This window comes from Chenopodium album, chromosome 15 (genome assembly GCF_948465745.1).
Source record: "Chenopodium album chromosome 15, dcCheAlbu1.1, whole genome shotgun sequence".
Lineage (NCBI taxonomy): Eukaryota > Viridiplantae > Streptophyta > Magnoliopsida > Caryophyllales > Amaranthaceae > Chenopodium > Chenopodium album.
The window spans coordinates 41,832,922-41,905,010 of record NC_137848.1 but is presented as its reverse complement, the minus strand read 5'-3'; the positions used below and the strand labels follow the sequence as shown (position 1 = coordinate 41,905,010).

General features: G+C 37.7%; 4 protein-coding genes across 10 annotated transcripts; 1 reads left to right on the top strand and 3 right to left on the bottom strand.

Moving 5' to 3' along the window:
- Positions 1 to 21,461: 21,461 nt before the first annotated feature.
- Positions 21,462 to 22,274, bottom strand: LOC145581199 (uncharacterized). The gene is made up of 2 exons (XM_081638251.1): positions 21,822 to 22,274; positions 21,462 to 21,734 (listed from the first exon to the last, which is right to left on the bottom strand). The coding sequence occupies exons 1-2, from the start codon at positions 22,272 to 22,274 to the stop codon at positions 21,462 to 21,464; spliced, it is 726 nt and encodes a 241-aa protein (XP_081494377.1).
- A 2,206-nt stretch (positions 22,275 to 24,480) lies between these two features.
- Positions 24,481 to 26,902, top strand: LOC145582255 (uncharacterized). Its single transcript, XM_081639266.1, has 5 exons — positions 24,481 to 24,768; positions 24,858 to 25,115; positions 25,260 to 25,545; positions 25,847 to 25,924; positions 26,646 to 26,902. The coding sequence occupies exons 2-5, from the start codon at positions 24,874 to 24,876 to the stop codon at positions 26,700 to 26,702; spliced, it is 663 nt and encodes a 220-aa protein (XP_081495392.1). The 5' UTR covers positions 24,481 to 24,768; positions 24,858 to 24,873; the 3' UTR covers positions 26,703 to 26,902.
- Positions 26,903 to 27,779: 877 nt separating this feature from the next.
- Positions 27,780 to 40,268, bottom strand: LOC145583165 (non-canonical heme oxygenase HOZ, chloroplastic-like). Of its 7 annotated transcripts, XR_014100081.1 has the most exons (15): positions 39,975 to 40,268; positions 39,835 to 39,897; positions 39,617 to 39,703; positions 39,235 to 39,333; positions 37,382 to 37,477; positions 37,225 to 37,290; positions 37,028 to 37,118; positions 36,440 to 36,507; positions 36,292 to 36,357; positions 36,115 to 36,165; positions 35,699 to 35,763; positions 35,223 to 35,301; positions 33,332 to 33,461; positions 30,465 to 30,604; positions 27,780 to 28,082 (listed from the first exon to the last, which is right to left on the bottom strand). XR_014100081.1 is itself a non-coding variant. In XM_081640336.1 (13 exons), the coding sequence occupies exons 1-12, from the start codon at positions 40,146 to 40,148 to the stop codon at positions 35,247 to 35,249; spliced, it is 981 nt and encodes a 326-aa protein (XP_081496462.1). In that variant the 5' UTR covers positions 40,149 to 40,268; the 3' UTR covers positions 27,780 to 28,082; positions 35,223 to 35,246. The 7 variants fall into 7 exon arrangements, 2 of the variants coding, with proteins under 2 accessions (XP_081496462.1, XP_081496461.1); XR_014100082.1 differs by lacking the exon at positions 30,465 to 30,604; XR_014100080.1 differs by lacking the exon at positions 33,332 to 33,461.
- Positions 40,269 to 43,744: 3,476 nt separating this feature from the next.
- On the bottom strand, positions 43,745 to 44,752 carry LOC145581198 (uncharacterized). The gene is made up of 2 exons (XM_081638250.1): positions 44,721 to 44,752; positions 43,745 to 44,429 (listed from the first exon to the last, which is right to left on the bottom strand). The coding sequence occupies exons 1-2, from the start codon at positions 44,750 to 44,752 to the stop codon at positions 43,745 to 43,747; spliced, it is 717 nt and encodes a 238-aa protein (XP_081494376.1).
- Positions 44,753 to 72,089: the final 27,337 nt, after the last annotated feature.

Genomic DNA, 72,089 nt, shown 5'->3' with positions numbered 1-72,089 from the left:
CTGTTCACCTAATTTTCATTTATTTCAGGTATTATAAGTTCAGTTAAGTTCAGATAACTCCAGTTTAGGAAAATAAGTTTTGATAAGGGCTACCCAAGTTCAAATTACAACTAAAATAAGTTTTAATAAGTTTAGATTAGTTTAGATAAGTTAAGATAAGTGAAAATCAGGTGAATAGAACATACCCTAAGTTAGTAGCATAAATCATTTAAATTTAAAGGCACAACAATTACAGCATAAGGATAATGACTAAACACAAGTAGTTCTCCTTACACGATCCCATCACATACTTCAAGCTTCAACTACCTGAAAACACACATTACAGCCTCAATTTGCTCACCATAATGGATCATCACAGCCTCACAGAGTCAAGACAAAACAAAGGCCAACAAACACAAACAAAATACGCATCAACAAAGCTAAGTATATACAACGAATGGAAACACAATAACATGCTTTAAATTTATCCTAACGTTCCACACTTACTTGTAGTCAATTAAGCCAACAACCAATTAAAACAAAGACTCCTTGACTCATACAATAATATTTATATTAATATTAGGGGGCTAATCGAGTAGGCAACAACTTATGTCAATATTAAGTGACAATATAAACAGGAAAGTATAGCGTCTTGTATCCCCTATAGTTTTTATGGTTAAATATAAAACCTTATAACTCCCTACATATGCTCATATTTAAGGTATATACGTTTTAACAGTTTTGGTGAATATATAAGTCAATTAACTCTTATTGCTTCCCCAAAAAAATGTTCTATGATCACTGTGAATTTTTTTTATTTTCATACGAAATAGATAATATTATGCAATTTCCTAAGAAATTACTATTAAAAAAATTAATTCATTTGCCCAAAAAATTGATGAGCAAATGGAGAGTGTATGGGTAGTTACAACTATATTTTTAACTAGGTTAGATCTCGTGTCATGCACGGTTTTACACTCTAGGTTATAGAGTATCAATTTAAAACTATATATTCAAATATACAAAATAATTTGATCCAAAATCTATTTCTTATTTTTATCCCAAATCAATCAACTTAAAATATTATTCAAGCTTTCTTCTGTTTTGAACCTTAATGGCATATTTATTTTTAGGGTAATGCTATATCAAACCCTTTAACCATCTCTCCTTATTTGGTACTCCGTATTAGTTTAGGAATGCATGATAAAATTACGCGCAAATAAGTGTAATTTATGAATATATTTTACTAAGGCCCGCATACAAGCATTTAATATACTTCCTTTTTTAGTATAAAGTTGAGAATTTTATAGAAAATTCACGAGTAAATTGGTGTAATTAATTGTTATTGATTGTCTATTCTTCCACTTTTAGCTTTATATGCAGCTCTTAGGGATGCATATATCTCTTTCATTTTTATTTCACATTTGATAATTTTCATTCACCAATTATATTAGGTTGAAAGATAAATATTCATGATTATTTTTTTGCTATAAATAATCATTGTACATTAAAAAGTTATTTTTTATATAGGAATTTATATAAAAATATGGTTAGATATCAAAGACTTTAAGTTGGTAAATATATTATTTCATGATTTTTTTCCTAAATTTTGGAAGCAAATATTTTGCATATATTCTCTATCAATTTTTTTAAAAAGTATATTTTTTTAAAAAATACTAAGGACGACACACTAGAAGATGACACGTGTGTAGGCGTCGTTCGAAGCGCGCCTACGTAAGCACGTGGTGAATATGCTTGGCACTCATAGGAAGTGGCAATTGACATTACACGATTAGGGACAAAGAAAAGTAGGGAGCCGCTAACAAGTTTTCAAGGAACTTGTAAACCGTTCATGGATCGTTTAAGGCAACCACGAATAAAGGACAACGATAGGCAACGACAATTGACCCGTGAAGGTTACACCCCATTCATAATCCATGAGATTACTAACTTCATATGGTTCAGAACCACGAAAGGAGGATCGAGGATGAAGGTACGAAGTGAGTCATGGAGTCACATTCGCCTGTATTGGCCTCTACTCGATTCTTATAGCGAAAAGCAATTCCTGCGATCTCAAAGGCATGCAAAAAAATATTCAATTTGCTCCAAACTATTATTAGGCTAAATTGGCTGAATGTTAATGCACACATAATTCTACAATATTAATGATCACTTGATTAAACAACAAGATTAGAAAAGAACCTAAACCGGTTGTCCAAATTATCTTATTAGTCGTGATTTTTTAATTACATATTCCCTTTAAACATGCTATATGGTGATCAACAATAAACAATAGAATAAACAATAATATTGGAAGTAATTTAACAATAATATCGTTAGTCAAATCAAATTATAATAATAACCGTAATCATGATACTAGCAACAAGAATAATAAAAAGAGTAATTAATTGAATTAACTACTCACGTTCCACGTTTCCTTGAATTGCTACATCATCAATAAAATATTAGTAAATTCAAAAAATAATAAATTAAATTGAATTAAATTAAATGAAAAGTAGAGTTGATTTGGTCCAAACCCTCAGTTTATTCTACCTTTCACGCCTTAAGTATAGAATTTTGGGTCAAGTATGGAATCCTTGGAGTGCTTAGGGGATGTATTATGAGAGAATAGGGAGGCTAGTATTTAGGCTAAAGAAAAAGAAGAGAAAGATTGTTGGTGCATAAGAGAGGAAGAGAGAATGATTTTTGGTGCCCCGAAACTGAGGGAATTAGCCTCGTATTTATAGAGAAAATATGACGGGTGAAGCACGGAACCCTAGAATTGAAGGCGCTGCGCAGCAAAACCCTAAAAAACTTTCGTTTCACGGCATGTATGCCGCGACACAGCGTGATTTGCCATTTCACGGTATTTCTACCGTGGCGCGATATTTTCCAGTTTTACGCGTTTTTAAAACTATGATAACTTTTGATCCGTAACTCGGAATAAGACATATAATATATCGTTGGAAAGCTTATCAAGTCTACTTTCCAACCAAATTAGAATAAAGTCAAAATATTTTTTAGATTTTAATATATATTTGTTTTAGTGAAAGGGTGTCGATTTTGTGATGTGGACACGAAAAGAGGAAAATAAGTTATGGTTTGGGGAAATAGACTAAGAATTGGGTTGGTTTATGAGATGTATTGGGATTGAATATTGATTTAAGCACTCCAAAGATTATATACTCAACCCGACCAATGATGACAGTGAAAGGTCGTTTATCATCGGGTTTAGTTTTGGGAGACATTTTTAGGTGTCTACAGAAGCCCCAATTTTGACGGAGTTTGTAGAAACGTATGTTTCAAAAACGATAGTCAAAGTAGTATATTAGGACGGAGAATGATTTAAGACGTTCTGCGATCCTAAATCACTCTGTATACGCTGATACTTGCAAAAAAGTGTTAGTTCCACAGATAAAAGAGTAAGGATATAGAATGCGTATCTAACACCAGTGTATCGGTGGCAAATATGTTTGGTAGTTTTCTACGTAGACTCCTACGCTTTGAGCAGCCTACTGAATGATGATCACTGAGTATTTGAAGAATCATGATAGTTCGATTATCCCCAAATGTGGGCCTTAGATGGTTCGCTTGTCCCCAAACGTGGGTTGTAGATGGTTTGCTTAACCCCGAACGTGGGCTGTAGATAATTCACTTATCCTCGAACGTGGGCTGTAAATGGTTCGTTTATCCCCGAACGTGGGCTGTAGATGATTTGCTTATCCCCGAACGTGGGATGTAGATGGTTCGCTTATCCCCGAACGTGGGTTGTAGATGATAATTTGTTCGATTTTCCCTGAACAGAGGTTGTAGCTGAGACCTGCAAAATAAAATTTGCCAAGGGACTCATATAGACTGTGATTAACTTGACCAACTGACTTGACTAAGCTTGACTTGACATGACATGACATCTATATGACTTGTGACTGTGTGTATAGTTTGAGTGTATGTGCAAACACAAGAAAATGAAAATGCAAAAGCAAAAATTTCTGTCATTTTTTGTCATGAGTGGAGGGTACTGACTTTCTCTCAAAAAAAAACGTGAAAAATGAAGTGAGAGTTTTTGAACTTCCCCAAAAGAATAAGGATTTTTGAACTTCCTTGCTGAGAAAATTTTAAAAAAGTTTTTGAACTTCCCCAAAAGAAAAGAAATGAAAAAGGGAAGAAATTTTGAACTTTCTCGTTGAGCAAAGCGAAATGAATCGCATGGATTTTCTTCTTGTCAAATTGAATTGCTCGTCTTGAAAACAATATATGCATGATGAATGTTCGTAGGCTAGGAGGCTAAGGACAATTACATCATGTGACACAATCCACAAATGCACTTAGGTCATGAAGCTAAGCACAGTAATGTATGTGGCTTAGGTCAGGAAGCTAAGCATCACATAGTGTACAAAGAACAATCTTGATGAACATTGCGTAGGTCTAGAAGCTAAGCACGCATATAGATGAAGTGATTGCTGAGTATTTCATAATGAACGTTGCTTAGGTTAAGGAGCTAAGCATGATAGTATGATTACAGAACTTTGATATATAAACGTTGCTAAGCACATTATGCAGTGCGTGAAACAATGAACATTGCTCAGATCAGAAAGCTAAGCAAGTATACAATGTTTCATTTAATGATGTTTTCTTGAAACAAGATTTCATGATACGGGGTTCCTAAGGGAAGGAAGATATGGTCATGTATGTGTGAGTGATGCTAAGGTTAAGCTGAAAAGGCTATGGTGATGGAAAGAGATGTGAGAAGAGTCGAGATGGTGACGTTTTAGGCTGGGTAGGATAAGTGATGTGGGTTCAAGCCCCCAAGTCTAGCTCTATATGTGTAAGGATAAGCATTGGAAATTCTTTGTCTTCGAGTTATGCACTATATTGTTTATGATCGTATACTAGGACCATGCATGCGTTGTTTTCCATCGTAATAGGAATGAATGGAGTATTTCCCATCAGTTTTCAAAATTATTTCATACACTCTTCCATTCCAATCCGACTATTGAGTCAATGCATTAAGTGAGTTTATCCTTTCACAGTACTTGAGTCTAAAATCACTAGGCAATAGTTGGAAGAATAAGGGGAAAGTCATTCCTTCCTTCTTTTCTTCTAATCAAAGCATCAACAACAACAAACTTTTTTCCTCCCCAGGGCCTACAATTTGGCTACTCCACTAGGGAGTGGGAATTGAATTTATACAATTAGGGGCACGATTAAGGACAAAGAAAAGTAGGGAGTCGCCAACAAGTTTTTAAGGAACTTGTAAACCGTTCACAGTTATTGTTATTGTTATTGTTATTGTTATTGTTATTGTTATTGTTCTTATTATTGTTATTGTTCTTATTGTTATTGTTATTGTTATTGTTCTTATTATTCTTATTGTTATTTTTATCTCAAAAACAGATAAAGTCATAAAACCTACAAAAAATTAGTAGGAAGCCAAGATACAATCTGGGCCCCCATTCCTCTAACTATAGAAAAGTCTACCTAGTAAAAATATGAGTAGCAGCATGAGCCTCGATGTCCTGAGTCGTCGAGAACTTCTGAACCCTCTTCAGCAACGCAACTGCCTCCTTATCTAATTCTCTGAGTGAAGAAAAGGAGAAGGGAAGGAATCCATATTCAATTACTCGCCAACTAGATTCATACTTGATCCGCTTCCGATGAGCCCACACTGTGTCAAAGGAGAAGACCCTGTCAAATCAACACAGGCATCATGACCACGATCCTAGGAATAAAGTAACACATCTACAGGTCTAAAGGCCTCGTCGTTCCCTCTTGACAACCCAATATCAACCTCCTTTCTAACTGAAATCCTAGATCGGTAACAAATATCAACAAAAGTATCCCGAACAACATTATGTCGTTGTTTAATACCCACCATACCGGCACACGACACCATGTGATCACCGAAAATATCCCCATTGAAACCCATGAACAAGCAGTGCACAGCGTCGAAACAGAGAATAAAGGAACACCCAAGCGATAACACAACACACATCGAGTGGGTGGGAAAAGGAGAAGGGGTGGGTGTTGCCGGCGCCGGGGGATGGATCATTTAAGCGTCGACATCCGGCACAAGGTGGGGGGAGGGGGGCTAGCAGCGAGGGTGGCTGGCTCTATTAACGGAAATATTAACTATTCGATCTGTTAAGTGGTAGCAAAGCCTATGATTTTTTTCTTTTTAGTGTAGTATAGTAAAATAAAAATTTAGATGGGTAGCAAAAGTTAAAGTAGTGTATTTTAATGATAGCAAAAGTCAAATTTTCCAAAAAAAAAAAATAAATAAAAATAAAACATCTAATCATGAAAATTCTTTTTTTTTTTTTAATTTTTTATTTATTTATTTTTTTTATAAAGTAAAGTACAAGGGGAAAATTAGGATCTTCTTCTCACAAGACCGTGACCTAATTTATCACGGAGTAAAAAATAAGAAAACTTGCTATCCATAAAAGGGTCGATATCTTGATGAGTCGGAGTAGAGTAACCAAGAGAAGCAACATAGTCTGCAGCTCAATTTCCTTCTCTAAAAATATGTTGAGACTTGAAAGCCTGGAAAGATTCCAAAATTGTCTAGATATTTGACATCAAGAGGTGAAGCTTCCAAGGACAGCTAAAATGGCCCTACAAAATATTAATGACAGTTAAATTATTCCCTTCAATGAAAATATGTGAAATGTTATGGTGTCGGACCAAAAGAAGACCATTACGGAGGGCAATAGCTTCGACAAGATAAGCTGGACAAAAACCCAAGTTGTAAGAACAACTAGCAATATGATTCCCTAAATGATCCCGAAGCAATACTCCAGCTGAAGCTGAATTAAGAGTAACAGAGCCATCAAAATTAAGTTTACAGTATCCGAACGGAGGGGGAGACCAAGTAACTGTAGTGGAAGTCGGATGAAGAGGCTGGAGGTGGGGCAAATTATCAGGTTGGTAAATAGAGTCCAATAAAGAACGAGCTTGCTATTCCTTATAAAGAGAGAAAGCACGAATATAGACTGCATTGATGCTAGGCGAAGAGCTCTTAAAGATAACTACATTACGACATTTCCAAATACTCCAAAAAAGTATAGCAACCTTAGGGAGAAGATGAGAAGAGTGAAGTTTGATTGTACAGAAAAAATCTAGGAGTTGAGAAGAGGGGTGAAGAACCCCAATCCAGTGACAAACGGAGGTAGAAAACCATAGTGCAGAAGCAAAAGGGCAATGAAGGAATAAATGTTGTTGAGACTCAGGGTGAACATTACAAAAAGCACAAAGAGAAGGAATATCAATATTTCTAGAGGCGAAAGTGTGTCTAGTAGGAAGGCTATTATGGAAGAGTTGCCATAAAAAGATTTTAATCTTAGGCGGGATATCCAATCTCCATAACCAGTGAAATTCCCATTTAGAGGAAGAAGTAGGGAGGTCATGAGCCAACCATGTAGCAGTTTTAACAGAAACTGCCCATCTTTAGAGAGACCCCAACAAGGTTGATAGGGAATAGGGGAAGAGGGATCCCGCGAATGGTTTGTACTAAATCATTAGGAAGAACAAAATGAAGAACAGGAACATCCCAAGAATTATCATCTCGAATAAACATATACACAGTAATATCAATATTCGGGATTAGATCAGGATCAAAATTTAACACAGCAATAAGATTGGTAGCAGCACACCAAATATCAACCCAAAAGAGGATTGAAGAGCCATTATTCATTAGAATTGTAGGAGACGAGTAATTTGATGGTTCTATAAGCATGTTACATATCAAAGTGAACTTAGTTATTGTTTTGCAAATCATTGATTTGATAAATTCTCATGCTTGACATTTAGAATTTTAATTTCCATATATTTTATCCAGTCTAAGGGCATGTTTTGATTGACTAAATTGAACTGAACTAAACTTATTGGAGCTGAAATGAACATTTTATAAGAAAAGGAAATTAAAAATTGAACTGAACTGAACTGAACTTATTAGAGCTGAACTGAACTGAACTAAAAATAATATGAAGAGAACAGGCCCTTAACACCAAGGTTTTTTTGTCCATTTAATCTTTTCGTAGTTTTCAAAATCAAATATTGTAACTATCTCAAAAGCTATATAATACCAAAATAATAATAATAATAATAATAATAATAATAATAATAATAATAATAATAATACACCCTTGTTGATATTTGTTTTCGGTCTGGGATTTCTGCTCGAAAAGAGGTTAACGTTGGGTTGACTGGAGGGAACGACGGGGCTCTTCGTCCAGCAGATGTGTTGCTTTATTCCTGGGATAGAGGCCTTGATGTACGTGTTGACTTGACGGGGTCTTCACTTTTGACACAATCGGGGTTGTCTGACTTCGTTCCCAGTCGTGTTATGTCTGCGGCGGCTCAGCGGAAGCGGGACAAGTATGGGGTGTGTTGCAGGGCTATTGGCTATGGTTTTCTTCCTTTCTCCTTTTCTTCGTTGGGGGAATTAGAGAAGGATGTTGTTGCGTTGCTGAAGGGGGTTCAGGCGTTCGGTAAGACTCAGGATATTGGTGCTCGTGCAGCTGCTCACATTTTCGGCAGGATCGGGTTCGCTATAGCTAGAGGGGTGGGGGCCCAGATTGTATCTCGGCTCCCCACCAATTTCTTGTAAATTGATTGACTTTGTAGGTTTTTTTTAAATAATAATAATAATAATAATAATAATAATAATAAACAAAACAAAACAAAAAAATAAGAGGAATATTTATTTGAAAAATTTGAAGTCCTGACGAATTTAATAATATAAGATCGCACGACTATGTTTTGAATTACTCCTTACTAAATATTGTGAAAATACTAGATTATTCCATTTTCCATTAAATCTCTCAAGATTCCAAGTGGAAAAAATATATGAAAGTTGCGTGTTTTATCTACTATCAATAACATAATACTAAAACAGACACCGGAAGTGACACGTGTCATATCTTTTTGCTGTTTTTCCCTCCAAAACTCTCCTTCCCTTTTTAACTTTTTTTTTTTTTGTTAATATTTGATTCTATAATAATATCATTCCAAATCTTTTACATTATCTTTATGACAAATATATATTCCTTTTTATTTGGTGATCATAATCAATTAACCTATACGAAAAGTGAACCTAAAATGACACTTGTCACGATGTCATTAATAATTTTCCCTCCTTTATGCACTTTTTTTTTTTTTTTTTTTTGCCAAATTTTAATGACTTTCATTTTATAAGCTACAATAATAATACTTATTTCTATTTTGGCAACCTATCTAATCCAATCATACTCAATTAATTTTTTTTAACATATATTCTATATACTATTAATCTTTTAGTTACAAATATACTAACATAGATTAAAAATAAGGTATTGAAATATATCATTGTCCAAGATTATTATAATATATAATAAGGAGTATCAATTTTTTCCTCCAACATTAATCATTTGACAATAAAATTTATTTTAATTAAAAATAGAAAAATTATTTTGGTAGTGTAATTTGTATGAATCTTAAAATTATACATAACGTTTATACAAACAACTGAACAAAATTATTTTATTATATTATACTCCCTCCGTTTTTTATAGGCTAGAATTGGATTTGCACATTTGCCAAGACACAACTTTAATAATCAACATCTTTAATTAGAGATTATTAAAAATTATGATAATATATATATATATATATATATATATATATATATATATATATATATATATATATATATATATATATATATATATATATATATATATATATATATATATATATATATAAAAGCAGACAATATGACAAATCCAACAACATAATTTATGATCATATTTATATTGTATATTGGTAAAATAAGTTAAGTAAATGATGACACATGAATAGTGTAAAATATTTTAACTCAACATATATTGAAAACTTCAATCTAATTACTCTACACATTTTATGCAATGTGATTATTAAAATTAAAATAAAAACCGCTACTACTCACTATAAATATATTTTTAAAAAGTTGATTACGGATTTACGGAATACTAATTATCCTAAAGTAATATAAAATCAACTAAATTTTCATTTAATGCCGGTCAAAGTGTGTCAACAAAAATATAAGGACAAATGTATGTATATGAGTTCGTATACGGGTACTAACCTTATTCTTGTTTTTTTTTTTTTTTTTGAAGACATATACGGGTACTAACCTAAGCTTATATTTTCATTTTATCATATAAAACCTAATAGCTTCTAAATTTCTATTACTAAATTAATTTTTTATAAAATTCAAAATAATAACCTTTACGCATTTGGTATAAATTAAAATTCAAGTTATTTTGTCATAAATATTTTTTTTTGGAACAACTATTCTTTATACCACTCAAAAAATAAAAAATAAAAAAAAAACTATTCTTTATAATTTTTGTTGTAAAGTTTAATTATAATCGTGCATGGCATGGGACTTAACCTAGTTATTCTATATACTAATATACATTTATCTAAATAATTATTTCAACTTCTTTCAAAAAAAAATTAATTATTTCAACTCCTTTTTAACTATTTTTTAAATGGAGTATTATTAGATTTTGCCAAAAAACAGTTATAATAAATTGATTCATATAATAGATATTAAAGAAGTTTCTTTAAAACATCACTTAATATTTTTTTTTTCAAATACCTCTAGCTAATATTTTATTTCAATTTCAATTCAATATAACTATATATTCAAGTTAATTACAATTATGTTTATGAAATTTTACTACTATACGTACATATTATCACAAATTGATTTATAGAGTATAGTATAGCTATAAAATAAATGTTGTGTTTAACAAATGATTTCTTAGATATAAATGTGATATTTGTAATTTTGTGTATGTTTGCACTTTTGCTAATAATTTTATTGGATATTTTAGTTTGCTATTCGATTGATTATTTTTTATGCTTATTAAAAACGTATTTATAAATAAGTATTCACTAATATGGCCACTAGACCTGATCAAGCCCCGCCTGAAAAATTCTCGAGTTTAGGCAGACTAAAAAATTCATTTTTTAGATAATTTGTTGCTTTGCCTATTAATGTACATTATGACATTATAATTTCTATATATTTGATTTGTATGTTTTATCAAATCTTAAAAAAAAAAATAGACTTACCGTGCTTGGCATGGGTCTTAAGCTAGTTGTATACATATACGATTGTACGTGTCATTACATTTTTTTTTTTGCCTAATGAGAGTGAGGAGTAACGCAAGTGGTTAGTGTGTTTCTCTTGATTCCAGGAGATCATGAGATGAATTCTCATTAGCCGCCCTTGACGCTCTCTAAACAAAAAAAAAAATAAAAAATAAAAATAAATAAATAAATAAATAAATTTGCCTAATTGGTTTATATTGTATTGCAAAATTTAAAATCATATTTTTTAAAGGCACATATGGTGATAATGTGTTAATACGACCACCAACATATCTTATAGGATGTATATATGAATATATTATTCCCACAAAATATTTTTTTTAAGAAAAATTATTAGTTATTGTATAATTTATTCGTAAATCTTTTTATTTTTCTATAATACGTGTCAATATCCTGTGTATTAGCAAGACATACACTAGTTTGGTTTAAATAATAGGGAAAAAGCCTAATATATATAGGATTTCAAGAAATATACAAGTAGTAATTAAAGTAGTCAATTCATAATTTTTTTTTTTTATCTTCTAGAACACCAGGTAAAAAATATCCATTTAAATAGCTTTTTTTTAGAGGATTCATATCCATTGAAATAGTAATTAAATCTTGTTTATTCTAATCATTGTATGCCGAGAAAATTGGTGATTCGCTTGATCTTTAAGACATTGCTTTAGAAAACTATTTTAATAGTGATTTAATTTATTTTATTTGATAATAACATTATATTATTAAATATTAATAAGAAAAAAAGAAAAAACACACCCAAAAAACTGTTGAAAAAAAAAGAAAAATGTTAAGGAAATTTTGCTTTTGGTTGCAATAATGTTGATGATGATTGGCATTGTTGCGGCTAAATGCAAAAAAAGAGGGTCATGTTTGTTTCTTTTCTCATGGATGTTGTTATCCTTCCAAATGCAATAGTCTTTTTTATGGGTGTTTGCCTTATAGGTCCTGGAATTTTAAATGGTAAAAATCCTGAAAATCAATAAGACTAAGCACTATCTTTCGTATTCATGTAAAAAAAAATGTTTTTTTTTATTTATTTTAAACGGTAAGGATAAGAACCTTGATCAAATCTCAACCCTCACGAGTTTTTTAATTCGGTATTTGCGGATCAGACACTTTGAGAGTTGGGGGGGGGGGGTAAGAAATCCCTCCCTTAAAGTGCCTAACCTCAAAATTATAAGGTATAATTCATACCACTAAACCAAGCTTAGCTTGGTATGTAAAAAAAATACTACGTATGTTATAAATTAATAATTGATAATGTATTTTTTCTATAATATATTAAAGTGTATGTGTTACCTAGATTGTATTCAATACTACTCGTACTATCGGTAACACACAATTATATACAGGTTGGTCCTTCTTCACCAAATAAAAAAATTAAAAAATTATATATAGGCTGGTAAGACCGTAAGACGTAGGTTGTTGACAATTTCAATCATCCAATTTGAGTGCATCTAGGCGTATAAGGTCTATGTATTTGACATGTAAATAGGAAGTCAATATAGGATTCGGTGGTATATTTTCACTCTTTTAATAGTACAGTGGTACATTTTTGTGTATTATTATACATGTATAATGTACCATTAAAAAATAAGTTGTCTTAATAGTACTTTTTGTGTAGTATTAAGCATATAGTGATACTTCTTGCCATAATTTTCCACCCTCAAGTTTCCATTATTTACAAAAATATCGTCATCCTATTTACATGCCTAATATAGGGCCTATACGCTAAGCGTTTTCCCCAATTTACCAGCTTCTTAATGTGACAAATGAATAATAAATTGTACATTTATATAACTCCAATTGTTAATTTGCTGGCCTAACCCTTGTTCTTAATTCTACATGCACAACAAATGTGATTGTGATATTCGTGCACCTTTTTTTAAAATGGGAAGAAAAATTATTATAATTAATGAGTAGTCATACGACATATATAATAATAATAATAATAATAATAATAATAATAATATAGATTTGTAAAACAACTAGAAAAAATTATATAACTTTTAAAATCAAAATCATAATTGGCATATTTTCACACTCTACCGCTTCAAGCTTGACACGAACAGTGTTTTTCGATGTTTAATGCATCTTTTCAAATAAAGACTTTCACAATCTGCGCCGATATTTTTTATCGTAGAGTTGATATTAAACCCTAAATCGGACCCGTATGAATCAAAATCATCTTCTAAATTATTACGGTATTAGAAACCTAAAAATAAAATTCTCATCCATAGTTATATCAAAATCCCATAAAATTGGGACAAACTCTCACAAATGGAAAGAACAAATTAAAGCAAAACAAAACAAAAGGCAAAAAAACTTAAATTAAATTAAAGTAAAAGGATCAGATTTAGTCTAATGAAAATAAGACTATACTATTTTCGACCTAAACAATCAAGAAAACTAAAACCCTAATAAAGAAGAGGAGAGAGAAGAGAGAAAAGAGAGAAGAGGGGGCAACTAACGAAGGGAATGTCCTTTGATAGTCGTGCACTTGAAATAATAAAGAATGAAAATTCTAAGATCTTTATAATTTTAGTTATAAATTAGGAAAAATTGGTTTTAAAACTCCCAACTTTGACGATTTTCTTTAAATAATCTTAACTTTTGATTATTGAGGAATAATCCTAACTTAGGGGTGCATTATCTTTTAACAACCCTAATGACCTTATTCAAGGGTTATTTTTTTTTTTTTAAAAAAAATGTCACGCGTTGCAAGTTAATTAGTCAAAAAATTTAAAACAATTTTTTTGAAAAAAACCCTTCCCAGGCTCCTAGCCTCACCCCTCCCCTAATTAGCTTCCCTTTTACCTCACTGAATAACCTTGGCTCCACCCCCTCCCCTCCCTTCCCCCACTAGAAAAACCCCTGCCCTACCCCCGAAACCTCCCCCCTCCCTTCCCTCACATGGAAAAATGCCCGATCACCCTAACCCATAACCCACGTTTTCCCCATTCCCTTCGTTACTTTGTATAACAACCCTTCTCCCTTTTTCAACCCCCGAAATCACCCCCTTCCATCCACCACCCTCAAAATCGACTCCTTGATTTTCGGGGGTTGGGGGAAAGGAAGGGTTGGCCACCAGCGGTGGTTGGATCGGTGGCTCCCTGGTTTCCTTTTTTTTTTTTTTATCAATTGTGATTTGACATGGGTCTCGATAACCTAGTATAATAGGTTGTTGACAAATTGTTAACCAAAACACCCAAAAGTTGGAATTGTGATAAAATAATCAAAAGTTTGGATTATTGAAAGAAAATCGGTCAAAGTTAGGATTATTCAAGACAATTTTTCCTATAAATTATTCACATCTATTACACAATATATTGATCACACGACATTTGAATTGATTTGCTACTTACATCTTCTTAGCTTTCAAAAGTCCGTAATTTGTAGAGTCGTTTCCAAGACCTCCATTTGCCTAGCAAAGTCCCTAATCTATATTTATTTATTTATACTTATTTAAAAACACAAACCACAAATCAATCCTATGTCACATGTCACATCTCCTAATCTTTGTTTACTTTTTAATATCACTTAAAATAAAATAAAGCTAAGGTCTTTATGCATTCTATAACTTGCAAAATAAAGTAAGAAAATGAAGTGCTTTATTTTCACCATAATAAATTAAAGTTGAACTAATTAGTACATCCCTACCTTATAGAAAGTGAGAGATTGGTCTTATAAATAGTGCACGGACTATTATACCCCTTAAAATGTTTTTTTACCTTCTTACTCCCAAGTGTAAGTGGAAAATTGTTCTTGTGAGTAGTGCACGGACTATTATATCCCTCAAAATATTTTTTTACCTTCTTACTCCCAAGTGTAAGTGGGAGATTATTCTTATGAATAGTGCACGGACTATTATACCCCTCAAAATGTTTTTTTACCTTCTTACTCCCAAGTGTAATTTTGTAATTTTTCTAAAGATCCATCAGTTAATTAGAAATTAAATGAAGAATGGAATAATAAAGTTTAAAATTTTCTATATTTAAGTTAATGGAAGTTATGATTTTATTACATGACAACAGTAGTCATTAGACAACGAAAGGTTATTGCTTTATGTGGGAGTTTTTCTTTCTATATTTTGTAAAGGTCAAAATAAACGACTTACACATAATTGTGTTTAAAGGACATTGAAACTATTGAAATTAATATATGATTGTGCCGAATTAGATGTACTAGAAAGAAAGGAAATCAAACTGACTACAGTGAAAAGGAGAAGAAAGTAAAAAGGGATTCAAGGGCTGCCCTAGTATTAATAAACATATGAAATACAATAAAAATATTATTTTCATCTCCTAAACTTAAAATATAACTTAAAACCAATATGTCATTTCATATCCTACAATATTCATGTATACATACGTAACTAAATCCTTTCCTCTTCTTCCACAATTCCACCCTCACTCTCTCTTTGTTTTAAGTTTGAATAATGAACTTCATTTACCTCAATGGTCATGAAACAATTATTTCGTATTTTATATCAAAAGTTTCAATTATTGAAAAATATATCTACGAATAAAAATAACCTAAGTAACAACCCGTGCATCGAACGGCCAAAATGCTAGTTACACTTAATATAAAGACTTTAGTATCCAATGGGGCGATTGGAGATACTTGTATCGCTATATTTCTTATAAGAAGTTTATTCAAAATAATCCTTAGTATGCTGATTTCCCTTCTCCAAATCACAATTTCGGTCATAACTTCCCACAACAAAATGTTCCACGACATCCAAATCAATATGCTTATCAACCTCCAAATGATCAAGAGCCTATGTTCGAGTCTGAAAAAGATACTACTAATGATAGTCAAGAAGATCCTATGAAGTAAGATAATGACCTAGAAGATAGTTCGTGTCTAGAAGTTCCTAATATAGTCCAGATCCTCCTGAGATAGTGAATGTGGAATCTGATGAGTTAGATGAAAAATATTGATGAGCATGAGTCTGATTTAGAGGAAGATGTGGATAATGATCCCAAGTATGATCTAGGGAGATAAAATTTAATTTCTAACAAGATTGATAATGTGAACCATTGAGTCATAGTTTGATTTTAAGAGTGGTTCTTTAATTTCATTGTTTATTTATATTTATGGATTTACTAAAATTATTGTTGATTGAGTTTAATAAGTATCAAAGCTACATTTGGGATATTCAAAATTATTTTTTCCTTTGAAAAAATAGAGTACCACTTTTTTCATTTTTTTTTCCTTGTTATTTCATTTTTCATCCCAAATTCAATCCATGTCATTTCTTTTCCTTTCCTCTTGGATGGTATCAACAAGGAATATTTTTAGGGTAATTCCAAGTTTCTCTTCTTCAGAAGCAAGGAGCGTTTGTTATAGGGATAAACTTGTCTTTTTTGCTAGTAAAATAGGGATAAAAAATAATTTTCTAAATTTTTTCTCCTTTTGCACAATTACTGACATTTTTGGTTGTACCATTGAAGCAGCTTCTCTCCTCCATTGAAGTACCTTTCTCTCCACCATTGAAGCAGCTTTTGAGGTTAAAAAAACACATACTCTCTAGGGTAACAATGCCCTTTCTTTCTCCACTATTTCTTAGGGTTTTCGTAGAATTCGGCGATGAAACCGCCAGAAGAAATTGCCGGAAATGGCTGTCGAGATGGTGGGTTGGGATTGGTCTATGCTGTGGTAATGGGTTGTTGTCTAATCTGGGTAATGATTCTGTCATTATCCTATTGATAAGCGGTAGAAGAGGGAAGCGGGAGAAAGAAGGAAATGAGGGAGAGGAGTGAGTTAGTAACGAAAAAATAAATATAAATTAATAATGTTGTTTTTATTTACAATTCTTGCCATTTGAGAAACAATAAATGTTTCTCAAGAAGAGAAACTGGGGCTCCCCCATATTTTTATTGTGTATTTTATGAATGCAATGGTTTCTTGATAATCAATATAATGTATTAGAACTATTAGTAAGAGTAAACGAGTAGTTACCTCAAACTATAATTCGAAACAATTGCATGTATACTTGATTAAAGCTGGTTGGTTTTGTTATTTAGTTACAAGTGAGTGTGACCGACCTAATAGTGACCCATTTATTTTTCAAGAGAACTAGGATGACATGAAGAAACAACAATAACAATGATCCTAATGAAATTATGAGGCAATTAGCAGTTATGGCTCAACAATTAGCTGAAAAGGGTCGTGGTCCCTAACCCTATCAGGAAGATTGCCCAAAGCAAACCTCTTACCTACAAGGAGAACATGATCATACCATCATAGATAACTGAGTAAGAGAGTTTGACAAGTTGATTGTAGTTGTAGCTTGTCTTAATGAATCTAAGGTGAATAGCGTAGTTTATCACCTGAAAGATGAAGCAAACTTGTTGTTAAGTTCTGTAAATTGAGCTAGCTTGAACAATAATGGCGAAAACTAGAGCAAAGAATTAAAACTCCATTAAAGGATTTAGAAAGAGAAAGAGAGAAGGTTTCTGTAATTTGTGTAATAATAGATTAAAGATTAATAATGAAGAAGGAAGAGTATTTATATAAGCATTAATTACATCAACTTGCTTGAAATAAAACAAATACTCTAAAGCTGGGCTGGCAGTTGGTGTAACTGATTCCCTTAAATTACGGGAGTTAATTACGCTGATGTGGCATCTATAAAGAGGCTTTTAAGAGAAGCTTCTGGAGGAGTCTCAACATCCTCCCGCAAGCTAGAAATGGATGGAAACATGCCTAGCTTGGATAACAACTCAGCAAAGTGGGAAGATGGCAAGATCTTTGTGAATACATCAGCCAGTTGCGCATGAGTAGGCAAACAAGCAATTTCAATCAGCCCCTCCAACACCTTGTCTCGTGTGAAATGAACATCGATCTCTATATGCTTTGTTCGTTCATGTTGGACAGGATTCTTGGCTATATGAATAGAACTTTGGTTGTCACAATGAAGAGTAACAGGCTTAAAATTTGTGACACCAAGTTCCTCAAGGAAATGAACTAGCCAATCAACTTCACCGGCAGCATTGGACATAGCACGATATTCAGCTTCAGCTAAACTCTTAGACACAGTGTCTTGCTTCTTTGATTTCCGGCTGATAGGGGAATTCCCTAACAGCTTGATATAAACTAATATGGACCTTCTTGAATCTTGACAAGCCCCCCAGTCTGAATCTGAAAATGCTTGAAGAGTGAGTTGTTTAGAGCCAGGAAGGAGGATCCCTTGACCAATTGTACCAGCCAAATAGTTAAGGACATGAAGTAAAGCTTTATAGTGAGGAACTCTGGGTGCTTGCATATACTGGATTAAATGCTGAACTATGAAAGTAAGATCAGGACGAGTGTTGGTGAGGAAATTCAGCTTGCCCACCATACACCTATAGAAACTTGGATCACTGAACAGTTCACCATCAATAGCATTCAACTTGAGATGCAATGGAAGAGAAGTGACGGTAGGCTTAAAGTGAGGAATGCCACTGTCAGCCAACAACTCCTTAGTAAATTTCTTCTGTGAGAGAGTAATGCCTTCAGGAAGATAGCTAATCTCCAAACCAAGAAAGTAACTTAGTTGACCAAGGTCTTAATACTGAAAGCCTTGTCAAGATAAAGCTGCTTTATACCATCAGAATCATCACCAGTTAGGATGATATCATCCACATAGACAGCAGCCAAAGTCAATAAACTAGAATTCCATCTGAAGAACAAAGAGTAGTCATTCTTGGACTACTTAAAACCCAAGACGTGAAGCTCACTGACAAGCTTAGCATACCACTATCTGGATGCCTGTTTCAGACCATAAAGTGATTTGATCAACCTGCAAACCTTGTGATCTGGATTAGGATAACCTTCAAGGACTTGCATATATACTTCTTCATGCAATTCTCCATGGAGAAAAGCATTATTGATATCAAGTGGGAACAAAAACCAACCTTTAGATGCTGCAAGAGCTACACATCTAACAGTGGCCATTTTAACCACTAGACTGAAAGTTTCAGTGAAATTTATGCCATGACTTTGATTGAAACCCTTAGCAACAAGTCTGGCTTTAAAACTCTTTATTGTACCATCAACTTTTAGCTTGATTTTGAACACCCATTTACAGCCTATAACCTTTTTACCCACTGGAAGATCCACCAAAATCCATGTTATGTTCTGTTCCAAGGCTTGTATTTCTTTGTGCATTGCAGTAACCCATCTAGGATCAGCGATAATTCTTTATAGGTGACAGGCTCAATAAGGGATTCAATTTGAGCTATAAAAGCTTGATAAAAGGCTGGGAATTCAGAAAACTAAATGAGATTGCACCAACGTGGGGTAACTGGTGTAGTATTACAGCAATATCTTTCCAGATATTTTGGTGGATATCTGGGTCTGTCTGATCTTTGCGGATCATGTATGGGATGAGAAGGATGAGGAGTATGTGGAGGAGGTGGATTGATAGAATGAGAGGTGGAATTGGATTCAGTAAAAGAAGAATAAGAAGAAGTGAGATCAGGAGTGGAGACTGAGGAATAGAGAGAAGGAAAAGAAATAAGTGAGAAGTTTGATGGAGAAGAAGAATGTGGTAGTGAATAGGTTGTATGATCATCAATGTCAAATAAATCAAGAACAGGATGATCATACCATGGAGAAAATTCAGTAACATATGGAAAGAAAAGTGGTGTGACTGTGTTTAATGTGGAATGTGTTTGGGAGGAGTAGAAATGAAAAGGGAAGTGTTGTTCTTTAAAGACAACATCTCTTGAAACATGTACTCTAAAGGCGTCCATGTTTAAGACCTTATAACCTTTATGACCAGGACTATACCCAATGAAAATATGTACATCAGCTTTTGGGTCAAATTTACTTCTCCCTTTTTTGTTTGTTGAAACATAACATAAACACCCAAAAACTCTCAAATGATTAAGATTAGGAGGAGTTTGAAATAGCTTCTCAAAAGGACTTTTATTCATTAACACCTTTAAACGCATTCAATTAATGAGATGTGCTGCACATAATACACATTCATTCCATAAAGTAACCGGGAGTTTAGATTGAAAATAGAGTGCTCTAGAGGTCTTTACAAGATGTTTATGTTTCCTCTCAACTATCCCATTTTGCTGGGGAGTATTAGGACAACTTCTCTGGTGTTCAATACCCTTATTAAGAAGAAAAATTTTCATATCTCCCTCACAAAGTTCCTGAGCATTATCACACCTTACACACTTCACAGATTTGCTAAATTGGTTTTCAACAAAAGACATAAAGTTTGAGAAAATTGATGTAACATCAGACTTATTCTTCATAAAGAACACCCAAGTCATTCTAGTAAAATCATCAACAATTGTAACAAAAAATCCTATAACCTGTATGAGTTAAATTATTTCTTTATAGGGGCCCAAATGTCAAGATGTAACAATTTGAAGGGAACATAACTTTTTATAACATTAGAATGAAAAGATTTCCTAGTATGTCTTGTAGTTGGACGTATTTGACAAAATCACCACCCAAGCAAGGTTTATTATGAACAAAAGGGAAAGAGGAGACATACTCAAGTTGCTCAATAGGCAAGTGTCCAAATCTGATATGCCAGAGCTTTGTATTATTCACATCCTCTAAAGAGCTTGAGGAAGATACAACTACTTTATTCTTAGATTGTTGTTGAACAAGTTCCTTGATGATCTGATCTTCAAGGTAGTACAGACCTCTCTTCAGTTTACCAAGAACAATTGGCTTCATTGAAGAACTCTGAAGCACACATGTATCATTAGTAAAAGTAGCAGCACAGTTCAAATCACCACAAATCTTAGGCATAGATATCAGGTTGAACTTAAAATCTTCAATATATAGAACACCTTCCAGAATAATGTTCTTAGTTAACTGAACATTTCCCTTATGAGTGATATGCACTTTTCTGCCATCTGAAATAGTGATAAAACTTTCATCTCCAAGAAACTCATTTCATGTTATGAACAAACCTTTATCATGGCCCCACTGTCTATTATCCAACTATTGATTTTAGAGGATAATAGACAAAATTTACCTGCAACATTAGCTGTCTTTCCAGAATTGGAAGAACTTGTTGCATCTGTGTTGTATGCAGTCTGCTTCTGCTTATTCATCATGTTCAGAACATGTTGTGTATGATTTGATCCAATCACCATCCTTCCTTGATCATCAAGGGTATAATCAAGCTTAGACTCAACTGAGTTAGTGGTCACTGCTGCAATTCTCTTATTCTTGTCATCATTCTTGAAATGAGGAGGGTAGCCATGAAGTTTATAACATCTATGCATACTATGACCTGGCATCTTTCAGTGGTCACAATAGTAGTTGATACCTCTCTTATCAAAAATTCCAGATTCTCTAAAAGAACCTTCGCTATGTACTCTCTAAGAAGAATTGAACTGTGATATGTTGTAACTAGAACCTCCATGATTGTTCCATTTGTCATGTGATCTGTTTCTATTGAAAGCAAGTGTCATAGCATCACCAGATTCAGGCATTTTGTTATCCTTGTTCAACTGCCTATGTTTCTCTTCTTGCATAAGCAGTCTATAAGCATGAGACAAAAAAGGTAGAGGTTGCATCAACAAAATACTGCCCCTAACAACTTCAAAACCATCATTCAACTTCATCAAAAATTGTACAAGACGTTTCAGCTGCTGAGATTTCAGCAATCATTGTGCAATATTGTAGTTGCAATTAGCACATTGACATAGAGGCAGAGGATCTACATCATCAAGCTGAACCCAAAGCCTTTTAATCTTGGTATAGAAGGTGGAAACACTATCTACACCTTGTTTGATCTCATTAATAGCCTGTTCAATAGCATATAGAATTGTACCAGACGAAGCTCCATATCTCTCTTCAAGATTCATCCAAATTTCCCTAACAGTTTCAAAATACAACACACTCCTAGCCAAATCATGATCTAATACTCCCAAAATCCACGAAATGATCATGCTATTGCATCTTACCCATGCCTTAAGCAATGTAGGATCAGCTGAAGGTTTTCCAATTGAGCTATCAACAAAGCCTAGTTTATTCTTAACTGACAAACTAATAAGCATAGACCGTTTCCAATCACTGTATCCATTTCCATCAAATTTCTCAAACACTAACTTCATTCCAGGATTATCAGAGTGATGAATGTAATAAGGAGAGGTAGGATACTGAGAGGCATCTGATGTTCTGTTTTCCATTTTTAGGTATAGAATTGAACTACGAAATGCTTCTAGTACGAAATTTTAGCTCAAGCAATTGAGGAAACAATCAATCGAAATCACAGCAATCGAACAAAAAAATTTGAATCAAATCAAGAACAAGTGCAGCAAATGAATCAGAATTGAAGAATTGAAAAGCTGATCAAAGAAGAGTGAAGAACGAAAAATCGATCGATCGAAAAAGAATCTCACAAATTTGTAGAGCTGAAACACTGAAGAACGATGAGTAGGAGAACGCAGTGAGCTATGCAGGCTCTAATACCATGTTAAGTTTTGTAAATTGAGCTAGCTTGAACAATAATGGCGGAAACTAGAGCAAAGAATCAAAACTCCATTAAAGGATTTAGAGAGAGAAATAAGAGAGAGAAAGAGAGAAGGTTCTGTAATTTGTGTAAGAATAGATTAAAGATTAATAATGAAGAAGGAAGAATATTTATACAAGCATTAATTACAACAACTTGCTTGAAATAAAACAAATACTCCAAAGTTGAGGTGGCAGGTGGTGTAACTGATCCCCTTAAATGATGGGAGTTAGTTATGTTGATGTGACATCTGTAAAGAGGCTTCCAAGAGAAGCTTTTGGAGGAGTCTCAACACTTGTTGTGGTAGCAACAAAATGAACAAATTGTGAGGGCTTTGCCTAATTTTGGCCGGAGAGTGTTTTAGGAACAAGTGAAGGATAAATTCTACCATCCTTACAAAGCTAAAGGCTGATGATGAGTTCTTAGATATCAAGATGTACGATATGACAATCACTAAGGACTGTTCTAAATTCATTGAGTTGTCTAGGTTCGTGGAATGAGAAGTAAAAGGTTAGAAGCAAGGGTTGAGAGGAGATCATCTCTTTCCCTCCAATTCATATTGTCTAGACAAGTGTTCGATACCCCCATTATCTTCTTATTTTATCAATTATTAAATTTAATTATGTTCTTTTTTTCTATTCACTTTTATATTTATTTAGGGATAGAGGATTAACTGCTATTGTTTGACTTATTTTCACTATTAAGATACTCCTTCCATTCTCAAATGATTTTCTTATTTTGAATTTTCTTATTAGAGAACTCCTGTTAAACAAAACACAAAACATATAGAAAAGAACGGAATAATAGATGTGATTTGATAACTATAGTTTTATTATTATTATTATTATTATTATTATTATTATTATTATTATTATTATTATTATTATTTTATAAAGTACTATAGTGAAGATCGATTTAATCAATCAAAACGGATGCTTTGATTTCATAATCGGTAATAGTCAAAGTTGTATATTAACATAATTTTTGGTTAGACTGTAGCAATTAAAAACATAGGGAGTAGTTTTAATATGAGTTTAATAATCCGACTTAGAATTCAAATACGGGTAAATTTTACCTAGGGCTAAGCAAAACTACCTGAAAAATCGAAAACCAGATGGTAACCATTCAGAAAATTAGGGTACCCGATCCGATAACCATAACGATTCGGGTACCCGTTTTGATAATTTATTATCGGGTATGGTTATTGGGTATTGTTTTAAAATTAACAGTTACCCGATCCGATCTGATAAGCATTTTACTTTACTTCATAATCACCTTATAATATCAATGATTAGTTATATTATTAATAATTTGCTCAAGATCATATGGTATTTTTGTTAATTAGTGTTAAATGATATCATAATAACTACATTATTAAGTTTAATTATCAATATTGGATTATGTTATTGGGTACCCGATAACCGATCCGAAGATCCGGACACCCGAAGTCCGGGTATCCGAACTTATTGATTCAGTTTATGGATATCACTTTTAGTGATTTTTGTTATCGAGTACCCAAACCGTTAGTACTAACGGTACGGATACCCGTCCCATGCTCACCTTTAATTTTACCAATTTGGGCTCTAATAATTCAAGTCCTAGATGACCCCTAAATGACTCTCATTGGTATTGTCATAGTACCAAGATGATAAAAATGTATTTTGATATTATGATAATACCAATTAGTATTATTAGAGTTTTGTAAGACTCAAAGCTACTTGTATTAGATACCAAGATATTCTCTAATGACTCTAGCATATATGTATCTAAAATCTTGGCCAATTTTAGCCCCATCTAAGCATTTGATCAAAGGAGAGGGCCCAGTAATACATCCCAAGATGTGTGCCTTAATAAGGCCCGAATGACGGTGTGTGAAGGAAACGTCTTTAATTTCTTGCCCTTTTTGCCTTTCATACATACATTCATACTCTCTAGACAAACATTTCTCTCTATTTTATTACGGAGTAACACCTAAAAGGAGAGGAAGGTAGAAAGAAAGATATGAGAAGCTTGAAAATCAAAGGTGAAAAAACCCACAAAAACAACACCAAAACCACCCCAAAAAACCTCATAAACAACAACATCATACTGCTAAAACTCTCATATTCAAACAGTAGATTGTTTTGAGTAATTTCAACTCTATAAATTCATCTACAATACTAGATCTTAAGGTAAGTACAACATATTGTTTTCTTGAATCTAATTTAATTTATGCGACTATGATTGTTTTTCATTTTCATTAACATTGAAATTATTGCAGAAAATCTATACAATTCATGGAAAGAAGAGAAGAGAAGAATCAGATTAAATCGACGGAGCCAGAATTTGTGTTACAGTGGGGGAAAAGACTTAGATGTGTTCGTGTTAAAATCCCAAATTTCTCATCAAAATCCACCGGCGGAATCCGCCAGAAAATCACATCTCGCATCGTTACAGACTCCGCCGGTGACCCTTCTTTTTCGCCCCTCAGATGCACCACAACAAACAATACAAGCACCAACCATAATCACAATCACAGGTAATGATACTGTTAGAGATATGAGATAATCAATATTATCGGAAAATATATGTGTACCACATTAGATGATAATTGGATTGATGGGTTTTATCTAGTGTTTCAAAATTTTCATTAATTTGTGTTCTTATTGGGCTTTTGTTAAAGGGGTTTGGATGCGTCGGGACATCTAAAGTCGCCGGAGAAAGAAGAGAGGTATTATACGACTAGAGGGTCAACGATTGGAGACGAGAGAGAAAATGGGAAGTCGATAATAATGGCGGAAGGAAATGGGTTTGGGATTACGGCGCAAGATAAAGGGGGTTTGATATGGCCGAAGTTGTTTATTAGTTTATCAAGTAAAGAGAAGGAAGAAGATTTTCTTGCCATGAAAGGTTGTAAACTTCCTCAAAGACCTAAAAAGAGGGCTAAATTGGTTCAACGTACTTTACTTGTAAGTTCAAACATATCAATCTTTCAATTTTATTTTTTTAATTTTTTTTTTTTAAATTTTGATTGAATTAATACTGTGGTATCAATTTTTTGAGGGGATTTTATGATTTATTTAATTCGATATAATTTGTGGAAATGATTTTGGTTATATTTTTTCGAGATTGTGTGAATTCTTATACGTGACACGCCACACCAGTAGTAGCCGTCTTGTTTGTATTGGAGGTGCCGTAACTTGATTTGGTGTATGAAATTTGTAAAAATAAGTTTGAGTTAGGCTGATTTGGTGGTATTTGGAATGGCAGTTGGTGAGTCCAGGAGCATGGTTGTCTGATATGTGCCAAGAGAGGTATGAAGTTAGAGAAAAGAAGACTCCCAAGAAGGTAATATTTCAACTATTCTATCATTTTTGCTCTTTTGTAAATCGTTTTTACAAGTAATTTTTTTTTTCAAATACAGAGTACCTTCAATTAGATGATATGTGTGCGACTTTGTGCTCCACACTCGTGGAATTTGTGCGTATGAGCAAGTATTGTAGGTTTAAGAACTACGGAAATAGGGAAACTCGGGCAGTCAAGTTTGTAACTGTGATATATGCTTATAAAACTGTAGTTTGTTTATCAAGAGTGTGTTTTAGAGATTGAAGGACTAATAGGGTGTAACATCATCGAGATTAATTTAGAGTTGGGAATTGAATTGGAACATGCTGCTATTCGTTTATCACTGTTATAAACTTGGCACAATCTCGAACTGAAACTATGTTCCCAATTACAACTAATAGGGGACCTTTTTTGGGTTAGTTGATACTTCAATGTACTGGGACTGAAACTCGATCTTGCCTTCTGATTGTTAGTTTTGTATTGGGTGTTAACTTGTTGTAACTAAATCTATGTTAATCGGGCTGCTCAGTTACAACTATAGGGGATTGTTTTTGGGTTAGTCAATACTTCGATGTACTGACACTGAAACTCAATCTTACTTTCTGATTGTATTTTTGGATGATTGGTTGTTATCCTTGCTATGATGTACTCGTTTGTAATCCAAATATTCAATGATATAATCTATCTGTCTTGATGCTGATTGAATTGCTTCGTTATGAAACAGAGACCAAGAGGACTAAAGGCTATGGGCATGGGAACGATGGATAGCGACTCGGAGTGAAGCGAGCTCCTTTCGTCGACAGCTACTGTCGTTTTGCAAAATTTAAATTAGGATATTTTGTAGATCTGATTTTTGCTTCTATGCAAATTGTATTTTTTTTTTGTTCACTAATTATTCTTCCCTTAAACAATGAATTAAGGAACAACTTCATCCATCTTGTACATATCAGTGCTTGAAAAAAAATACAAGATTTTCACTAATTGGTACTTTGGTAGTAATAGATTAATTTTTTGCTTTATGAGTTTCAAGATTTCCAAGTTCGTTATTGCCTTGCAAGAATTTTAATAACTTTGTTCATTTTATCACCATTAACCAAAAATAAATACTATCTCTGTTTCACATTTTTTGCAATTTTAAAGGTGCACGGACTCCTTAGTAAAATTGTTTGTTAGGACTTGCTCTGATCGATTGAACTGCACTGAGCTGAATTGAACTGAATTGAATTTATTGGAGTTGAATTGAATTGAATATTTTATGAGAGAGAAAAATTAAGATAAGAACTAAACTTAACTCAACTTATTGGAGCTGAGCTGAACTGAAAATAAGCTAAAAAGAATAGACCCTCAGTGTAAGAAAAATAGGAATGCATGTGATGAGGAGAGATATAGAAAGAAATGACAATCTAAAAAAAGAAAAAAACATTAATTGCAAATAATGTGTAACATCTATTTTTGACAACAGTTGCAAAAAAATATGAAACAGAAATATTATTTATGTAATTCAACATTTTTTTATTTTTTTTTTGAAAGAATGTAATTCAACATTTTGAAAAAAAAAAAAAAAAAAAAAAAAAGAAAAAAAAAAAAAAAAAAGAAAAAGAATATACAGGTCTATATTGCATAATAGCCTGCCTAACAAGATTGTGACATTTTCTACAAAATACGTGTGAACAAGAATAACTCTATTTTCAAATTTAGTGTTTTTGACCATTTGCAATGAATTGCAATTTGCAATCAACCTTACTGTAGAAACGCCTTTGGTAAAAATAAATAAAAATTTAGAATTATATAGCAAGTATTTCTTTCTTTTGGACGGGATTATATAGCAAAAGGAGTTTTTAGCAATTAAAAAGAACAATAAAAAAAAATTCTCTTTTATTTTCATTTTAATTGCTCTCTAAAAAGAAAATAAAGAGAGAATTTATTTTAGTGTATTGTTTCAACGAGAAGCTTAATACTACTTTAATTGCTAAAATGTCCACAAGTTCAGTTCACACATAATCGTAATCAGGATTGGATAATCTATAGCTGCAAGCATTCTTTCACTATACAACGCAAAGTCTGCAAATAATCTGCTGCATTTTTTTCTGTATTGCCCCTTCTATATTTATGTTCACCTCCAATTTGAAGCAATATTTCTGTCACCACCTGTTACGTATATCTACAAAATAAGATAAGCACGATTGGCATAAGTATAACAGAAAATAAATAACCCAAAATAATGAAATATTGTGTGAGATGATCTTATGACGTTATCACATTACTAACTAAAAGTACTTCGTGGTAACCTTCATTTTTCAAGGTTTACCATGCATTTTAATAGTTAAAGAAAGGGTGACTATAACGGTATATGGGAAAATCTTCAGGACTCGGGAGATCTGACACATGCCAGGGGAAAAAAATGATGAAATGAACTAAATGATTTTGGTTAACAAACTGAGCTCAAGCTCTTGGGGTTAGATTTGCCTCGAGCCCAAGCTCAGACTTTATCCAAGCCAAGCCAATTACAACCCTAAGTTTGGGCTCATCTTTCAATCAATCAATCAATCAATCAATCAAAGCCTTAATCCCAAAAGTGGGGTCGGCTAACATGAACCAAATTTGATTATTCCGTGTAGTCATCAACATAAATCTTTCTCCTCCATCCCTTACGATCCAAAACTTCATCCTCACGTAAATCCATGCACTTCATATCCTTCCTCACTCCTTCCAACCAAGTCATCTTTGGTCTCCCTCTTCCTCGTTTAATCCCTCCATGGTCCCACTCTTCCACTCTTCGCACCGGTGCACCCTCGGGTCTCCGTCTTACATGTCCAAACCAACGCAGACGATTTTCCCTTAATTTATCTACAATGCCCGCCACACCTACTTTCTTGCGAATAACCTCATTTCTGATTCTATCTCTTAAAGTGTTTCCACACATCCACCTTAACATGCGCATTTCCGTAACCTCCATCTTTTTAATATGCTCTTTCTTAGAAGCCCAACATTCTGTACCATAGAGCAACACTGGCCTTATGGCAGTCCTGTAGAATTTTCCCTTCAACTTTAAGGGAATGCTGCGGTCGCATAGCACTCCCGTGGCCGCTCTCCATTTAAGCCACCCTGACTTAATCCTGTGGGTCACGTCTTGATCAATGTCACCATTCTTCTGGATGATCGACCCTAGGTACTTAAAACATTCACTCATGGTCAAATCCTTTCCATCCAAACTCACCACTTCATTGCTTGTCCCCCTCTGAGTGCCAAAACGACATACCAAATATTCAGTCTTACTCCGACTTAGCTTAAACCCTCTAGATTCCAACCTTTGCCTCCATTGCTCCAACTTGACATTAACCCCATCCTTAGTCTCATCCACCAAAACGATATCATCTGCGAACAGCATACACCATGGAACCTCATCTTGAATTGGTCTAGTTAATTCGTCTAGAACCGTTGCAAAAAGAAAAGGGCTTAATGCAGACCCTTGATGCAATCCGATTGTAATAGGGAAATCTTTTGTCAACCCTCCGCATGTCCTCACATTTGTTGACACATCCCGATACATATCCTTAACTAGGTCTACATACCTTCGTGGGATACCTTCCTTTCCGCATGTCCTCACATTTGTTGACTCATCTTTGTACATTGAAAATAAGAACTTGGTATATCAGAGATTGAGAACAAGGAGCACTTGCATTCAGCAATCAGCATGTCTACACTACAAGAAAACAGAGCATAAGAGGCGAGTTATATTCAATAAGGCGCGTTTAGATTACCAAGTAGGGTGCAACTACATTGCCTTATTAATCTATACTTCTATTCTAAAACTGAAAGTTTAAAGGCCAACTAAAGTGTAAAAAAAATAAATAAATAAATAAAAACTCTCTTTTTTTAAGCTTCCAATCACTTCAAAAATACAATGATCTATTTTCATTAGTCTCTTGGTTTAGAATTTGTTATATACATCCCGATGTACCGTACACCCAACTAACCAAAAGTTAGTTTTTGCTCTTCATTTGATGATTAAATGAAAAACAATCATCAAAATAACAACAAAATGCCCATTGGTGTACGGTACACTCAAATGTATATAACAATCTCTCCTCTTGGTTCTTCTAAATTCATTATACTTCGCATTATTTTTTAATAGTTTATCTTCCCTCTCTCACTTTTTATTCTTTCTCTATCTTCCCTCTCTCTTTCACCCTAAATCTATAACAATTTATCTCTAAGTAATTTTAAAAAAATTATTACTGTCAAGATCTATATAACCTTTCAGAAACGATAATGGTATTGAATTGAAGGGAGCAGTCAAAGTCCACTTTATTTATGGCTTAATTTTTTTCCCCCAAATTTCTTTTCAAAATTCGTGTTTTGATTTTTTTTTTTTTAAAAAAAAACTAAGAACAATCAAAATACACCATAGTGCAATTCTTTAATTAAACAACATATATTAGCCAAAAATAAACCTGTGCATCACGCGGGCTAAGTACTAGTTACATATCATATAGAGCGAAATTAATGTTGCCTTGTTATAACAGGATAAATACTCATTTACCTCTTTGACTTGTCCCATAGCTTCAAATACATTGGATCATCATTAGCTTGTCATGATTAAGTAATATTTGAACTAGAACCATTAATTTCAATGACCCCATTCTCATCTTCATGCCGACTTACAATCTCTGCCTAAAGTTCCTAGAAAATACATACATATACTTATTATTTGGATTTTTTTCTTTACAAACACACATGCTACTGACATTCTAACAAGGGTATTAAGTTGCATGAACCTTTGATAAATTATTATTAAGTACTAAATGAAGCTCTCCAATTCATAAATTATGCGATTTATTGATTTCACACCACATGCTGACTTGATCTTCTTTGCAAGAGCATTTGTCCGATTCTTCTTATTTCTTTCCCAAATGTTACAAAATAACATATCTATACTATTATTTTAAAACAGGAAGTTGGAAAGACACATGTCCTTTTCCTGTTTTTTCGGATTAAAAAAAAAATTATCATGCCTTTACAAATACTTTAATTTTTAAACTAACTTTATCCATGAAAATTGATCATGCCTTTACCCAAAAAAAAAAAAAAAAAAAAAAAAAACAACTAATTGTAGATTTAAGTTTAATCGTTATTTAAAATAAAGAAAAATGTTTTTCACAATATAACATACGTTTAAATTTTTTTTTTTTTTTTTTTTTTTGATATACTTTTAATATGTTTTACTTTTAAAATACTCTTTTTAGTTGTTTTTATAAAACATGGAGTACTTATTTTAACACTACTATTAAAATATTTTCTACGGAGTAATTCTTATATGAAATTGAAATACTAAGCAAAAATATAAATACAAAAACAATTATTATAACACATTAAACAGTCATGCATAGCACGAGTTTAACACTAGTTAGATTAGTAAAGGGGAAAAACATGTAAATTGCACAATTTTGATTACATGAGCATTCCCAATACTTACCCTATGTTTAGGAGAGCTCTAATATATAAACAAGCCACTTCCATTGGTCAATTTTTATTGTAGGTGGACAAGTGCGCTCCGACTCTATGAATTTACGGCTGAAGCATATATTCAAATCACACTTTCTTTCCATATAAGTACTTCTTCGATTGTGGTGAAAGAAATGTGCTCACTATTACTACTGAAAATGCTGAATCCAGCTTAGATTCGGATCAACATGATGGGGTTGTCGGTATTCTCGAAAGTTTAGTCCCTAATTTGGCTAACTTGAGGCTTACTCCTTATAATGCTTTAGATATTAGGCACTAACGTCAAGTAGACATTGAGGTCGACTATTGTTAGAATTGAACCTCGGAAGGTATGAATATTCTTCATATTCGTATCGTCCAAGAACCATTGTCGAAAGTATCAATGGGAGCTCCAATTGGTGCATGGAATGTACTTAGACACGTTAAATAGCCGCCGCATTATGAGAAATGAGCTTTTGTTTACCGAGAGAATAATGTCTAGGTCTGGTCTAGGATAAGTTTTACATATGTTAACACCCCTGATTAACAAATTCGAGGCTTACAATTGAAGTTGAGAACTAATAATCAACCTCCATCCTTGGTGTTTTCATTAGGTTTTCTAACCCAACTTCACGATAACTATACGTACCGTAAGTTACAAGACTTGTACAGTTGGAGGAGTGAATGTTTGGAACTAGTCGTGCAACTCCAAAACAATTAAAGCGGACCTCCTTATTCTATCTTGGAAAGGTGTAGCTATGTATGTTACTAGTATAATGGCCGGTTCATGTTTGTTGATTAGCTTTTGTTCTTTAGCTAATTGGTTCATTAATACAGCAACTATATAATGTGTCTGTCCCAAGTACATTCGTGCACCAATTGGAGCTCCCATTAGTACTTTCAACAATGGATCTGGAACAACACAAATATGAAGAATATTCATACCTTCCGGGGTTCGTTTCCAACAGTAGTAGACCTCAATGTCTACTTGACGAAACTGGACATTGTTGCCAAATATTTAAAGCATTATAAAGAGTAAGCCTCAAGCTAGCCAAATCAAGAGCTATACTTCGAGAATACCGACAACCCCATCAAACTTATCCGAATTTACGATGAATTCGGCATTTTTAATAGTAATAGTGAGCACATTTCCATCACCACAATCTAAGGAGTATTTATAGTGGAAAGATAGTGTGATTTGAAAATGTACTTCGATCGCAAATTCATAAAGGCGGACCATGCTTGTCCACCTACGATAAAAATTGACCAATGGAAGTGACTTGCTTATAATTATTGGAGCTCTCCTAAACAGAGTGCAAGTATTGGGAATGCTCATGTAATCAAAATTCTGCAATTGACATTTCTTCCCCTTTACTGATCTAATATGCTATTTTTAACCTTTTGGAGAGGAGTGAGAAGAATCGGGCAAATGTTTTTGCAAAGAAGATTAAGTCACCATGTGGTGCGAAATCAATGGATCACATAATTTATGACTAAGAGAGCTTCATATAATACTTAATAATTTATCAAAGGTTAATGCAGCTTACTACCCTCTAGATAGTAACATGAGTGTGTTTGTGAAGAAAAAAATTTCAAATAATAAGTGTATGTAAGTATTTTTCTAGAAATTTGAGGCAAAGGTTGTAAGTCGGTGTGAAGATGAGAATGAGGTCACTGAAATTAATGCTTCTAGTGATGATTTAATGTATTTAAATCTATGGGACAAGTCAAAAAGGTAAATGAGTATTTGTCCAATGCATGTACACTTTGTTTTCCTTTATTGCAAAATTATGATTTTCTTATTTTTTGTAACCAGTAATATAGGTATAAAAATGGGAAGTTTGACGATGAGATTGAGGTGAAGTTCAATTAATTTAGGCAGTTACATGAGAAAGAAATTGGAGAAAAGGGAGTCGAAAATCTTACTCTTGAAGAAGCTTATGTGAAGGTTCTTGGACACCATTTGGGTTATGCCCGAGGTTTAGGCAAAGGACACCCCTTGTTGGCCAAGGATGGAAAGATAAGAAGGGTTGAGCTAGAGCATAATGTAGAACAACTGCAAAATGAAAACATCATGCGTGCTGAATTGCTAGAGAGTAAGAAGAAACAAGAACTTAACCTTGGTTAGTCATGTAGAAGATTGGCATTGATGCTTGATAGAGGTAATTTTTCTAACAGTAATGCTTAATTCTTGCAAGATTCAGGCACTCTAGAATGCATGTGTGCTGAATAACATATGCTTGGTTCTTAGGATTAGCGTGTATGATGTTGAATTCAGTGTATGTTGTTGAATGTTGACTTTGGTTTTTGGTTTAATTGCCTCCTGTTAGTCAGATTTAAAGAACATCTTGTTTTAAATGATTTGTATAAAGTTCTGCATGACTTTGTTCCTACTGAATCAGAGATTTTTATACTCTTTATGTGTTTGGATCCTTCCCTTGTGTCCCAAGATAAATATGTTTTGGTTTAGTCCCTCATAAATTTACATGTATATATCCAAACCTGTACCATTGCTTCTAGTATCTCTTTGTTCATGGCAAAAACAGGTGTTATGATTTAGCTAATACTTGTATTGCATAAGTTATATATGTGGCTTCATTAATTTACAAATTATCTCTTTACTTTTTATGTTGTTGCTGTCAAGCATATTTACAGGTACTTGTTGGAATGGTAGCTGGTAGCTATGACCTATTTTGTCACAGCAAGAAACGTGGAATGGTACCTACATGAAGACCAAAAGGAACAACCCACAGGCCAATTTTAATTGCATATTTTTGTAGCTATGCAGCTTGTACATACAATTTGAAATTTTAGTACTCAAGCTTAGTTATATTGTATGTCGTAGCATATTTGCTACTTAAAAGTAACACGTTTGTATTAAACTATTAATAATGACAAAACTAGAAATTATGCCTTCTAAGTGTTAACACATTTTTTTTCTTAATGTAGTCCCTTCTAGATTTAATTTTTTAAAGAACTAAAAAAAGTACAAAGAGAGCAAGTTCTAATTTCGCCCTTTAAAATTTGAACAAACAGGGTGAATTTTGAGCAAGGAGGGCGAAATAAACCGACTTGTTTGAGTTATTTACAGAGGGCAAAAATAACTGGTTGTCCTGCTAAATTCAATCAAAGAGGGGAAAAAATATTTTGCCCTCTTTAGATTCTGATCAAAGAGGGCGATATTTATTGCCTTCATTGATCTTTAACAAAGAGGGCGAAAATATGTAGTTGCCCTTTGAAACTAATACAACTATTCTAAAAGAGCGAGCTTGAGGGCGATTTCAAAGTCGCCCTGTAAGCTTAAAAGGGCAATATTTGTATCAAAGAGGACGATTTTAATTGCCCTCTTTGATCTTATATCTAGTAGTGCTAGGGACAAGCTCTACAATTCCCCTGGTTTTAGAGGTGATGTTAATTGTACCAGGGGGTTGACCCTCTCCATACTGCATGATCCAAGCCTGAAGATCAGTTGGAACACGTAGGTTGTGCTTAAAGACCACCTGGAAAAATCACTAACTTAAATACCACATGGAAAAATCACTAACTAATATATATATATATATATTAGTTGATTATTTTGCCACATATCATGTAACCTAACCACTAACTTAAAGACCACATGGGAAAATCAAAGCAAAAACCGGTTGGTGTCAGCTGAAATTAACTAGCATAAAGTAAAACATTATTGCACAAGCAAAGATCTGTTTGATTGAATATGCTATAAGAAGAATGAGATATCAACTACTTAAAAAGAATTACGGATCCTGTCAAACAATTTCGGGGACTGATCTAATTTCAAAACTTTGAAATCACTTACATTTTCTCTTGAGAGACACAAGTTTTAATAGCTTGACTTTGCCGCTTGAAGCATTTCAACTATGAGTGTCTTTACATCCCTGACAAAACAAAAGAGAGGTTTAGTTTCCGCCTGGTTCATTGAGTTGTTCACAATCTCGACAGATGAAGGAAATTTCCAATCACTGGAATGAACAGGTGCTAAAACCAAATACCTCCTCAGGATTATGGGAGGTTTAGAAGTACAATTTAAATAAATAAATAAATAAATAAATAAATAAAGATTGAGCAAATATTCTCCAGCAGTTTAAAGTTTTGACAATTTTAACTAGCAAATGGAGCCACTTTCTTCTTTACAATTACTTTCCTTCCTAGATTTCAATATATATCCAGTGTAATTCACTATTAAACATGAATATATTTTCAGATAAAACCATATTCTCCTAACAATAACAATACCTGGAAGAGGAAGTATTTAAAGATCACTCAGTGACTTACTTTCTATCAGCTGCTGGTCTAGGAAATGGAATTCGAAGCTTGTAAGTTTTCTTCATATAGCTAACCTGAAATGATAGACAAATAACTGTTAGCTGCAGTCCATCTTTCAGTGCAGCATCAATTCATCAAACTTGAATTAGTGACAAGCACCAAAAAGCTAAAACCAACCCCTTTAGGTTCCTTTACAGCAGCAGTTTAATTCAACACCACAAAAGATCTGACCCCTGATATGGAGTATTTACCAAATTTTCACTGAAATGAATCACACTACATAATTATATAAATGCAATAGACAAGACACTTCAGATCTCTAGATATAACACATAAATCGCATATTTTGTATAGCAAGCCACTAAATGCAAACTGCCATAATATAAGACAGCAAGCATTGCCAAGCAAGCTGAACACTGAGTTACCTTGACATTGAAACCTAGATGGTCTACATCCAGCATATAAGCAGAATCCACCTGCAAAAATATAGAAACTCGGTTCAGAATTACTGGTTGGTCTCAGACTCTCTCTCTTCAACACCCCCTTCCTTATCTCTTCATTCCCAAGCATAGATACAGAACAATAATGGTGTATCAAATTACCGGTATGGTAGTCGAGTGCTTCACAATTAGCTTTGTATCTTCTTCATGATCCTTATTCATATGCGACTGACAAGAACAAGAGTTATCAAATAAAAATTCACAATAGATTATTACAGAAGTAATAACAGCCACCTTGTCGGGAAAATACCGCTATTGGCTTGGAGAACTGAGATATTGGATCTGCCTTTGCTGCACTGTATTCTTCCCTGCTGAACTCTGTCAAGAAGATGAGATCAAGTTGGACGATAACATTAAATCAAATATAGTCCCACGAAGACCAATTGCAACACGGAACTACAATCCAAAGTAAGCCAAAGGCCAAACAATCAAATGCACAAATTATTTAATTTCTAATAAATAAAAATAAAAATTGGCTGAGAATGAGAAGGCCATCCCCAAAATATAAGAGAAAAAATAGAAACCAAATGACGGTATGAAAAGAACAAAAATAACAAAAACATATAATAAACTATGCTAAGGCAACTGCTAGTCAATGAACCCCAGCACCACTCAAGGCCATGCTAGTCCACTAACATCTTCAAACAATATATGTCAAACGTCTTATCAGATGGATGAGGGGAGAAGGGTGAGAGATGGAGGAAGCAAGTATCTGAATCACCACCTCAACGTCAACAAAAAGCAGCAAAATTTGCACATATTGGCTCCACTTGAATTTTAGATTACAAGCTTCTCACAAATGAAAGACTAGAGTGTCAAACAGAGGAATTAATCAAACCTCCAGATCCCAATAAGGCGGTTGCCACCCCAGATACATACCGCACCACTTTTGGTTGGATCTTCAAAAATTGAAAGTCACCAAAGTCAACCTTCACACCCAAAAGGCTAGAGTTTTAGTTCATTAATAGACAATGTCACAATGAAGACAAAGTACCCATGAAAAGCAGTTGCACCTAAAAGTTATATTGGACATACCCAAAAAGCATTGGGATGTTTAGCCAAATAAGCACTGCGAACAGCTTCTCTATCTTGTTCATTGACCTAAAATAAAATTATCTGACATGAGCTACATTCAGAGAGTAGGCTTTGTAAATTGAAAAACCTGAACATAAGAGAGAATGGGGAACCTTACAGAAACTGCATCACCATGGAGAGTTATAACTAAATCAGTCCTGTCTTCTGGATCTTTTGCTACAAGCAGTGAGCACTGTGGATTTGCTAACAGGTCCTGCAAATCCAGAAGTGAGATTATAAAAGGGACAACCAAGATACCAGAAAAGAGGTTTTTGTTTGAGAGTGAAAAAAGATTGGATGCCAGCTTTTCAATTGAAGCTCGTAACCACTCATCATCAGTAGATTGATTGAAGAATAATATGAACAAATGAAGACATTGTAGCCTTGTCCACAATATTTTATGTCAGGAGACAAATCATCTTGAAGCAAGTACAACAAGAAATGAATAAATGAATAAAAGGATGATGCTTAGTGAGAAGATTGTACATCAAAAGCAACTTTGGATTGAACTTATCAAGTTGCCAAGGTCTGAAAGGTCCAGTGGTAACAGCTCCACAAAATAGAACACTCCATATGCCAGCTTAGCAATTACAGCATCGAATTCCCCAATAAAATGGAGGAACAGAGAAAAATGCCAAACTGTCCCTCCACATTCCTAAACAAGGCTATGGCTGGCTACATTGGCACTGCCAAATCCTCATTTTCCTTGATATTGTGTCAATCAACCACAAACAAGGAGTGCTATTGTAAAACAGTTCTTCAAATTTTCTATGTTCATGTTGTGCTGAAAGATTAATCGTCCAAACTAGGGATTTATATAAAGGTAAAATTTTGGGTAATAGTCTCATAAATTCCAGATTTTATGAATTTAAACTTGCTTTGAGAGAATAACACAAAAGGTATAATAATATCTTAACAAAAGATAAAACCCTTAAGCAGTGTGGTCACCACTGAAAATTTATCGCTTTGAGCTTTCAAGATTATCTCATCAGAGCATTCACAGTTTCATACAAGAGAAAGTATCATTGATGAGAACATTCCAAAGGAACTACTATTGCATAATATAGCTGTTGAGAATTGGAACTGGAATAAGTGTGCTCAGACTGCTCAAATGTGTTAATTCACAATAACCACCTTAGCAAGCTTGGAAGGTTACAACTCCCATTGTCAAAAGTTGATATGGTAGCAAACATGGGTGGCTTGTTAATACTATAGACCTTTTAAAAGTAGTTTTGAGCGTGTAACAATACGGTTTGCTTATGAGTATATGTAGCTTACAAGTGAGGAAAAGTGTCAAAAGTTTTCTTGTATATGTGTGTGCACATGTTAGTAGTTACCTCACTTGAATTAGTTCTCTCACTACCAAATGGTTTTGGGATATCGAAGGAATCTTGCTTTGAACTAGTACATATTTTAACTCTACTCACTTTTGAGCAGTCCATTTTACAAATGTTGGAAAGTTAAATGAACAGCAACACTCAGAGGAAGTCATAGATGCACTTCTTCAATACATGTTTGTTGCTTGGAATATAAGTGAACCTCATAGGGTAACAATGGATAGAGATATGTTTTTTAAGGACATAAATTGGTAGAGAACCTATCAATCTATCTTATCGGATAAATAGCAAGTACGGTCTCAAAGATTTTTCCAAGTGAGCTAGTAAAAATAATCAACTGTATCTTGAGTCTAGAATGAGATAATTCTCTTCCCTTGATTCAAAGTCAACTTGAATGTCGCTATAAATAGAATCTCTCAAACCCGTTTAGGGTTTTATCTCAGATACATATTAATGCTATATGCTTGATCAATGTTTTCAAATATTATGTATGTCATTAATCCCAGCAACGATAAGTTTTTCCTTATTTAAGAACTACTACTAACAGAGTAAAAAGTGCCAGTGAAAAGATTACTACGGAATAAAATTTAGACCATGGGAGTGTCAAGCACGAACACTGCCATACGAAACGTACCTGTGTGTGAACTGCCAAGCTGCTGATTGCCAAGATTGGTGCTCCATCAACATCACAAGCAAAGTCTACCATTGATCCTGATGGATAACCATCATATTTCTGCACGATACACAATACATTGGAAAAATAAGCAAACAACACGAATGCTTACTAGCTTTACTGCTGAAATTCAACAGACACATAAATTTATTAATTCATTATGGACTGAACAAGAAATGCTCGCAAATACAGAAATAAAAAGGTATCGAAATCAAGTCATACATGATCAGTCTAAACAAAGACTCATCAGTTCTACTCAATGTCTCAATCACATCATAAATAAAGGTTCAAATAACAACAAAATACAATCAAATGTACTGAATTTCCTAACAAGAAGATAGACCTTAGAAAAAGTAGAAAGCATGCCGCGAGTAGTATTTGAAAGAACAGTTCGAATTTCTTCCACTGGTGGAAGCCTAGCAGCCTTTTCCTGCAATCATCATCAATAACAAAATTTGGGGAAAAAAAAAAAAAAAAAAAAAAACATTCGATTAAGTAATAAAAATGACAATTCCATAGAAAAATTGTATTCAAAATTAACGAATATTTAAAATTAAAAACCTGGTGAGATTGAATACGTTGAAGAATTTCAACATCATCAATAGCAGTTCCAGCAGCAACTGTCTGAAAATCACAAATATTCATCATCAAATTTTTTTTAAAAAATATGAAACCCTAGATGATGCAGAGTAAAAATTGACCTGAGAAGAAGAAGCCATTGAAACGGCGGTGAGAGTGCGGCGAGGAGAATTGAATGCGACAGAGTTGGGAAAAGGAAGGAGGAGGAGTTTGGGGGAAATGGTGGTTGAATTGAAGCGTGAAAATGGGAGAATTGAGCATCGTAAAGTAGTTGGTAGCTTCATCATGTTGCTCATTTTCCGGAATTTTTTTTTTTTAATATTGAGTGTTGGACTAATCGGGAAACTTTTATTTTTTAAGTTTTGATTCTGGTTCGCTCGAAAGTTTCCCTGTTCGAGAGGTTGAGACGTGGTGCAGTGCTGATGATTGATGTTCAACTTTTGAAACTACTTTCTGTTGTTTTTTTAACCGGTTAACCAATGACTTGTTTGGTATTGTTTTTTGTTTTCAGTTTAGTGTTTTTTTTAAAACAAAAAACCAAAAACAAGAAATAAGAAAAAGGTGTTTTCACTTTTCTGTTGTCAGTTTTCAAGTTTATCATGATTTTAATAAGTTTGTCTAATTTTTATTTCATTATATGACATATATCACATGAGTTCGAAAAACAAAAAACCAAAAAACAGAAAACCACAGCAATGCCAAACAAACCCCAAGTTTTTTTTTTTTTTGAAACTACTCTCGGCGTCAACAATTGTTGTTTTTAAGTCTAGTTTGTTTCTTTCTGTTGTTTGTTTTTCCTTTGATAGCTCTTTCATCGGTTAACCAAGGTTGAGTGCTGGTTTGGTGGTTTTCGAAGATACACCAACGATTGAGACCGTTTCAACTTCAAATCTGTGGTTCAATCTGATACTACTAAATATCTACGGCAATTCCATTTTTGACATACCGTCTCCATTTTAAGGATTCTTGGATTTGGAAGAAACTTCTCCAATATCGCCCATATTAATTAAAGGTCTCCGTTGGAAAATTGAAAATGGTTCTTCTGTGCTACGTTGGGTTGATATCTGGTGCACTAACACCAGTATCATTGCTCTTTTTAATTTAATCCCTAATCAAATTCCTAATATTGATGTTACGGTTGATATGTTTATCACCCATGATAATTCTTGGAATGTTCCACTTCTTCCATTGTATCTTCTTTATGACTTAGGGTCTGTTCTCATTAGATTAATTTTAGTTCAGTTCAGTTCAGCTCTAATAAGTTCAGTTCATGTCTAATGATATTGTTAATGATATAAAACCAAATTTCATATTTTTAAGCTTATATTACAACAACGGCAATAATAATAATAATAATAATAATAATAATAATAATAATAATAATAATAATAATAATAATACTAATAATAATAATAATATGAAAATAATAATAATAATAATAATAATAATAATAATAATAATAATAATAATAATAATAATGACTATTATACGGTTATACCATATTTCACTTAATGACTATTATATCATAATTCATTATTTGACGAGCTAGGAGTAAAAATAGGATCAAGTTAGTTTTTAAATAAGACCGACCCAATTCTTTGGGTTTTTTTATTATTATTTTATTTTTTTCATGTTGAGAATTTTTTAAAAAGTGTTTTGTGTTCTTTTATCATTTTAATATTTTATTTTTTTTAATTATATAATATATGTTTTTCAAAGGAAAAATTGAAAAGAATAATCCCACCTTTCACCCATCTGCTCAAAATAATCCCACCTATTCGAATTCCAGAAATAATCCCACCTTGTAACCCCATCTTCCCAAAATGAACCTTTTTAATTTAATGACCGAATCTTATGAATTAAAACCTTACACTTCCGGTTTCCTTCTCTCTCCTTCCCTAATTGAAAAAATACCGTTGGGAGGCATTAATCACCATAACTCCTCTGCTCTCCCTTTCTGCATTTTCTTTAAATTCGCCCCCTCCCTTTAATTTTTTTTTTCACAATTTCTCAATTCTTCTGTTGCAAGCTTTCTCCTTTCTCTTTGAATCATCAATGGCAAGTCATCTTTCAATTGGCTCTTCCTCAAGGTCCAGATCCAGGGGTAAGTCAGGTAGTCCCATGGGTCCAGTGTACTGCTACCACAATGAAGTTGCTCCTTTGAGGACGGTGAAGTATGATGGGCCAACAGTGGGGAAGCGCTTCTATGGTTGCTCGTACTGGCCGGTAAGAAAGTTAAGGTTTTTTTAATCTCTGTTTTTTTTTTTTTTTTGCAAATTAATTTTTTTACATTGTAGCAGAGGACTTGTGGCTTCTTCAAATGGGTTGATGATGTGCGTGAGCTGCAAACCCTAATTCTTGAGAGGGACACCACTATTGCTGAACTGGAGATGCAAAAAGAAGAGCTCAAAGAGAAGATCAAGAAGTTGAAGGCTAAGAAGGAGGAGCTGCTGGAAGAAGTGGAGGAAATGGGCATAGCAATAACAGAGACTATGTTTGAGTTGAAGGAGAACAACACTGACAAGCGATTGATGTTGACTTTGGTCTTTTCTTGGGCCTTTATCATTCTTGTGTTGTTGATGAAGTGAATCAGCTAGTGTGGGTGGGGTCTATGATGTTTTTTTTTTTTTGGATATAAGTAGGTTGGTGGGTGAATGTTTTTGGGAAGATATGATGGTAGTTTATGCATGTTTTTGATCATGCTTTAAGGATGATGTATGGAAGTAGGTTTTTGGCCACTGACTTTAATGTATGTCAGTGTTATGGAAGTAGGTTTTTAAGCTAGGTTGTGGTTTAAGTTAATTTCATTAGTTTATGATTATGATTTGTAAAAAAATTGGTCCCCTATGATGAATGAAATGATGACATATTTTGGAACTTTTTTTGTATTCAAAATTTTATGAGCTATACACCATTGGTGTTCTGTTTGAACAAGAGGATAAGACAAAATGCACAAGATTTGGACAACAATCAAATAGCATCATTTTATATAGTTGACTATGTCTTTGAAAAGTAGAATACGATTACAAAAGATTACTCATAAAACAAGGTCTAAACTGAAATTGTTCATTAACTAGAGTACTATTACAACTGAACTAGTTTGCTGTCAAATAGCTAAACATCTAGGTGTTGGATGTGGACCCTTGGCTGAAGTTTTATTTGAAGGTGGTGGTGAAGGCACTAACATCCTGAGGCTCATTCCCTGCTGGTGGCTACACAGACCAAAAACAGAACAAAAAAAATCAAAAACAAAGTTAGAAGTTGGAAAGAGAACAGGTTAAAAAAAAAAAAAAAGGTTAGAGTCAACACTTGTGTCTTACATTTGCGATACTACTTCCATCAGGTGTGACAAAAACACCAAAGCCTTGAGGCACTTGTGTCCTCCCTCCACCTCTTCTGCCACCCTTATTGCTTCTCCCAATGCCCCTTCCTGTTCCAGTGGTTGTGTTACCACCCTTGTTGCTTCTCCCCCTGACCTTCCTGTTCCAGGGGCTGTATCACTTCCCATGCCACCTCCCCTGCCTCCCCTACTGTTTCCCCAGCCTCCCCTAGTGTTTCCCCTACCCCTGTTACTTGTTGTACCTCTATTGCTGTCACCCCCTCTAGTTATCACTCTATTACCTCTGCTAAGTCTTGATGGCTCTGTAGTGGCTGTGTGATGTTCAGTGTTGTGAGGCACAGTTGGGACAGGTATTTTCCTATATCTACCTCTAGGTCTTTTAGCAGGGGTTTGATGAGGCTCTCCTGTCAAAGCTTGAGGTGTTGGGCAACCCCTTTTATTGTGCCCTTTTCCCTTGCAGCTGGTGCATGTCATCTCCATCTCATGCTTGGTCAATTTCCCCGGCCTCTTGGGATCTTCAAAGGGGTCTTTCCTTCTGTTTTTTTAGGTCTCTCAGGGCCCACTTTTGATTGGAGGTGGATCCAGTTCAAACTCAATGTTTGGCCAATGTCTTTCACCCTCAACTGGTGGTATTGTCCCTAAGTAGGCTTTTATGTAAGCTGCTTTTTTGTAACAAGCATCCACATAATCTTCAGCATTTTTATGCTTGAAGAAGATGGCTGCCACAGCATGGCAGCATGGGAGGCTTGTCATGTTCCATTTCCTGCATGTACAGGTGTGAGCCTCCAAGTCCACAACACATGTGTCCAAGTAATAACTAACTTGGAACTTAGTTAGAGAAGAGGGAGTGACATCACATTTTGCAGCTTCTTTCTTTACTATTAACAGCTTCCAATGTATCCTAGGGCATAATGGTGTTTTCCATTTTTGCATCTCTTCCCTCTTTGTCACAAGCCTCTTCATCAATGATGACCTGATGTCTTCCAACATGTATATCAGGTGCTTGGCTCTGGCACTAATAATATACCCATTGAAGGTCTCTGCCATGTTACTTGTTATCACATCAAATTTGACTTCTGTCTTCAGAAAGGCCCTGTAGAAGACCTCAGGCTGGTATGATTTAAACCCTTCAACAGCAAGTGGGTCTGCCTTTTTCAGAAGTTCAATGTTCTCATCATAATTAGCTTTGTTGTAAGACTTTGCACAGTTCCAGAATAGGAGCTTGAACTCATCTCCTCTGAAATTTTTGTGCCAGTTTGCAAATATGTGACTGGCACAGTGCCTTTGTTCAGCTTCAGGGTTTGTAGAATTACCTCAATTGCACAATAACTTCCTCTCTTCGTGTAATCGCACTTCGTGACAAAAAGCTTCGACCTTTGATTTTGTGTGGGTGGTGTTTAAAACTCAGACAACAATGGAGGTTGGGTGGTGTTTCGAATTTTGGTTAGTTGAAGATCAAAGAAGTTTAGGAGGGAAAATGAGGGAGAAAGAGGGAAAGAAGAAATAAAAAAATAAAAAAAGGGTTAACCTTTTCTCCAGATAACCTGTAAAAAGGTTCATTTTGGGATAATGGGGTTATAAGGTGGGATTATTTATGGAATTCGAATAGGTGGGATTATTTTGAGCAGATAGGTGAAAGGTGGGATTATTCTTTTCAATTTCTCCTTTTTAAAATGTTTTAGGGTTCCATTTTTTTTTATATATTTTTCATAAATATTTTAATTATATAGTATATTTTTCTTAAATATTTTAATATGTATATTTGTATATACACATATATATAATAATAAATAATCAAAGATCATTAATCCGTAGTTAAAAATCACTAATTAATAAGTTCAGTTCAGTTCAGTTCAGCACTAATAAGTTCAGTTCAACTCATTTCAGTCAATGAGAATAGGCCCTTAGTCCATCGTATTCATGGGATCCCTCTACTAGTTTAGCCGGTCCCGGATGCTCTAATTTGGGGTCTATCTAAAGATGGTCTTTTCACTGTTAAATCGGCAACTTGATTGGCCCACTCTCGTCCTCCTTCCTCTTGTAAATGGGTGTTTCGCTGGATTTGGGATTTAGATATGCAAGTTGTATAGGTTAGCTCCCACTGAGCTATCACCGTGCTTCTACACTGGCCCACGAGGTGCGCACTCACCGCTGGAAGAACTATCAGAAGGGCTCACCAGCCCGACAGAGTCAGTCAGCAGGCTGACCAAGTAGGACTCTCTGCAAGGGAGATCACACACCTATAAATAAGGGATAAATTACAACGGAAAAGAGGTTAGACAAACATTCTATTACATCATCTATCTCTCTAAGTACATTTTCTCTCTCTAAAAACACATTCTAACTTAGGCATCGGAGGGGGGTTCCTCGAGACACCCCCGAGGGCAGTTCACGTGTGTTGCCTTGCGCATGTCCTCAATTGAACCCAGCTCGTACCAGTCAGAACCCTTGGATCCACACTTGGAACACAAGTATATAACCTAAAATTAAGATATTTTTGTGGCAACTTCTTTTGAATAGTCTCCCCACTCGACAAACTCTAGCCTCTCGTCACATTGATCCTATTAATTGTGTTTATTGTATAGCTCATTTCGAATCTCAACAACATTTATTTCTACACTATATCCTTTCTCTTATGATCTTTAGTCCTCTCGTTCTGTTCGTAATTGGCTTAGTACTTTGCCTTCTTCCACTCAACTCCCAAACCTCTTCCACTTGTTTAAATCTAATTTTCCTCTTCTTCTCCCTAAATTTGCCTTCCTTCTTTGGATTCTTTGAAACTATTGAAAGTAGTCATTTTTAAGAATGTTGCTACTAATATTAGTAGTGTGGTTTCTCGCGCTTTCTCCCTTTACCAAGAGTGTCTCTCTCGTTCTTTTCTAGATGATATATATCATTCTACAAGTTCCTTGCAACCTCCGACTTCTCCCCATCCCCCTTCTGTTGCTATTTCTTTGTGAGTTACTGTTTTGCATAAAATTACCCAGGCCACGTGGCCTTTTCAGAAGATGACACATGTCACCCTACTAAAGGTCCAAATGGATCAATCACCTTACGACACGTGTCCCTCCATACAATTGGGAAAAAAGGTTGCCTTCATGACCCAAATCCCGAGAAAGCCGTAATACGGCGCAGCCCACCAAACTTAGGTTAGAGTGACCTAAGAAAGGGCACCTTTTCCAACGACCCTGTATATAGGAAGATTTCCCCCATTCTTGGGACACATTCATTTATTACATCATACCTACATTCTCTCACATCGGAGAAAACACCTGATCTTGGAATCCGAGAAGATTTCAATTTTACCTTTTCCGCACCTTTTCGTATTCTTCGAACGATACTAACTTGATCGTCGGAGGCGGAGCTCCTACCAACCGGAGTCTCCGTGTTTTTGCAGGTATAAACCACGTGGAACCAGACTTAGTGATGTAACTCTCCCAATGGGCTAGAAAACATCCAAAACATTTGGCGCCGTCTGTGGGGAGAGTACCTCTTAGATGGTTCAAGAGTCTATACCGCCACCTGAACCCAACCGGCCTCCGGTCGACGAGGAGGTCTATTCAGACCAAGATACAAACAACAACTATGAAGTCGAAACCCATGTGGCCCCTGATGGGTCACTCATCTCTAAGCGCATCCGTCCTAGAGATAAACTAGAACGGGGCAACAATGAAGCTGGTCCAAGTAAATCTATTGGACCACCGGCTGGGGAAACCTAGTCAGCCAAAGGGACTGCTCCCGTTACTAGGGATGAACCCATGAAGTTCATGACTAGTTTTAAGGGAGGGATCAAGGACCTCATCAACAAAAGGATGGCTGGCTCTAGCAAGGGTCAGTCGGCCAAGAAGACTCCTTAAGCTGAGAGGAGAAAGCCAGTCAAAGACAGGCATCCTACTCCACATCCAAAGGAGAAGGCCACACCTGCAATTGACTGGTCTAAAATCTTCTTACCTCAGACGGGCACAAGGAAGGTCATCCGAAAAGTTCAGCCGGATGGCAGCAAGAAGACTTTTTCTGATGTTGACACATCATCGAGCATAATAGGAACCAGCAGCTGTCTAAGTCGGCTTCTACATCGAGCTTCCCAGACAGCTTCAAAAACACCTCAGCAAGGAATTCCTAATCCTTGCCTGAGGATCATACTGTAGACACCAAATTGTGTCCCCCCAAAAAACCAAACCCAATGATGAGTACTTTTCACGTCATTTGATTATCGAACAAGGTGAAATATGAAAGAGTCTCGTGATTACTCTGTTTTTAATAAAAACACTTCTTTCTGTTTTCGAAAATATTCCTTTTCGTACCTTATTTATGGAAATGTACAATCCAATTTAGTTTGATCCATGATATGGGTCCAATAATAGTGTAGTTGGATGGGACTCGAAAAGAGCTTTCCAACGATGTATTCTAAGCCCAATTCCGATGAATAGCGAGGAAGTTATGGCCCAAATATTAAATTGGATATTAAATAAGTTTTATGGGTGACCCAATGATCAAGTGGAAGGTCCATTAATTATCATTCCTAAAGTCATTAGGAATTATTGTAATTTTCTAGAATAATCTAGAAGGTTATTTTAAGTTCTAAAGAGATTAGGATTAATAATTATATTTTTAGAAAAGATAAAGAATTTTAGTTGGAATAAAACAAGTGTTTTAAAGGATTTAATCTAACTTTAAATGATAAGGTACGGACTCTAATTATCGAATGATATTGCAAAAAGGATTCCGTACGACAAAAATTATCCAGCAGCACCATTGCACTGCGATAGAGCCATCGCGTCGCGATGGTCTTGTCGCGTTGCGATGGGTGCAATTTTACTTCGATTGGAATTCGATCTTCTCTGATCGTTTTCGGTCGTTTTTCTCTATAAATAAGGTTGATATTTCCCTGTTTTCAATCATCAACAATCATCTTTCTATTCTCTCTCTCTCAAAGCTAGAAGCTTGTTCTTTTCTCCTTCTTTCTAAGCCTTGCCTTTTCAAAAATACCATTCGTTCATCACGAGTCTTAGACACACCTAGCCAAGCTCGAAGTTGCCTTCGCCCTAGACGTGAAAGGTTGATAATTTCTGAGGGTTTGGTCCCAAATCATATTTCAATTCTTTGATTAGATTTACTGTTTAATATTTTCATTGAAGTTACTAACGTGTGTATTGTTTTGATAGAAAGAGATACGAGGCAACAAAGTAAGTTGTTTTTATTATTATATATCTTTAGAAAGCATGCTTAGATTATTTTAATTCCTAGTATCATGTTAGGATGTCTTTATGATTCCTAGTATCATGTTTAGGGTATTAACTAATATTTCTAATATCATGTATGTTTCTGGTAGCATGTTTAGGTTGCTTCCTATTTCTTCTATCATGTTGGTGTCATTTTAGGATAAAGCTTTGATTTTTATTGTTTAGTGACGTGCTAGGATTTGTTATTAATCATGTTAGTATCATGCGTAGGATCTTGCTAATATTATTATGATTTGATGAGATTGAATATTATTATGATGATGATGATTTGTTATATTTTATGTTGCTTGATATTATTGTTGTTGCTTGATCACGCCTTCTCTTGCATATTTAAAGGGAATTTGTACTTGAAATCACGCTTAATAAGATAATTAATAATTTTATTTAGGCTAATATGATTTTAAATCAAGTGATCGCCAATAATAGATTTGTTTTGAAAGGAATGGTGTCCTTCGAACAAGTGTATTATTCCGATAGAGGGTTTGGAGTTATTAGAAAGCTGATTATTCAGTAAGGTCAAGTGATCGGAATGCCTAGGTGGAGACCACTTTCCGATCAGTAATATTAATGTTAATGTATAATTAATATTACAGCTTATTCTTGACTGAACCCTTCGGGTCACACCCAAGCAACTAACGATCCGACACGACGAATTTATTCGGAAGGAATTAATGAGTCGCTCGAGTAATAAATATTTAGACGTCGGAAATCGAGCTAGGAGCGTCGAAACAGAGCGTCGCAAGTCGAGTCGAATAAATAAAATACGAGACGGTAAAATCACTAATTAATCAACAATTTACCAAAATACCCCTAGCATACGAATGCCCCGAGCAAACCGAGTGCTAGGGGCATTTGGTATAACAAGGTGGCTAGCATGTGCACCAAGCCGAGCCTAGGCTGGCTGGCTAGGTGCTGCGGCATGCTGGCGCACCATTGCTAGCAAGGCTGCCAGCACATGGCTAGCAAGCCATGCTAGCATGTGCCGGGGCAGCCGCATCAATGAGCTAGCAGTGCTAGCTAGCTAGCAGCAATGCGCGCTTGGTGCTTCGGCTAGCCGCACGGCCGCACATAGCAGCAGGCCAGCCGTGCACACCAAGCGCCAACTGGGCTGCTTGGGTGCCAAGGCTCGGCCTTCCACATGGCAGCAGCCTGTTGGGGCATTTGGCATTAAGGGAGCCGATTTTGGGAGCCTTAGGGATCAAGTATTGGTCTCCCCCCCCCCTGTAGGGAATATTTCAAGCATTATGATAACCCCAAACTTGAACCCCACTGTGATCATACACTAAAGTACGGTGGCGTTCCAAAGGGAAAGAAAAAGAGCAAAAAGAGTCGCCAACAAGTTTTAGGAACTTGTAAACCCAAAAGACAATCCAAAAGGACCATCAACTACTCCATAAGGTCTTGAACCAAACAGGGTCCGGGGATGAGGGTACGAATCCAATCTACAAAAGAAAGGACCCGCCCTATAAAATAGGCCTCTACTTTGTTCTGCTCGTATTCATGTGCGCTTTTCGAATAACATACAAACATTATATTAAACCTACCATGTTTATCTATGTTGGTTGAATATTAATGCACAAATAAGACTATTATTGGCGATCACTTGAATTAAAATCACATTAGCCTAAACCAAATAAATAATTATCTTATTAAGCGTGATTTCAAGTACAAATTCCCTTTAACAATCATAAAAGGTGTGATCAAGCAATAACAATAAATATAAAATAATATCAAGCAACATAATAATAAACAATAAACATGATAACAATAATAGCATGATAAGGCATAATAAAGCTCAATAATAATAGCAAGATCCTAGGCATGATACTAACAAGATTAATAACAAATCCTAGCATGTCACTAAGCAATAAAGATCAAAGCTTTAAACCTAACATGGTACTAACATGATATTAGAAAGCATAAAGGCATCCTAAACATGATACTAGAAAGCATAAAATAACATCCTAACATGATACTAGGAAGCATAAAATAACATCCTAACATGATACTAGGAATATTAAACAATAATAAGCATGCAATCTACATTGTGAAAGAAATAGGGAGTAAGCTAATCTACTTACTTTGAAGCCTCGTACCTCTTTCTAATAACAAAATACACAAGTTAGTAAACTTCAATGAAAATCAATAAAGAATAATTAAAGAATTAAATTGAAATCAAGTTAAATAAAGTTTTGACTAGTTTTGGACCAAACCCTCAGAAAATATTAAACCTTGCCCGTCTAGGGCGAAGGCAACTTCGAACTTGGCTAAGAGACTCTAAGTCTTGTGAATGCGGAATATTGTATGTAGAAAGGTTGGTTTAGAAATAGGGAGAGAAAGAAAGCATATATTGCTTAGAGAGAGAATAGAGAGAATTAAGGAAGAATTGATGAAAGATCATGAAAGTTGATTGTAGTTGATTGTGAATCCCCCTTGAAAACAGAGATTCTGACCCTATTTATAATGAAAATAGTCTGGAAAATCATAGAATTTGATAAGGAATAAAACTCCACTCTGTCGCTAACAAACTGACCTTGTCGCCAGATTTTTATCCTGTCGCCAGGCGACAGAGTCTGTCGCGAGGCGACAAGCCTGTCGTTTCGCGACAAGACAGTTTTTTGCGGATTTTGTTTTTATCATATCTTTTGATCTAGAAGTACAAATAAGTCATATAATATGTCGTTGGAAAGCTCTTGAAGTCTACTTTTAAATGCAATTGGAATAAGATTAAAATCTTTTGTAGATAAAAAGATATGGACGAAATAGTGAAAGAGTGTCAGTTTTGGATAGAGTTTCGTATATCTTTAATATCTTTTTCGTTATAGCTCGGATTTATTATTATAATATATCATTGGAAAGATAATTTCAAGATCTATCCAACCATATAAAATTTGAATAAAAAATATGAGGCACGAAAATAATATCTGACTATCTTTGAACATCTTTAAATCCGGATAAAATTAGGAAAGTTTTAAAAAAGGAAAGTTTATATTCAAATCAAATTCCTTGATCTTATCTTTTCATAAAAGGATAATTAAGATATTTTAGAAACTTATAGAAGATTCTAATCAATCCTAATTAGTTTAGGAATAGGATTAAACCTTTGGACCCTCCTCATGATCATTGGGTCGTAGGTAAAATCCGGTTTGGGCCCAATTTAGTATTTTGGCCATAACTTCCTCATTATTCATCGGAATTGGGATTATAATATATCGTTGGAAAGGTTTTTTAAATCCCCATCCAACTAAACCATTATTGGACCCTTATCATGGACCAAACTAAACTGGATTGGACGTTTTCATAAAATAGAGTGGGTTTTCGAAAACAGAAAGAAAGATTTTAATTAAAACTAACCGCAACACTTGACTTTTCACACTTTCACCTCATTCGATTATGGTTCGACGTGAAAAGCATTCATCACTGGGTTTGGTTTTGGGGAGACACAAATGGGTGTCTACACCCCCCCTTCCTTTGTGGTCCTTACCTAACCCCTCCTGTTAGAATGCCACTCGTTGATTAATTAGTTGTTGACTATTTTCTTTTGTTTTTGATTTAATAATAAAAGGAGAAAATTGATTTTACTAACTCTCCCACATTGATGGGAGAGTGGATTTCTCACTTGAGTTTCCCTATAAATATCCCACTTGGGAATTGGGAAAACTCACTTGAGTAAGAGCTCAATTAGGCATCTCCACTTGAGAGAAAACCTATAAATTCATTAATTACTCGGGTAGTCTTTTTGGTTGGATTTGGCTAACCTCCAAGTAGTAGACCGGTCGGGTCGCATTGTGGGTGGACTTCGTCGGAGGTCATCGCCCTTTGTGAGACTTGGCTTTCTCAAGTAAGAGCTCCATTTGGTCGAGTGAAGCATGCTTCAAGGGTAATTTAGTCTTTTCTCTAATCTTGTTATTTATGCATTTTGTTATATTAATTGTGAGTTTTTCCTTGGGCTTTTCCGCGGTGAGTCAGGCTCATCGAAACCCAACATGTTTGTGCATTAATATTCAACCATCATAGATTAAACAGGTTTAGGATTAATATATTGATTGTATGTTAGTCAGAAAGCGCACATGAATATGAGAAGAATAAAGTAGAGGGCTATTTTTAGGGTAGGTTCAATCTCTTTTAGGTTGGATTTGTACCTTCATCCCCGAATATCCAGTCATGGTTCCGGACCACTATGGAGTTAGCGATCTCTAGGATCATGAAGGGGTGTAACCTTCACCATGTGAATGGTTTACATGTTCCCAAAACTTGTTCCACTCTTTTGCTCTATCTTTCTTCCCTTTGGACGCCACCATGCTTAAGTGTATGATCACAGTGGGGCTTAAGTGTGGGATTCTTGAAATAATTCCCTACACATACAAGCGGCAAGTCTGTCCACACTGGTCCTTTGATGATTGGGTCAGCCCCGTATGTGCCTCAAATGCCATACGGGTAATACACCCCCCCCCCCCTTTCATGCAGCCGGCCCTCTTTGGATGTCAGGCGGCATACAACGTCCAACCCTTAGACTGACAGCTCCGTCTGCTCAAACTTGGTGAATAAACTTCTACGTTCACCAAGGAGATAACCAAGGAGGCACAACCGGCCAAGGTTAAGAATGTTTTGGTTGGTGCCTACGATGGTACCACCAACCCTGAAGATCACCTCATGGCCTACACCAACCTCATGCACATACAGGGGTTGGATGATGCCATGTGGTGTAGATGCTTCCCGGCTACATTGAAGGGAATAACCCAATAATGGTTTAGCAACTTGCCAGCCGGATGTATTGATAGCTTCAAGAGGGTTGCCTTCTTGTTTGCTTCCAACTTCTCGATGAACATCCCTGCCAAGAAAACAAGTCTCGACTTGAGCACCATCCGGCAGGGAGAGAGAGAAGGACTCCGCTCCTACGTCAGGCAGTTCAATCTGGTGAGAATCCAGGTTCAAGGACCTTTTGACAAAGTTGCCTATACAAACTTCTTTAAGGGTATGAAGGACGGGTCAACCTTTAAGTTTGACCTTGTCAGGAAGAGGGTTTTCACCCTCCAAGAGACGTTGATAGATGCGGAAAGCTTTATACAAGCAACCGACCTCTGCACGTCCAGCAATCAGTCAGACTCTAAGAAATTTGACAAACAAAAGGAAAGCTGGTCTGCTCAGCCGGCTCCCAAAAGTGAATAGAGCAAAAAGAGAAAAGAGATCTGGGAGGTTGACGATTCTGATTAGCCGTCCCAAAAGAAAAAGAAGGAATTCAAACCGTACTTTCCTAGGTACGAGTCTAATAAAGACTGCTACTCCATCCTCATAGAGATAAAGGACCGGGTGACTATTGAGAAACTCGCGGCCATGCAGAGTTTCGCCAAAAATTGGAGCAAAAATTAATACTGCCCTTTCAATGAGGACATCGGCCATGACACCAATGACTGCTATAGCCTCAAGCGGTTGTTTGATCGTCTGACTGATCAAGGGGTGTTGAAGTCATACTTCCTCAAGTCCAAGGTCACCCTGAAGACAAATTCAGGGCAGTCATCCAAAAAGACTGCCCAGCCTACTAGTAGCTCGGACACTAACAAGGATCCGATCTACACCATAGCAGGAGGTTTTGCTAGAGGTGCCCCTAACATCCGGGGCACCAAGGACCATATAAGGAAAATGGATGTTAAATGTGCTGAGGAAGGTCAGGCGTCTACCAGCACCTTCACTGAAAGGGACCAGGGGAAAGTCTGCCAGCCGCATGATGACCCCGTGGTTATTGAATGCAAAGTGGCCAACCAACTTGTTGGCTGCATCCTAATTGACACTGTTAGCTCGTCTGACATCATCAGCTACAAGTGTCTGTCCAAGATGAGGTACAAGGTGGACAGCATGCGCGACATTTCCCACCCTCTTGTTGGTTTTGGGGGAGGAGTTATGCACCCATTCGAACGGATAGATCTGCCCAATAGGACGGATTATGGCTTGAAATTATTAATCTCTAAAAAGTCTTCCCAATGGGACAGACGGATGAGTATATAATTGCATTACAAAAACCCCAAACGGTGGGCAAAGATAGTTTGTTAAAAACTATTTGAGCTGACTGGGGTTTAACTGATCGCACGCTTGTATTACATCCGGGTGACTTCGTCACAAAGAGCATCATCCCAATTTAATGGCACATTGCTCCTAATACACGCAGACGACCAAGATTGATTGGTCTAATTGGCCCACTCATAGTCGTCTGGCTTGAAAGTTCTAGGTGTGATTGATAAGCCCTAAGAACCCATTCGAAATGGGGCAAGCGGCCAACCATTTCCCCTAGAGTAACGTAGCTCTATAAGACCGCCTATTATTGCAATGGGGCAATGCAGGCGGGCAAAAGCAAATCACACATTCTGGTTCGCCTACTCCATTGGGGCAAAATGGCCAGTATATAAGAGCCAAGGCTTGAACTAAACACTTAATAGCCATCCGGCTACCTGGAAGAGGTCAATGACCGCTTGTTTCCATCTCTGGCTGCTTAGTGGCCGGCTGCGCACTTGGTTTGGGGTAATCACCATAGTGATTGATTGACTTAGAAATTAGGCATACTCTTTTAAGTATAAAAAATTTCCAAGTCAATAAACCCACTCTTAAACCCAAGCGCACAGCCGTCTAGGGGCAAAAACACCTGGTATACTGCTTGTATCAAACAGATGCAAAAATTAAAAAAAAAAAACACAACTGTTAAAACCGACCTAATGGCCGGATGATTCTTCATTAAAAAGCTGACCACTTGGCTAGCCAAAATAATTGTTAACCGGTTATACAACCGGTGAAAGAAGTGACATTGTTGGATAAATCCGACTCCACAGTCGGTAAAAGAACAATAGATACTTGGCACGCAGGCCGAAAATGTATTTGAAAGGCCATTTGGCCGCAGAAACTTAACTTAATCAGCTCTAGGGGAGGACTCCGCTTCATTCTAATCCGCCATATCTCCTTCATTGGCCGGATGGTTTTTGTTATGCTCGTTGCCCTCGTTCCCCTTATCTTCATCCAGGACCTCCAGTCCTTCGTCCTCAGCCTCTCGCTTTGCCTGCTGCCGCTCCTCATCCAGGGCCTCAGTGGCTTGCTCAAAACGATACTCCTAGATGGAGTAATCGTCCTTAGGAATGAGAGCCTTCCACGCAATCTTCATTCAGGTGGTGCAGTCGGCTTCGTTCTCCTCGATGAGCAGCCGCTTCTCTTCCTCGGCACGGGCAACATACTTATCCCAGAGCTGCTTCTCCTGGTTAGCAAGCTTTTTCTATAAAGTCTCATTCTGGTGGCGGAGACTGTCTCTGTCCTTGCCAACATCTTGCAGCTTATCATGCTCAGTCCGGGCCGTCTTCAGCTCTCCCCTTAAGCTCAGTCACCCTCTTCTGGGCCGCCTCCAAATCTTTTTTGACTTGCAAATTTGCACTCGCCTGCGAGTACAGGATATCTTGAGTCAGTCCTCAGTCTTATTAACATCAAACATCACCTGGTTCAGATTGGAAGCGGCCCTTTGGTTGGCAGCCCTTATCTCTTTTTGCTTGTCATTGAATGGCTTTTGAAGCCCATTCACCCTCAACATAGCCTGCATCCGGCCAAAAGATAAGATTCTTAATATGCAATCGGCTAGAAAAGACTTGAATAAATTTTCTAACTTTAGAGCAGGTTACCTCAGCAAGACGCGCTAGGATGGCGTTGAAGTTAAGTGTCGACTCCCTTAATGGAGTCTCGCTGCTCGGAAAAGACGACCTTGAGCATATTCTTGGCCAGTTATTGTACATTCGGCGTTTGAGGGGCATCTGCACATGCAACATTTGGTGAGAGGTTGGCATAGAACCGGCCAATAGATCAGCTAGCTTCAGAATGGTTAGGCGACTGGGTATGAGTCTTAACCCTGCAAGGGTAATGTTTAGGGTAAAAATACCCCTTACACGTGGTCCAATCCCGTAGTGACACGTGGCCCAATCAAAGGGCAACACGTGTCCCTATGGGAAGATGACACGTGTCAAAGCTCAAAAGAGCACCTGAAATGAGAGAAAAAGGGCTTTTCTTACATTAGAGCCCAAATCCCGAAATTATTGAAGAATACTGCAAAACGGCGCTCCCATCTGACGCGTGTCGTCACCTGATTGCGCAGCTGTAGGGAATATTTCAAGCATTAACCCCAAGCTTGAACCCCACTGTGATCATACACTTAAGCATGGTGGCGTCCAAAGGGAAGGAAGCTAGAGTAAAAGAGTCGCCAACAAGTTTTAGGAACTTGTAAACCGTTCACAAGGTGAAGGTTACACCCCTTAACGATCCATGAGATCGTCAACTCCAAAAGGTCTTGAACCAAATAGGGTTCGGGGATGAGGGTACGAATCCAATCTACAAAAGAAAGAACTCGCCCTATAAAATAGGCCTCTACTTTATTCTACTCGTATTCATGTGCGCTTTTTGACTAACTTGCAAACATTAGATTAATTCTAAACCTGTTTAATCTATGTTGGTTGAATATTAATGCACAAATAAGTCTATTATTGGCGATCACTTGAATTAAAATCATATTAGCCTAAACCAAATTATTAATTATCTTATTAAGCGTGATTTCAAGTACAAATTCCCTTTAAACATGCATAAAAGGCGTGATAAAGCAATAACAATAATATATAACATCAAGCAACATAATAATTATCATAATAATCATAACAATTATAACCATGTTAATAATAAAGCTTAAATATAATAGCAAGATCCTAGGCATGATACTAACAAGATTAATAACAAATCCTAGCATGTCACTAAGCATTAAAGATCAAAGCTTTAAACCTAACATGGTACTAACATGATATTAGAAAAGAGTAAAAGGCGCCCTAAACATGATACTAGAAAGCAATAAAAACATCCTAACATGATACTAGGAATTAAACAAATTTAAACATGCTTTCTACAAGAATAGAGCAATAAGATTACATACTTTGATGCCTCGTACCTCTTTCTAATAACAAAATACACGCGTTAGTAAACTTCAAGGAAAAGTATAAAATCAAAGAATTAAATTAAATAAATTGAAATAAAGAGTTAAAAAGTTTAGACTGGATTTGGGACTAAACCCTCAGAAAAGTATAAACCTTTCACGTCTAGGGCGAAGGCAACTTCGAACTTGGTTAGGTGTTTCTAGATCTTGTGTATGCGGAATTGTGTTTGTGAAAAGCTAGAGAGATGAGAGCTTAGAGAGAATTTAGAGAATAGATTGATTTTTGATTGTAGATGAATAAAAACGGAGGTTCAGGACCCTATTTATAAGAAAACAGTCCGTAAATAGGTAGAATTTGATAAGGAATAAAACTCCACACTGTCGCCGCAAAACCAACTTGTCGCTTGGCGACAAGCTCTGTCGCGTGGCGACAAGGCTTGTCGCGTAGCGACAGGCCTGTCGTTTGGCGACAGCCTGGATTCCTACGCGCTTTCAAACACGGAGTCCACTTATCAATCAAAATTGACTTGTAAAGTCCGTATGAAAACTGAAATCGTATTTTTCATAAAATAATATTTTATTCCAAGTAAAACTTATCAAAATATAATTATTAATTCTAATTCTATTAGGACTTAAGAGAACCTTCTAGAGAATTCTAGAAAAATATAATTAATTCTAATAACTTTAGGAATAATAATTAACATTGGGCCCTCCCCTAGATCATCGGGCCGCATGTAAAGATCAAATCGGGCCCAGTTTAGTATTTTGGCCATAACTTCCTCATTATTCATCGGAATTGGGCTTATAATATATCATTGGAAAGCTCTTTGCAAGCCCCATCCAACTACACTATTATTTGACCCTTTTCGTGGACCAAACTAAAATGGATTGGCTATTTTCATAAAATAGAGTTGTTTTTCGAAAACAGAAAGAGAGAATTTTTAATAAAAACTAACCGCAACACCTGACCTTTCACACTTTCACTTTATTCGATTATCATTCGACGCAAAAAGGTATTCATCACCGGGTTTGGTTGTGGGGAGACACAAATGGGTGTCTACAGCAGCCAATCAGGACACGGAAATTTAGGGCATAAACCCTAAAGGAGCACAAATTCCCACCCCTATAAATACCCCAATCATTTATGATGGGAGGGGTAGATTGTGACATAACGTTAAATAGAGCACTAAATAGCTCCAACTTCTCTCTACTTTCTCTCTCTAGCTTTTCCGACTTCCGGTTACTAACTTGACCGTCGGAGGCGAATATTCCGTCACCGGAATATTCGTGTTTTGCAGGTGTCCAAGTCTTGCTGCCAGTAGTGTGTGACCAGTGTCCCGAGGGATTCCAAAAAACCCCGAAACATTTGGCGCCGTCTGTGGGGATACTCGTCCGCAATGGCAATAGACGGTCAGACACCTAATGCCGGCCCTGGTCCTGGTCAGGACGGCCATTTAGAGGATATAGCCACAACAATCAACTCTAGTGACCCTCTGATCGCCTCATTCCACGACATCGAGGATCCACCAGTTACTGCTGCTTCCCTAAAGATCGCTATGAACAAGCTTCGAAAGGAGTTGGAGGAAAAGAGGCCATCCACCTCCAGACAGTCGTCCAGAAGGATGGAGGATGGCACCTAAAGAAGAAATTAGAGCAAGGCAACTAACGCTGAAGATGCTGGGAATACCCCTTTTCGCCGACCGCATGGCAGGTCTCCCAAGGTGCCACGAACAAATCTGTCAAGGCTCCTTGAGATAACGCGGTCGGCTGGGGGTCAGACCAGACAGCCTCAAAGGGAGGATCCTGAGTCGTCTCGACGCAAAAGGGACGCAAGGGAGTACATCCAGCACAAGTAACGGGAACGGGCAGCCCAGTCGGACACGACCTCTACTCCCACGATGCCGGATGAACTCTTTAATCACTCTCTTTCTCAACATACCAGCTCGGCCAGGACCAGTAGGAGCCAAGCTGATCGTACTCTAACTCCCATTCCAGTTTAGCCAATTCAACCAGCCCAATATCAGATTCCCCAGAATTTAAATGTTTTTCTGCCGTATAACCCCAACGTCCTCGAACAGTATGGGCAATTTACCCAGCCGATCGACCAGGTGCCGTATCTGGGCAGACCAGCCGGAAAACCTCAGCCCATTGATTGGCAAATGCGCTTACTGAATCTTGGAGACAAGCCGCCTCTGTTTTCTCAAGAGATCCTTAGCTCTCCTCAGCCTGCGAAGGTGAAGAATGTACTCGTGGGTGCCTATGATGGTTCGGGTAACCCAGAGGAACATGTCACTTCGTACAGAAACCTGATGTACTTACAATGTGTTGATGACGTCACTTGGTGCAGGTGCTTCCCGGCCACCCTTAAGGGAGTGGCACAGGATTGGTTCAACAGCCTTCCGGCCGGGTACATCAATTGTTTCACTAATTTAAGTATGATGTTTGTTGGAAACTTTTCATACAACATTCCCCTAAGGAAGACCAGTCTTAACATGGCTACAATTGTCCAAGGAAAGAATGAGGGATTGCATTCGTACGTATAGAGATTTAACCAAGAAAAAGCCCAGATTCAGAATCTTCCGGATGAAATGGCCTACTTAAAATTTCTCCGGGGATTAAGGTATAATGGTTTTAAGTTCGATTTGGTCAGAAAAAAGGTTCGGACATACGCAGGCATTCTGCAGGAAGCCGAGGCCTACATAGAAGCAGCTGATTTTATTCGCTCACCAAAGTAGAGCAGCCGGCCAAGGGAGCTAAGAAAAAGCCATCTTCTCAATAAGACTCAGCCAAAAATAAAAAGGAAGGAAACAAGCGAAAAGAAGTTTGAGTGGCGGATGACCAACATCCAAAGTCAAAGAAGGTTAAGGCGTACGAGTCGCAGTATGAGTTCACCAAAGACTGTTACTCAATCTTGATGGATATTAAGGATAAGTTTGAGTTCTAGAAGCCCCAGCCAATGAGAGGCTCGGCCTATTATCACAACAAGAACAAATATTGTCATTACCACAAGGACGTGGGACATGACACGAACGATTGCATTAATTTGAAGCGATTGTTGGATAAGCTAGCTGAGAAGGGCATCTGAACTCGTATGTATTGAAGTCGAAGTTTACTTACACTCGGACAGACAACAAATCCGAGAAGAAAAAGCAGAAGCAAACTGACAAAGAAGATGATGGAAACAGTACGGATTTAGGTTTGGTCGCCGTGATATCAGGCGGCTTTGCTGCAGGCGACCCGACCATGAAGGGTATTAAGCAGGATGCTTGGAAGCTCAGCAAGGTAATATAGGCCGAAGGGGTGAAGGTTGAACCCATTCTAGAGGTGACGGTCAGTGAGGCTGACCGAGGCGAGGTCAAGGTCTTGCACAACGACCCCATGGTGTTTGTTATGAAGATAGCCAATTTAAAAGTCGACCGGATACTGATCGATACGGGCAGCTTGTCTGATATCATCAGCTTGGCTGCCGTGAAAAATCTAAAGTTCCCAGAAGACGCTCTCAAGGACATTACCCACCCTTTGGTAGGGTTCGGGGGGAACATTATTCACCTAGTTGGACAGATAGATTTGCTCATCCGATTCGGGAAGAAGGGGGAAGGAAGGGACATGGTTGTTCGTTTCCTAGTGGTCAAAGAGCTAACTGGCTACAATGTCATACTCGGCCATCCCACACTGAACGCAGTAAAAGCCATAATCGTCCTTCATCTGATGTTGTTAAAGTTTGAGAGGTCGGACGGGAAAATTGGTTCAATTCAAGGAAGTCAAAAAATGGATAAGGAGTGTAATCAGCTGGCGGTAAAGCAACCAGTACGCGTACAAGGAAAGTTGTCCGAGCCAAAAACCGAAGAAGGGTCACTCCAAGCATACCAGGTCGGCCAGAAGCATAAGTCGGCCATGGCCGACCAAGCATAGCAGTTACCGACCATCGGTCGTCCAGAAGAATTGAGACCCCAGCCGGCCGGCGATCACCAAGATATAGTGCTTAACCCCGATCAACTTAGTCGGACTATCAAGGTAGGCACTATAGATATAGGTCTGCTAGGAGACGACCTAGTCAAGCTGCTAAGGGAGTTTAAAGATGTGTTTGCATTTGAAGTCAGTGAAAGTCAGGTTTAAGCCCAGACCTGGCCGTGCACAAGCTAGCTGTAAATCCACTTGTTAAGCCCGTCCAACAAAAGAAGCGAAATCACGGGGAAGAGAGAAATCATGTGGCTGCAGCCGAAGTAAGGAAGCTTCTGTACGCCGCTTACATTCAGCAATGTTACTATCCAGATTGGGTAGCCAACGTTGTACTAGTTAAGAAGCCGAATGGAACCTGGAGAATGTGTGTAGATTACACAGACCTCAACAAGGCGTATTTGAAGGATAGCTTTCCTTTGCCTAAGATTGACCACTTGGTCGACTCTATGGCGGGACATGCTCTTATGAGCTTTATGGATGCATACTCCGGATTCCACCAGATCCCATTGTGGGAAGAAGATCAAGAAAAAACAGCATTTGTGACCGAGCAGGGGTTGTACTATTACAAAGTCATGCCATACGGCCTTAAAAACGCCCCTGCTACTTTTCAGAGACTTGTCAATACGGTCTTTACGGATTAGCTCGGCCGGAACATGGAGGCGTACATTGATGACATGATTGTCAAATCCAAGGAGCCGGCCGAGCATCTGAAAGATCTTCGAGAAACGTTTACCAAACTTAGGCGGCATAAGATGATGCTGAATCCAAAGAAGTGTGTCTTTGGTGTTGAGTCCGGCAAATTTCTCGGATTTCTAATCGACCAATGAGGAATTGAGGCCAACCCTGAGAAAATTCAAGCCGTCTTGGCCATGAAGTCGCCAAGGAAAATGAAGGAAGTGCAAAGATTGACGGGCTGTTTAGCCGCCCTCAGCCGATTCTTGTCAAGATCAGGGGATAAGTGCCGATACTTTTTTCAGACTATCAAGAATAAAGCAATGTTTGAGTGGACAGAGGAAGCCGAGGAAGCCTTCGTTCAGCTGAAAAGCCATTTGCATACGTTGCCTCGGTTCGTTAGTCCATTCAAGAATGAGAAGCTATACATGTACCTTGCTATTTCAAAACACTCTTTAAGTGTCGTCCTGCTTGTTGAAAGGGACGGTCATTAGATTCCAGTATATTTCATCAGCCATGTTTTATATAATGCCAAACTTAGGTATCCCCCCATTGAAAAGTTTGGCCTTGCATTGTATATGGCGTCAAAGAAGCTACGGCCGTATTTTCTAGCTCATTCAATTGTGATCTATACGGACCAACAACTTAAGAAGCCGTTTGCAACTTTGGAAGCTAGCGGCCGCATGCTTAAATGGGCCTTAGAGCTGAGAGGTTTCAACATCACGTTCGAACCCAAAAAGGCAATTAAAGGGCAAGCCTTCGTTGATTTTTTGGCTGAAACGGCTAGGCTGGACTTGCAGCCGGCTGGAGACCAAATCTGGAAAGTTTATGTGGATGGTAGTGCAACAGCGACCGGATGTGGCACTGGGATTATTTGTCAGTCTCCCGAGGGAGATAATTTCGAATATGCAATGAGATTTCAGCTCCAAGCCTCCAATAATGAGGCCGAGTACGAAGCTCTGTTGGTCGGGCTAAGAATGTGTAAGGCTGCCGGGGCAACAAAAGTTGATGCAAGCTCAGACTCTCAGCTGATAGTCAACCAAGTGAATGGTGACTATGAAGCCAAGGAGTCGGCCATGATGAAATATTTGCAGATGGTTAAAAAGGAGGCCGAGAGCCTAGAACATTTTACCCTACAGCAAGTCCCCCGTTCAGAAAATCATCAAGCGGACGCGCTCTCTAAATTAGCATCCTTGGGATCATGTGATACTCCCAGGTCAGTGTTTTAGGAAGTAAAAGAAAAGAGGAGTATTGATGTCGAGCCAGTACAAACCATTGACAGAAGCTCCTCTTGAATGGATGGAGTCATCTCGTACTTAAGGGAAGGGATGCTCCCGGCCGACCCAAAAGAGAGATGGCTGATGAAGAAGAGAGCGGCTTGGTTTGAAATGAAGAGAGGGGAATTGTTCAAGAAAGCTTTTGTGAAACCATATTTGAAGTGTATCACCCCGAAAAGAGGGCATGATGTATTGGACGACCTCCACCAAGGACATTGTGGATCCCATATAGGCGGACGTGCCTTAGCAGAAAAGGCCACACATCTGGGGTATTATTCGCCGAGCATGAATACAGACGCCATGACAATGGTGAAAACATGTGACAAGTGCCAGAGGTTTGCAACCCTGATTCATCGTCCGGCCAATAGTTTATCGACCATAAGTAGTCTCCTCCCTTTTGCAAAATGGGGCATGGACATCTTAGGGCCGTATACTCCAGCGTCCGATCAAAGGCGGTATGTGCTTGTAGCTGTCGACTACTTTACAAAATGGGTTGAGGCCGAGGCCGTCCGAGGAATTAAGTGGACGGACGTAGCAGCCTTCATTTGGAAGAATATTATTACTCGTTATGGAGTACCTTAGTCCATGGTATTGAACAACGGACCTCAGTTAGAAACACGCAACTCAAGGAGTGGCTAAGTGACCAGGGCATCACTTACTGTTTTGCCTCGGTCGGCCATCCCCAAGCCAACGGCCAAGTTGAGGCCTATAACAAGCTGATCTCTAACAGCATCAAGCGGAAGCTTGAGAAAGCAGGCGGCCTATGGGCGAATGAGTTGGTTAATGTTTTGTGGTCCATACGTACTACAGTAAAGAGCTCAACTGGAGAAACCCCATTTTTCTTAGTTTATGGCGGTGCTCCCAATTGAGATGTACGAGCTCACTCTTCGAGTGATGTTGTATGACAAAAATGCTAATTGGGAAGCAATGAAGACTTCCTTGAATTTCTTCTTGAGACAAGGGGCAACACGGCTCTTAGACATGAACTTTACCGTCTAAGAATGACAAGAGCTTACAACCGCCGAGTATCTAAGTGGCCTCTGAAGATGGGTGGTTTGGTCCTAAGAAAAATGGAAGCGGTCGGCCTAGCAAATGAGGATGGAAAGCTAACCCCAAACTAGGAAGGGCCGTACCGAATTAGAGAAGAAGTCCGAGATGGCACTTACCATCTCGAAGCCTTGGATGGCCGTCCGATTCCCCGAACCTGGAACACGGAAAATCTGAAGAAGTACTATGTTTAAGTTTTCTTTTATTTAGCCAAAAGCTGTATATACAGCTAGGTCTTGATGACCGAGCAATGTAACTAAGGCCGTATGGCCCCAACAATGTATTTTGACAAGTTAATGAAAAAGTCAAGTATTGTTCTCTTATTCAGTTTGTCTATGTCTCTTCATTATTTAGCAGAAATGCCGAGTGAAAACGATAACGATGCTGCTTGCAACATAGCATCCCGGCCCTTAAAAGACTAAACAATAATGCCGAATAAAAACAATAACAAGGATGATGGCAACATAACAGCTCGGCCGCAAAAGGTACAACCTAGTGACCGCATAGTCGCCTAAGCAAGAGCATCCCAATGTAAATAACCGTCCGAATGCACCCAAGATGGACGGTTTAGCATAAAGGTAGCCTAAACCTCTCTAAGGCATTTTATGCCCCAAAAAGGGAGTAAGGGCATACTGAGGCGTCCTAGCCCAGCCAAAATTTAGAAACTTTCAAGTTGAGATATTACTTGAACTTTTTTAAGCATGTCCAAGCGATAGTTTCAACGAACGGCTCCTACAAAGCCCATTAAACGGTCGTATACTTAGTGTTGATTCGGCGTTCACCTAGTCCAAGGGCAATCATGATACATGATTTGATTAACTTGTTAAGTATTCATACCCTTTAAGGCATAAATCTACCAAGTTAATCAAACCACTTAAAATTTAGACTAGGATATCGCCGAATAAAGGGGCATACCCCCCAGTGCTCGTACGAAAGCAATAAAAAGCATAGTAAAGTGCGCAAAAATTGCTAAGTATTGAAACAAACTTCTTCAAAGTTTCGGTAGGGCTGGGCGACCGAGGTGCCTTCAACTGTTCGGTCAAGTCTGAAACAGAATTCTTCAAAGTTTCCACCTCGGTCTTGAGGTCGTCTGCCTCCTTGAGGGCCGCTGGAGGTTTAGCTGGGCCAGGGTCAGGTCTCCCTTCAGCTTTTCAGAGGCTTCAAAGCCCTCTTTCCATTGTTGGGCATCCAGGATCGCCGCATCCCTCTCTTGCCGAAAGGTTTCTCTCATCAAGGTCATTTTTTCAAGAGCCTTGCCCAGCTTTACCAGGTCCTCAGCTTGCCGCGCCGCTTTGTCGGACAGCGCGGTGATCTGGGTCTCCAGGTGAACCCTCTGAATGGCAGCCGTCCCAGTGACCGCATCCTCTGCCCGCATGACCTCATCCCAGGCCCGCTTCAGCCGTACATTCTCTTTCTCCTTCCATTCCAAGAAGGCAGTGAGCCTGAGAAAGAGCTGCACCTGGACAAAGAGTTGTTAGTAAAAGCAAATTATGAAATATTTTCTAAGTATGAAAGCAAAAGTGGCAAACAGTAATGAACGGTTACCTCGGCGCTACAGTTCAGCATGGGGCCAAGGAAGCCCTCGTTGATCCCCCTTAGCTTGTCCCGCTGCTTTTGGGGGACGGCCCTAGCCATGGCTTCTCTCATGGCTTTTCTGTCCGCACCAGTCAGCGACTGGCCGGGCAGCTTCATGTTCATTTCCTCTACAAAATCTGCGCGCAGCCGCAAAAGATGTTAAATCAAGCCAACAAAAAGATTGCAAGAAAACACAAGTATGAAACACTGACTAACCATTTGAGAAGCTGGGAGGAGAAGGAAGGTTGAAATAGAAGGGAGGAGGAGGTAGAGGTTCTTCCCCCTATTCACCTGTGCGGCCGGTTGGTTCTTCAGTCGTATGACCGACAGCCGCTTGCCAGTCTGACTTTTTGACCCTCTTAACAGGGCCACCATCATCCGCCTCTGCGAATATATCATGGACCGACGTTTTTTTCGGATCCACGGACTTGGAGACCCCACTTGGTGACAGCTAGGGTTGTTCTCCTTGGGATTGCTGTGAAGCAATCCGCGACGTTGTCTTGGCCGCAGGATCGGAAGGGGTCTTAGAAGCGACCGACTTCCTAGTCTTGGACGTCTTGTCCTTAGAAGCAGTGGCCGACTGCTTTCGCTTTGCCCTAAGGGTAGGAGTGGCCAGCTTGAAAGAGCAAGAAGAAAGAGTTAGTATAGAAAAGCATTAAACTGAAACCGTGTCAGCGCAAAGAAGGGAATGAGCCTCTTCCCAACATACCAACACGGCGTCCGTGTAAAGAGGGGAATGAGCCTCTTTCCAGCGTACCAACACGCACGAAAGGGAGAGTCCGCATAAAAAGGAAAGATAGTCTCCTCCTAACATACCAGCTCGGCAAAAAGAGAAAACGAAAAAGGAAAGAGAAACGACTGGTTCGTACCTCCTTGGTCTGCTCATATGCCCTTTGCCGAGCCTTGTACCGAACAAGGTCGATCTTGGACATGTCAATCTCCCCTTTTTGCTCCCGGTCCAGCATGGCCTCTGCAAAAAAGAAAATTGGAAAATAGTTAGAATTTTTTTTAAAAATATAGGATGCGGACGTCAGAAAGTTTTAAACCCCCACCTTGGGGAAGGTTCTTGTACAAGCCGCATGCGGACATAAATATTGAGTCCCGGAGCTAGCGGGCCAAGGGGATCCAGTTTTGGGGCACGACCACCAATTTGTCGTCCCTCCTAACCCTCTTGACCTTGAAGTAGTCAAGTTGGTGTGCTTGGCTAGGGTGGCCGGGTGGCTTGTACGGTTTGTGATCCCCTCGGCCAAGCTGGATTGGCTTAGCGTTAAACTGATTCATCCGCAGAATGAACTCCGCGTCCTTTGTCTTGATGCAGTAGAATCGGTTATTCCAATCCCGCCACTTCGACACACGGTCCATCACCACCATATAATCTTTGGTGGTGCTGAGGCTGAATCAACCGTCCGTGTGCTTCTCCAGACGAGTCATGGCGTGCATCTCGCAGAAAACCGAAAAGTTCAGCTTGAAGCCTTTCCATATGCACGTCACCAAGTACCCAAAAATATTTACCCAACTGTTCGACATCAGCTGGAAAAGAGCAATATCGTACTCGTCCAGGACAGTACGAATAAAGGGATGAAGGGGGAAGCGAAGTCCAACGTCCAGAGCGGCTTGATAGACACTGAAGGATCTGCGACGCGGCCGATCATCTTCCCAGGCGGCCACCGAAAGAGATCTTTTCGGGGCCACAAGTTCGAACCCTTCTCTTAGATGGAGGAATGCCTTGTACTCGGCCAGACCATCATTCAGGTAGCCCAAGGCCATGCTACACACCGTACAGGCGTACGAGTCCTTGAAGGTGTCAATATTGGCAATGGCCTCCTTTGCCGCTGCCTCACCTTCGGCCACATTCTCTGCTTCCTCTTCACCAGGGAGGAGCAGCTCCAATTTCGAAGGATAGAACTCTATCCAAATCAGCAGCCTCGGCCGAGCTGCTGCTTCGGGAGCCATGGCCGCCCCCAGAGATGGCTGCGCCTTCTGGTGCTAGGGGACCCTTGCCCTTATCCTTCGCAACGGCCGCCTGATTTCCCGAAGAAGGGGCACTACGAGGTGGCAGGTCGGACAGTTCAGTAATGACAATGCATGTCCTAGGCCTGTCCGACCTGCTATGTTGGAGATGGGGTGGTTCCGGAGTTGGGACGGACAGTCCAGCCCTATCCGCCCCAGAATGGGAAGGAATTCTCTCCTAAGATAGCAACTCGCCCGGGTCCATGACCGTGTTGGCATATTGGGGGAACCTTAGTTTCGGGGTTTGCCCGGATGCACCCCTAGAAGAAGAAACGCCATGTGTTCTTTAGCACTCCTCAAAAGAGGCGGTCACTTCAACCACCGAGCATCCAGTGCCTCTAGTAGAGGCCGTGTTAGTGGTGGATTCAGTCTGTGAGTTCACGTCGTTTGGGTCATAAGGGACCCTTGGATGTACCAGACTGCCGTCTGGATTTCTTGTAGCGTTCGTATCGTACGTTTGCCTCATACGGGCCATTTTCGACTGCAGGGACAGAGAAGAATAGGTGGATGAGAGTTGGTACTCACTAGAAATGGACCCACTCCATGAAGGAGACAACTCGTCTCCGTCCACTCTAGACTCCTCAGTCCCAGGCGGACGGCCGGCCTCATGAGAAGAAACGGACGAAGCCGAGTGTAGAGCTAGTTTTTTTTTTTTTTAAAAAAAATGTAAAGTAATAAGAGCAGTCGGCCTACCTCAGTCCGTGTAGAAAACTCTGGAAGGTGGTCGGAAACTTCAAACTTTGGCCGGAAAACTCAATCGAACGGCGGATCTGTTAAAGATTCAAGGGAAAAGCACTTTCTCTCTCTAGAAGCTCTAACTTCTCTCTAAAAATGCTTAAAGTTCCAAAGTGCCAAAATGAGGTCAAAGCCCCTCTATTTATAGGCAAAATTTATGGGGGCAAGATGTTAAATTCATCTTTCCCTGTCAGGAATTCAAACGGTTACTTTTTGAAAAAATTAACCTAGAATTCAAAGAGGTTAAAAAGACTCCCTGTTAATTTAGACGGAAAAAGAAATGGTCGTATAACGGCACGTCCAAATAGACGGCCACGTCAGCATAATAAGAACTGCCACCCTAAAAAGCCAGGCGTCCGAGCTCTCCCCTAAGAAGATGATGTGTCGGGTTTCGTTTGCCCAATTCTCAGACTCAGCCGTCCATTTGAGGGATTGCAGGCGGACGGGATATGCCATCTTACCCAAGACAGTCATCTATCAAATAGGTGAACAGATCTGTCTGCCTGTTCCACCATATTCCTTAGTCCTGCTTACGTGGACGCAGTAGGAAGTATAAAGGATTAGAGGAGGCGGCCCGTAGCGTATGACTCACCCCCTCTGAGGGGCAAATGTTTAGGGTAAAAATACCCCTTACATGTGGTCCAATCCCGTAGAGACATGTGGCCCAATCAAAGGGCAATACGTGACCCTATGGGAAGATGACACGTGCCAAAGCTCAAAAGAGCACCTGAAATGAGAGAAAAAGGGCTTTTCTTACATCAGAGCCCAAATCCCGAAATTACTGAAGAAAGCCGCAAAACGGCGCCCCCATCTGACGCGTGTCGTCACCTGATTGCGCAGCCAATTTGGACACGGAAATTTAGGGCACAAACCCTAAAGGAGCACAAATTCCCACCCCTATAAATACCCCAATCATTTATGATGGGAGGGGTGGATTGTGACATAACATTAAATAGAGCAGTAAATAGCTCCAGCTTCTCTCTACTTTCTCTCTCTAGCTTTTTCGACTTCCGATTACTAACTTGACCGTCGGAGGCAAATATTCCGTTACCGAAATATTCGTGTTTTGCAGGTGTCCGAGTCTTGCTGCCAGCAGTGCGTGAACAGTTTCCCGAGGGATCCCAAAAAATCTCGAAACAGGTAAGGCAAAGGATCAAAGGCGCCGATACTTAGGATCACAATAAGGTCCTGGACATGCTTGTCCTTCCGCCTGCCAGAAAGACTGTCTGGAGAGTCGTCAGCACCGGCAGTTTGCCTACCTTTAGAGGCCTTGGATTCCTCCGCCTGCTTTAGAGCAGCCATGGCAGCCGGCAATTTTCCTCCTGTTGAGGGGTGAGAATCAGACTTGCTAGCAGATGGATTGTAAGTAATCGTCTTCCTCTGCTTCGAGGGCGTCTTCCCCTCCCCATTAGATGGACGCTTAGGGGGCCTCTCATTCAAAGCCAGTAGTACTGGCGGCTTGACTGATCCCTCATGTGAAATAACAACAAACTTAGGCTAAAAGCTATGCATCTGATTTGTATTGAAGTGACGGATGTGTTGGATTTACATGCTTAAGCTGGTCCTTTTTGAAGATCTGGCTCTTCTTCCGGATCATCTGGCGGTAGACAGCGGCTTGCTGGGCTTTTTGTTTATATCTAGTTGAGACATCGCTTCCTCTGCAAAAAGGCCGAGTGTATGGTTAGCAAAACAAACAAATAAACAATAAACGCTCAACAAAACACTCATTCGGTCACCCACCTCTTCCATTTTCTAAGCTGAGGCCACAAGTGGCTAGGAAAAAAGGGTCCCTAAGCCATTCGAACCTAGGGATGTAACTGTTAGGGACAATCTCTCTCTCAGTCCCTCCTTCCATAGTCTTGATCTCCACTTTGAAAAGGCCAGGCGTCAAAATTTGATCCCAGCCTTCTTCAGGCACGGAAGGATTGCCTTTTGGCCCAAAAGATACAGATCCCTATTCCGGGAGTTGAACTTCTTATTCCGGATGGTATCCGAAGAAGAAATTATATAAAACTTATTCCTCCATTCTTTCCACTTAGACTCTTTCCCAAGAGTCATCATGAATCCCTTATTACTCGTTAGAGTATACCAACCGGGACCCGCTGATTTGGGAGCTTTGCTCAAATAATGCATGGAGGCAAACGCCTCAAAGCCTGGTTTAACCCCTAACAACTTACAGGTGGCCACATACCCCATTATGTTCACCCAAGAGTTGGGGGCTAGTTGCCACACCTCCAAGAGGTACCCGTCTAAGATCCTTTCAATTGCAGGATCTAAAGGGAACCTCAGGCCCGCCTGTATGGCTGCCTCATAACATCCAAAGCTCGAGTCCTCATAGCTCTGGTTAGGCGGCCAGACAACTGTGTCGTCTAGAGAGGGGACATGTACTTCATAGCCGGCCCCCATGACATAGGTGGTCCGAAAGTCATCCAAGTTCTTCCGCATGTTCCTTTGCGTAGTTGCGGAGATATGGGTGAAGTAGGGTGTGAACTGTTCTTGCAGAGAGGAGGATGTCTCTTCTTGACCTCTTTCAGTAGAGGCGGCCTCTCCCTCAGAACCGGCTGGGGAATCCGGACCCCTGGATTCCTCATTCGCCTCAGGCGGGTCCCAGGTGACCGGCTGACAGCTATCCTATGCCGTGTCGTGTGTGTTTGTGAAACCATTTATATAAAGGGAAAAGCAAACACAGGCGAAAAGCCAAAACTTAAAGAGAGAAAAAGAGCAGACGGTTACCTTGTGTGAAGGTACTGTTGAAGACTACTCGAGCCGGTTGTAGCAGGCGAACTGAAAGCAAACGGCAGATGACAAATTTTCTTAGAAAAGTCAAAGATTCTCTCAAGTAGTTTCCGTGAAGATGCGAAAAATGAGGGGCAAAAGCTATATTTATAGAGGGTAAATTCCGGGGCAATCCCGTAATTTTCCCATATGGCTAAACAGTAAAACTGATACACCAATGCATGAGTGACAAATGTCACAAATACCACATGGCACGCCACATCACATATGTGAGGGGCAAATATTTTGGGTAAAATTACCCAGGCCACGTAGCCTTATCAGAAGGTGACACGTGTCACCCTACGAAAGGTCCAAATGGATTAATCGCCTTACGACACGTGTTCCTCCATACAATTGGGAAAAAAGGCTACCTTCATGGCCCAAATCCCGAGAAAGCCGTAATACGGCGCAACCCACCAAACTTAGGTCAGATTGACCTAAGAAAGGGCACCTTTTCCAACGACCCTATAAATAGGGAGATTTCCCCCATTCTTGGGATACGTTCATTTATTACATCATACCTACATTCTCTCACATCGGAGAAAACACCTGATCTCGGAATCTGAGAAGATCTCACTTTTATCGTTTTCGCACTTTTTCGTATTCTTCGACCGATACTAACTTGATCGCCGGAGGCGGAGCTCCTACCAATCGGAGTCTCCATG

Bases quoted from the DNA above. Each gene is read 5' to 3' on its own strand.
- LOC145581199 (XM_081638251.1), bottom strand. From the start codon at position 22,274: ATGGAAAACAGAACATCAGATGCCTCTCAGTATCCTACCTCTCCTTAT. The intron at 21,735-21,821 runs GTTCAGCTTGAT...CTGAAATCTCAG, and splicing joins CCAAGATTAAAAGGCTTTGG to CAGCTGAAACGTCTTGTACA.
- LOC145583165 (XM_081640336.1), bottom strand. From the start codon at position 40,148: ATGAGCAACATGATGAAGCTACCAACTACTTTACGATGCTCAATTCTC. The intron at 36,508-37,027 runs GTTTGATTAATT...TCTTCTTGACAG, and splicing joins CGCCTTATTGGGATCTGGAG to AGTTCAGCAGGGAAGAATAC. The intron at 36,166-36,291 runs GTAATTTGATAC...ATATTTTTGCAG, and splicing joins AGCACTCGACTACCATACCG to GTGGATTCTGCTTATATGCT.
- LOC145581198 (XM_081638250.1), bottom strand. From the start codon at position 44,752: ATGAACCTTTTTACAGGTTATCTGGAGAAAAG. The intron at 44,430-44,720 runs GTTAACCCTTTT...CAAAAATTTCAG, and splicing joins ACAGGTTATCTGGAGAAAAG to AGGAGATGAGTTCAAGCTCC.
- LOC145582255 (XM_081639266.1), top strand. From the start codon at position 24,874: ATGGAAAGAAGAGAAGAGAAGAATCAGATTAAATCGACGGAGCCAGAA. The intron at 25,116-25,259 runs GTAATGATACTG...CTTTTGTTAAAG, and splicing joins AACCATAATCACAATCACAG to GGGTTTGGATGCGTCGGGAC. The intron at 25,546-25,846 runs GTAAGTTCAAAC...TTGGAATGGCAG, and splicing joins TGGTTCAACGTACTTTACTT to TTGGTGAGTCCAGGAGCATG.